Genomic DNA, 72,089 nt, shown 5'->3' on the forward strand with positions numbered 1-72,089 from the left:
TTACGTCTGACTCTAATGAATTACTTAATTAGATGGGAAAGTTTAATAACAGTTGTCATCCTTTGATAATATTCCCCCAAAATGTATTGAAATTCGTTGGCGTTTTGGGGGTGGGAGGGTAAGATCAAAGACACGTGCCCCGGGCACTGGTTTTAGGGGCGCAAAAATCAATTGAAGAGACTAGAAAAGCAAAGGAATAGAAAAATAAAGTACATGCAACAAATCTCTTGATATTGACCACGTCAAATGCGAGTAAAGGTGTATGGTTTTCTACATGATGTCATTCTTATCTTACGAGAAATGCAAATAATTTTCATCTTCCTAAAATAAGAACGTCACTGTCACAACAATCCATCATTTATCAAGGTCCTGTAGTTTGGAATTCTCTAACAGATGAAATACGTAATGCAAAAACACTTGATTTATTCAAAACAAAGTTCAAAAGATACCTTCTTGAGAAATACAGTGACTGAAGGATATTTGAGTTCTGTAAAACACTTGTATTATTATTGTTATTTTGTTAGGGCATGGCACTTTTTTATGTCTTGGTTCATTGTTTATGTGTATTCATAAGTTATTTTGTTTGTTTTTAGAAATGTTTTTGCTATATCCCTGTTATTGCATTTTCTATGTCACCTATTCGTTTTAATTCGTTTTAATGTAGTCCTTTAATCAGTTTTACCAACCTCATCAACATTTTTTTCATTTTCCCCCTTATTCCGGCTCAGTTACATTTCATATTCAATTCTTTAAAGAAATATCATTTGTTTATAATTTGTTTCTTATTTTATTCATGCAAGCTTATGAATGACTGACTTTATCCCCACAGAATCATATTGTGGTTACATCTATCCAATATTACTGTTATCCCATGTATAAAATTATTCAAATCTTCTCCTTTCTTAATTTACAACATATAACATTTATTTATTTCATTACTTTTATATGTCATTTTGTTATAGCAATTGTTATTGTATATATTTTGTATTTTACCTTGTACAGAATTTCGCAATTCAGCCTTTGGCTGCGATGAAGATTTCTGAATAAACCATTTCAATTTCAATTTCAATTAATAATGGGTCGGCCTAATTATAAGGATTTTTTCCCTTTTTGGCTGCTACCCCTCAGTATGATTCTTAACGATAGTGCGATATTTAGTCTTTTACACCGATTTTGTAATACATGTATTTTAACTTTGTATTATATTTCTTTTTTATGTAGAGGTTTTACTGAGAGAATAAAACAATTTGAATATTTTAACTTCCTCATTATCAATAGGGGTCGAATTGGCAGTGCGAGAACTCCGGGAATTCGAGAATGACCCAGCCGGAAGCACTCTTATTGTGATCACGGACGGGGAACAAAATGCTCATCCCTACATTAAAGATGTCTTACACGAGGTAAAATTATCATTCATTTACCTGTTGACTACCAAATTATGTGATTCCCATTTGCTATATGCAATGATTTTCAGGTTCCAGTGGGCAATCGGTTAATTATTCTTTTTATATCATGTCTTTTTAATACCACATGGATTTGAAAGGAGAATTCATTGGAAAATTGTATGATCCTGATGCATATCCTTAATCAATAATGGTCCAACATCTTCAGCTATTTACACTTCAATGATGTCATAAATCACAGTCATTTTAAAGCAGTATGACAAGTAAATATTTAAACAATATCGGCTTCTTGAATCTATTTGGGGAAAAGATGTTGCAGTCTGGTTGGTTTTTAACTTCTTGGGCCAAAGAATGGCGTGAACAGGTTGGTATTTCATAAAGCTGTTCGTAAGATAAGCGTCATTTTAAGAACGATTGGTGAAATTTTCTTACGCGCCAAATAATCACCAATGACCATTTAATGATGAGTATCATTTACCACAAGACAATGATCACCAGTCGTTCTTAAAGTCACTCTTAAATGCGAACAGCTTTATGAAACGGCCCCCTAAATTTCATGATTAGATAATCACTTGATGATAATGATAATTCATAATTAAACAAAGAAGTTTGACATTATGCTCTCGACTTAACCGTCGAATTCATCATGTTTTTGTTTGTGTAAACTTTAAAACTATGTGTGACTATTTTCAAATTTCGATAAATTATAGCCTTAAATCTTTAATAAATTGAGTTTTAACGAATTGCATGTAAGTCAATCAATCAGTCAATCAGTCGATGAATCGATCAATTTTCTTCTGCATGAAATTCATCAACATTTAGCTGCACTACCCGGGTGAAGTAAACGGATACCCCAAAAAAATACTCATTGAAAATAAAAATCGCGACACCCTTGAAAGGTATTGGAAGTTAAGGAGGGCAATGATTCCCAAAGCATCATGGAAGAATAAAAGTTCGGGTCCTTCAAGTGGCACAAAATAAACAGAATATCATTGCATCTTTAAATCAATGTTTGATAACAATTTAGATGATTAGGTCCTTTTTAACATTATTTTTTTCTGAAAATCGCATAGATCGAAAACATGACCGTTAACACTGTAGCTGTGGGCGGAGAAGCAGATGGCCAGCTAGAACTTTTAGCTGTCCACACTGGCGGGGATTCCTTCTCACACACCGACAAGTCCAGCGAAATATATTTGTCTTTCTTCAAGGCTGCGGCAGCTCAAATGAGTAAGCCAACTTTATTTTCTCAATCTCTTTTATTTCCTTTTTTTCAAAGAAAGATTTTTTTGATCAAACACATAAACAATTCATATATTTTGCACAAATATGATGAAACAAACACGTTCAAAACAGCTGTAGGCCTAAGTTTTATTTTTCAGCCTCCTTTATTTTTTTTCGCATAGCTTTCTCTAGATCTTAATCGCAATCACTCCTTAAAAGACTTTAAAGTTTTTCGGTGTATTTCAAGTTTATCCATATTTTCCACCCCTCTCATCTAATTTGATATTTTTGCTTATCTTTTCAATATAATTACATTCTTAATTTTAAGTTATCATTTTTTTGTGTGTTGCACAATATCCTTTTAATTTCACAATCTACTTTTTCTCAGCTTATTATGTTTCTATTTGCCCCTACAAACTATCAGTTAGCATACAGTGGTAGGATAATTATAAATGCGTTCAAATGCTACTGAATTTCTCTTTGTTTGGCAATCAATAATTGAGTATTGTGTTTCACTCTCTATTAAGTGCGTATGAATACTGTTTATTCTGAATTATCTCTTCATTTCTTCAAAACGCGAATTTCAATCACATATGTATCACTATTACTGATTTCTTAAATTAGTAAAATATACTCTAAAATCTAAGTAAATAAAAACTCACATAGAAGTAAAAAAGTTTTAATTTTCATTTTCGTTGCATCTATTCGTTCTTTAGCCGGAGGAACAAGTAAGTTTGACTGGACCTCTTTGAATTTAATTTCGCTAAAAGCAATAATGAAGCCATAGGCCTATTATGTAGTCATTATAGTGTTTGCCTCTTTCAGTTTTAATATATGCTTGCTAACATATTTTGGAGCAAATGCCAGTTTATTTTGTTGCAAGTTTTGCAGTGACATCTATTGTGATGTTAGTCGCATGGATAATGCATTTGTAAGGTTCGCCAGCAAAAGTATTATGTTTGTATGTATAAACAATATATTTGGAATTATTATAGAAACGTTGTAACACAGAATTATGACTTATGCATAAACATTATTGCTAAGCACTGCATGCATTGATTTGCTTTTTCAAATGACTTTTTTTGCACTTTTGGACACTTCAGCCACCGTATACAGGAATTTAAAGCAATCTTACTCACGAAATTACCCAAAGAATATACTGTATAAAGATACACTAACAATATCGTTTGATGACCTAACAGTCGAGACGAAATAAACATATTTGAGAAACATGTGCATCTTAATGTGCATTTTCTTCTATCTCCAGTCAATACGTATTGACATTGTCCACGGGATACTTATAGGTATGTTGTTTAATTACCAAAAGTTAAATGATAAAGTCGTTCTAAACAAAGAGACACAACATCTTTTTAAAGGCCAACCTCTTTTCAAATAGCTTTTCTCTTTCTCTAAAAAAGCGTCTGGGCTCTGTCTTTGCTTCAATCTTTTTTTTGTTGTTGCTTTTTTCCCCTTTCCAATCTTCTGAGCAATGTATCACGTTGTGTAGAAGTCAGAATTGCTGTTTTTGCGATTTTTTTAGACCAGTATTCGTTCTTTAAAATAAAAGCATACTGGTAGTATGGTTTGTAATGAATATAAACATGGGAATACTTAGGAGTAGAGAAATATTTTTTTATTACTGTTATTGAAAATTTTCATAGCGAAAAATTATTTCGAATGTACATGGCTCTCACACTAACACAATTATCTAGTTTTCATTTCGTGCAATATCATTTGATTGCAATCTGTATGAATGCTAATCGCACACTCTATGAACTTACTGACATACGACCAATGTGCTCCTGGGGGATATTGAAAATCGAGGAAGTGTGTATTTGCACAATCAGTCTGCATCTTGCGTTCTTGATGCGAATTGTCTGCGACCCGCATATCAAGATACTGCGACAATGATATGATGGAATGTACGGCCGTTGTAAGTTTTGCAAAAAAATGCAAACGTTGCCTAGTCACAACTTGAAGGTTTATCCTTATGTCGTTGTAATTATATATGGCAAGCTTTTTTTCTCTCTAATCTTGCACTCTATTTATAATGAGAATTGCCTTTATTTGGTTAACAACATAAAATGATTTTTTGATACAGATAATTCGATTTCTTGAAATGTTGTTTTGTTAACAAAAGACAAGCATTGCTACTAAGAATCGAATGCTTGACATGAAGAAGACAAGAAATGTGATTAAATGTGAGAATCGCTTGTCAGAAAGTTGTCACGCGAACGTCGTCATACGCAGGCTAAATCTTCCATGTCTGTAATTTGTCATAAATAATGTCCAAATCACCTCTTGTCCATATTCGCAACAAAACCATGTCCAACCCCTGTATATTTTAATTGTTTAGGCCAATCTCAGGTTAGTGCCGCCATCATTGACGCCGACTTCACCTCCATCAACCATCGAGAAACCTTCACCAACAAATTCCACTTGGACGACGCCCTCACCGGTGGACTTAAGATTACCATTGCCTACATCTGGTCGCTTAGCCCTGATGATGTGTTCTTTCTCCTCATCAGTCCGGATGGTCGGGTGTACCACACCAATATGGTCCCTGCCCGTTTTACCTCGGATCGTGTTTATAAGCAGATCAAGATCGATCTTAATGAAGATGATGTTGTGGTAAGAAGGATTTTCATTACCTTATATCCCCATTCCAGAGGGATAGAAAGACAGAGAGAGAGACAGGGAGAAAGAGAGCGAGCAAGACCACTATATACGTGAGACATTTGAAAGACCATGAAACTTTCCGATATTTCAGTGGTCTTTTAATGGTGGTCTTTCAACTGAAAAAGAACTAAGCATGCTTTCATAGGCTAGAACAGCATGGAGAATGTTTGTCCGTGGTTTTACCAGTAGCCGAAATAGACTCGATGGCACTTAACATCATTAAATGTTATTTCAACTTGATGGTCTGCGTGGTCTTTCCGAAACAATCTTTCAATGTGTTTCATGGCGTTCATGGGCTCCACAACTTTTAAAAATGGTTTGAAACAGTATTTCAGAACTCTTTCATGAAATGGCCTTTGAGCGATCTTTCGAGGTCTCTCAATGATCCTTCAAAGGACGTCTTGATTAATCTTTCCATGATCCATTGAGAGTCGCTCGAAAATTTATCTTGAGATCACTGAGCAGCTGAAAGACTCATAAGGGATCCATGAAAAGTCATTGAAAGACCAGTAAAAGTCCAAAATGGCAATAGAGCGATTGCTGAAAGATTTTGTTGGATCTCTGAAAGACCAACGAAACATTTGAAAGATCTTTGAAGGACTGAATTGTGAGGTGTTGTCGCTATAAAAAAACTGTACTTCTTATAATACTTCATTAAATTAAAGTAAATCTGTCACCAAAGGGTTATATAAAGTTAACAAGCAGGTTATTACGCCAGCAGTGAGGAATGTATTGTACGTGAAAGAATAGTAAAATAGGCAATGAAACGTGACACATGTTGAACATAAATCAATTTGACTAACCCTGTTTCTGAGAGTCAATTTCACACTTAATAAAAATATATGTTGTTATTCTCGCGACAGGCTGGTGAATGGACACTCAATATAACAAACCAAGGTTCGTTTTCAGATGATTTCAACATCGTCATCCAACCACGTGTTAAAGAGGGGACCACGCCCATACTAGCCACAGCCCAGTGGGCGGTACCTTCAGTAACCCCGCCCAACAGACAGATACTCTACGTATTTGTTCAACAAGGTTTGTTTAATTATAAAGAGAAACTAACAATGTTTTATAACAATTACTCTCAAACAAAGATAAGGTTTGTTATAGCAATATACTAGTAATAGTTGACGAACGCTTGTGATCATGTTAATGTTGGAATATTGCCGAAATACATTGGGTTGCGTTTCTTATTTATTTGTAGATTAGGATTATAAGGAAAATTTTGATTTATACATTTTGGATTTATTCCCATATATATTTTGTTTGATTGACCTTTATGTTAATCTGTCATCTAAATGCAAACCAGCTAATCTGGTCCATAGTCGCACTGTTTTCGAAGTGAGGGGATCTGACTGAGATTTGATTTTTTTATGGGGCATTGCAAGAAACTTGCGATCAATTGCAAGTATATTTTTGGTTCCAAAATAATCACATGACTTGCAATTGGTTATTAAAAAGCAGATAATATCTGCTTTTTAAAACAAGGAGAATAATCTTATTTGCTATAGTTAAAACTGATCCATCAATTGTAATATTACAACAAAATATTTGCAATTGATTGCAAATATTTTCTTGCAACACCCCCTTAGAGTGGATTTTAGTTCACCCCAGGTAATTATGAACAATTCAATACAAAGAGATGGATCCCTCAAGTGTGATTAGGGAATGGAGTAGCTCTTTAGATTTAAAGAATAAAGGAATATAAATCGTATTGCCTGCATAAATGTAAACAAAATCATCTAACTGGCAACTGTCTTTTTGACATTAATAATGCTAAAACCAAAATTTCAAATTGTTGCAAAACTATACAGGTGACACTCCTGTTATGGAGGCAGATGTAAGGGCTGTGGTGCGTCTGAACTCAAACGCCAGAGAAGAGAATACCGTTACTATCATCCCTCATGATGACGGCATTGGAGCGGATATCACAAAGGATGATGGGATATATTCAGCTTATTTCACAAGTTTCTTAGGGAAAGGGCGCCATGGAGTCGAGGTTAGGCATCCCCTTTCTGAGCGTTCTTGTTTTGTTTGTCATATTTATTGGATTTCTTTTTTAAGCAGCGGTTATACTTTGGACTAAATAATAATAAAGTCAACATTTTGATGGAATAACATGCTTAATCATGCTCATTAAAAATCACGTTTTGCTCTATTGGCCATTTTTAAGGAAGGAATAATGAAATGAAAAACTCAAATTGGCAAAGATTTTTTTAATCATTATAATTGAATTTCCTTTCCTATCCAGTTGTTTGATATTTTTAACATGCCACTTTTATTTGGCCCATTCAACGCAACAAAATGCAATCAGATAAAGAGCATTTATTTAAAAAAAAAAAAGAAAGCTCGCAACCTTACATGTTTTTTGGGACTCTTGGTGTAGTTTAGTTATTGAAATGTAAAGTGCTAAATTTACAAACTTCAAGAGCTCATGACTACAATCAGGTGCTGATTTTAAGCATGTTGGTGTTCAGTGTACACCTGAAGTGCAGTCACTACATGAGTTCCCCCCTCCCTCCCCTCCTTGTGCTTGATTTAGCACTTTACTTTTAGCGTGTAGTGATCAGACACTTTTTCTTTATTTTACTTCTGCAGGTTCATGTAAGTGCAAACCATGAAACGAGACTTTCTAAAGGCGGCCTCGTCGGCTACGGAGCGGCGTCCAATCCAGAATTCGCCGCCGAAGAACGCACCATCGTCGTAGAATATACGGGCGACTTTCAACGCGAAATCACCGGTGGTAGTTTCGATTGCACCTCCACGGATTGCGGAAACAGTAAGAATATATTTCACAAAGTACATATAGAACAAAGTTCAACAAACCATGCAAACCGTCTTTCTTTCCCGAACAAAAAATGACCATTTTGAAGCACTGTTGCTATCGTTTTTCTGCTCAGATAACTAATTAAGTTTTCAACGAAGACAGATATTTCTCGACATATTCATCTGCGGTAAAAGACAAGTAAATAAATAAATGAAAACCAGAATTAGAATTATTCTCATTTTCAAAAAATAAACTTGACTTCTGCGAACATGACGTTGATCCATTTCCCTTTTTTTTCTTAACTCTAAAAATATTGTTTTTTTGTCAATATTTACGATAATCTTATTTCCTCTCGTAGCTTGTTCTATGATAAATTCATTAAAGTGGAAATAATAATTACAATTAATAAGCAGATTGTTTTCATAATAACTTAATGTTAATTTTGTTACAGGTTCCGTTGATCTTTACCCTCCTGGTCGCATCACCGACCTGAGTGTTTCAAGGGTCCACCAAGACTTTGTGGTCTTACGATTCAGTGCTCCTGGTGATGATTTAGCCGCTGGTTCTGGTGAGTGCTTTTTAAATGCAAAAGAGTTTATCTGGTCCCTAATCAAACTTCTCTCCGAGTGAGACGAGGGACCAATCGTCTTGGAGTGGGATTCACACAGTAAAAACGCTGTTTAAAATTTTTATACAATGCTGTTTACTATATGAACCTTACAGTATTTGTTTAAAAGTTTAAACAAGTGTTTAAAGCTTAAACAACAAAGTTTAATTTTCAATATCTAATCTTCAATAAATTAAGCATGATTGTTTAAACTGTTGAACAACTACTGTAAGGTTAATAAAGAAAACAACATTGTACAACGTCTTAAACAACGTTTTTATTGTGTTCATCTTTTGACAGTGCATTATCACTTCTTCTGGAGTGGAAATTTCTAAAATATACACTTTTCACTCGAAAAGGAGTAAATGCACTCTCAAAACATGTAAACCCAACTCTAAGGTGACTAGGGACCAGATAAGCTCTTCTGCATTTTAGAGTATAACCTTCTATTCCTAATTGGGAATCAAATGACAGGGGAGAAAAATGAATAGAGCAGGATATTTTGGTGGAATTTTGAAATAAATCGGACAAGCAATGAAAGATATGGCTGTTTTTTTAAATTGGAGATACGTTAGACTGTAAATGTCAGATTGGCAACTGGGTAAGTAAATTATGAAACTTTTCCATAGGCTATGTACTCAATTGTAATGTATTTGTGGTTTTAGTCATAAGTACCTCTACCTCTAAAGCAATAATCAAAGTAGAATACAGGTACATGCAGCATATTGTTTTATGTCCTCATAAAAGAAAATTGATTAAAATTGGAAGAACCTTTGGAAAAAGACATTATAGGAATTGGAATGAAATGAAAGAGTAGTCCTTGCCTGACATCACTATGACATTTCATTCGTTTTACCACCCAAACAGCTACAAAATACGTGATCCATTATTCGACAAACTTCACACAAATGACCAAGGATTTCCAATTAAGCAACATCGTGCCTCCTCATTGGATACCCGATTTCACTCAGCCAAGGCGACCGGGAGCGGTGGAAAAACTGACAGTGTTGTTAAATCATACAGGTAAGAATTGATGAAGAATTATTGAAGGATGATGTAATCAATAATAAAAATAATTAGAATCTGAGTATTGATGATAATAAATAATAACAATAGGCATTTATATAGCGCCATCTATCTAGAAATATTCTATTCCGAGGCGCGTTGTTATTGTTATTATTATTTCCCCGGCTTTAGCTCGAGCTTCCTTTCAGCGCTCATGCATTCAAGGAATTAATCCTGTCGGGTACTCATTCACCTCACCTGGGTCGAGTGCAGCACAACGTGGATAAATTTCTTGCTGAAGGAAATTACGCCATGGCTGGGATTCGAACCCACGACCCTCTGTTTCAAAGTCAGAAGACTTATCCACTGGGTCACAACGCTCCACATTCATCTCTATTTAATATTGACGGCGTCGTTTTACGTTTTTATATTTTGTCATTTTAAATGAGAATTTCCTACATTTGTATCATGAGTTAAAATAATCAAATAAACCAAAAAACAAGCGGATTAAGGTACTTATAAAGATTCTTCACTTTGATTCTTTTATTGACGCATATGAAAATATAGAGAATTTAAAGAGAATTTGCATGTAGGTAATCCTGGGACATTATGGTTATTTTACCTTTTTGAGTCATGTAATTAACACTGTCTTAAGTTACTAATAATAGTCATCTACGTTCAATTTTCATCCCTTTTTTTGCAGCTGAAACAACGCTCATATTCGGCATTGTCGCCATCGACGACGCCGACAACCAAGGCGAACGATCGAACCTCGTCACGGTACGGTTGACGCCCAAAGCTTCACCGCAAACGGGTTTGCCCCCGGCTGCCATCGTTGGTGTCGCGTTGTCGATGTTCCTTGTCCTCTTATTTCTACTCATCGTCGGTTTGATTTATATATGGAGACGAAGACGACCGCCATCGAAAAGTGAATGCAACGGCAAACATCCAGTATCTGTATGACAAGGAGAGTCTGATGTTTGTTGAACTTTAATGAACCACCCTGTACATGGATATGGATGCGTTCATGTTTTATGAGACACCCTGCACAAGCAACTGGATGCCTACCGTTGCATCGTAAATTGTATGATTTTTTTATGAGCCACCCTGTACAAGGCGTCGGATGTGTTAAGTTTTTATGAACCACTCTGTGCAAGTATTTTGATGCCAACCACTGCTTTGTAAAGCGGGAAAAGTATTTGACACTGACATTACGTATCGTATGATAAATGACTCTGTCTTTTTTGTGTGTTGGCAATATGAAATCGGCTTGTTGGTGTCATTTTGTCTGTGGTCGCCGCGTTGATCTGTATGAAAAGAAACGGACCCTACTAAGATAGGTCTGTGCAATAACGTGAAAGGAACTGCTGGACGTTTAACCGACAAAATCAGTTTTATAAGACAGTTGCCATAGTAACAGTCAGATATCTGGGCTTCTCGGCCATGTTATTGATGATGATACGCTCTCTGGTCGGCACATTGTTTGGACAACATTGCGATGCAACGTTGGTGGCAGCAAACAGGGATCGAGGTTTGAGACTGTCGTCGTGATTTATTTTTTAATGAATTCGGCATGCTGCTAAACTAAAAAAAATATGAAAATGTCATGCTGGAATCAAAGCGAAATGGCCACGGAGTATACATGGAGCCTCCTTCGAACTTACCAATAGAATAATGAATCGACATTGAGGCAGCGAAAATGGATCATAATTTCCCTAATACACTCTGACGTAGGTCAGTGCTGACTGTGATTGAGTACTTATGAACTAATTTTGTGGCACCAATTATTATGGATGCAAAGCACAGACTTGCCGTTACCATGATTGCTGACTATCTGTTGTGGTCATCAAATTTTGATAAATATTTCGAAAAAAATAAGCCAGTGATATAAGACCCTTCAATCCTACAGACTTGCTATATAATTTGACCAAGTGAGGTTCAGATGAATATTTTATTCTACTAATAAATGGATGAGACAATCAATTCGATGTTGCCCTATTTCGTTGAAAGGTTGTTGCAATTGTTAAACCGTTTCATAGTTTAATGTAAACTCTGAAACTATTCTCAAATTACTGTACACTCGTCTAATGAGATAAGCGACAATAGTAAACTGGGCATCCCCCCCCCATCCTTACTATGCGTGTCAGTATGCCTACTGTAATAAAAATACTGTTTGAAATTTTAAGCACTATGCTCTTTTAAAACAATTTTGATTTCTTTTTATCTTTTTAAGTTGTATAAACTTCATCTGTTATACACACAAAAGTTTACCCATCTTGTTTTTAAGTTTAAACAACTTCAAAAGTCTAAACAATAGTTGTCAAAGTGACGGGCTTTGATAGAACGTGTTTGGAAATTTCAACAACGTTTTTTATATGCACAGTCACACCAAAGCAATCGATTCCAAATCGACCATTGGGATTTCATTAGAGATAATAATGGATTTGTTCGGTACGGATATCGTTTTTCAGGTGCGCCTGCAACACCATAGCATAGCAAGGGGAATCTTTTTTTAATCAAATATACAGTATATAAGTGTTTTCGTTTATCCAACATAAATTATTGCCAAATATTTGAACCGTTATTGTGTATAAATGTTGTCTATTCATAATAGACTCTTCATTGTTTTATTGTAAGAAAAGATCCTCTTAATTGCCTGGTACTATATATACACACATTGGAATCGAATTCCAATAAAATGTAAATTTGATTCTCTTTTAAATGAAACCAGAAAAGGGTGTTGTGACATGCATTTTTCAAACCTTATAACTATGTTTCTTTGCTCGGTGTTCATGGTAAAGTTATTATGAATATTACTTTGTTAGAGCAAAATAATGTATTGATATGAATTAATCTCAAATGCTACTTTTCCTTTCTATTGTGGGCTAATTTCTAGGTCGTTGTGATCTGTTGCTGCTTTATCAATATCTTCTCGTCGAATTATTTATTTTATTTAGGACCTGATAACATAATCGATTTAGCATGTAATGGTAAGAATAAGTAAGAATGACATATTCATGTAGTGCCTATATTAACCATGCTTAACATTGTTCGAACCTCAAAATTAATGAAACACGATAACGTGAAATGATACAAATCATTTAAATTGTATAATTATTTCTCTCTAATAAAAGGAGACACGCCTCTTTCCTTTTTAAAAGAAACTTACATAAAATTGGAATATGTAAAAGGAAAAAAAAATCGATAAATGTTAAAAACTACCGAAATCGGTTTGATTGATTGGTTGATCTTCAACCACAACTATGGAAAGCCAGCAACGTCAACATCTTAAATGCATGTTCAAAATAGTTCCTGTATCTATGCTGTATTGTCATACATTTATTGTTTTCTCAAAAATCGAGTGTGCCTGTCTTTGTTTGCAAAGGACATCGTGGAAATATTCTGAACCAAAAATTATGACATTGATGGATTTCCATACAGTTGATATCGATTGGATCAAACGTAACCATAAGACATGACCCTGTTGTACTTTCCTTTTTTTCAATTGTAAGTGACATCAATATTCATGGAATGGGGCTCGGTCCTACATCAATAGATTCAAATCGATCTCAAATGATGATTGTGCTCAGTTTGTATAGTCAAGATATAGGAAAATCAGGACCTCGTCTAAAAAAGTAACGATTGATCCAACCAGTCTCAATTGTATGAAAATCAATCCATACCATAATTTTTTTTCTACAAGAAATTTGCACAATCTGATAAAGAAACTTAAGAGAGTCATCCTGTATCTTCAAGAGAATGATGAATGTATGAATATATACGTCATATCTCGAAAATATTTTGAACAAATTTGCAGTTTATATGTTGACATTGTTGGCCGTCCATAGTTGTGGTTGATCGGATCAATAGTAACTCTTAGTAAGACGGGGCCCAGATCAGTTATGATTTTTAGGTTGATTTAAATCTCTCGTACCTCTTTGTGAAACGGGGCTCTGATCTATCTAATAACATCTAATCCCCAAATCGTTGTAGCCTGGCTTTTTACGCTTCACGATCACATTTTAGATTTAGCTTTATGTGCGTAACATTTAAGATATCTATTTTCAGTTCTCAACATCGTATTTTCTTTATAATGATTCATGATAATGCTTTCTATTCACGATACGTTTTATTTGGTCATTATCACTATTAAGCTACATTTCAATTACTAATTACAGTGTATGTCTATCGTTTATGTTATAAGCGATCTATGTATGTGATATGTGACTTACTGATAATTGCCATCTCACCCCAAAAAGGAATCGCTATAATGGATGTAAATGCCATGCCATATGAGAAAAATGTGAACTGTTTTACGCGTAGCTTAAAACGTCAACAGTCAAACTAAATGTGTATTTATATTTTGTATTATGTAAATGTTCTATTTATCTGCATTTTTTTGTATGTGATTTTCCATGTTGGTGCTTTCACTACTTGTATTTCAAAAGATTTTAATTCTTTGAGTAACTTATATCGCTGAAATAAAACATTTCAGACTAGTACAAACTCTTTTATTTTGGACTGATCATTTTTAAGCATTGCGAGAGCACGATATACTACACGAATCTACAGTGTGTCCTGTCTTATGCTTGTGTATTTTTTTGCCAGCACTTCCTGCCTTTTAAAGTCCATCATTTTAATGTTGTCTGCTTGATAAACAACCAAATTGAAATGATGAACGTTAAAAGGCAAGAAAAAAATATTTTTTTTCTCCCTGTTTTTCTCAGATAGGATTATATAAAAAAAAAATGTTTACGTTGATATAGGGTCTGTTGGCACTTAAAGGGTTAAGAACATATGATACATGAATGGGAAGGAAAAGGTGATCTTTAAAAAAAGGTTCGAATCAGCGCATCCTCACGTGACAAAATTTTGTTTAGAAATATTAATAATAATAATAAAATATTAATAAGAATGATGATAAGAATAATAATAAATGCATTTCATCATAAATGGAATATCAACAACGTACTTTGCACAGTTGCAGATAAATTATACACGCGACCGACAAATATATCCGCTCGTTTTCGAAATAGCTGCATTAAATCCGAAGGATTTCCTGGTAATTCCTGGAAAGGCTTAATCCATTATATACATCTGCATCAGCTTTGAGTCTCATCCACAGATTTCCATGGCAACAGGGAGATAGATGAATGCTAAATGCCTGGGAGACGGGACAATGGCATGAAGTGTACAATCCATTCTCATATTAGGAAATGCGACATTGAACATACATGTATAGCACAACATTTAGATGTCGGATAGGACGTTAAATGGAGGTTCCGTGTAGAGGAGAGTAACCACCTTTGCACGTTAAGAACCCACTGCACTATTCGAATAAGAGTAGGGGGAAACCCCGATGTAGTGGTCCACCTGCAACACCCCCCCCCCCCTCCTCCAATCAGATATCGAGAGGTGAGCATCTCTGTGCCATCAACACCTGCGCATTTCCTGCCCGGTTGGCTCCTACTGTGGGGCGTTGCCCAGGCAGTATACCCAAAGAAGAAAAAGATATATCGTACTTTCTGAAGAGTTGATGAAAGACCACAGACTGTGGAAATATATTTTTTAATCTCAATAATCTATGGTGTTAACACATTTTAATGAGGAAAATAGAAAATCCACCTACAGATTATCAACAAAAGCAATACCAATCACGCTATAATTAAAATGAGTAAAAATAAATATCTAAAAACTTCTGTAAAAATAATTTCAAACCCGTCTTTTCTTCAGCAAATGGGGATTTATATTATCGATTTCGGCTCTCATGTGCATGTAGTTTAGTGTGAGTTAGCTGGGGGACACTGGCCTTTGTAGTTTTACGTAAGTCTGCGCGCTCGTGCGTGCTCGTTTAGATGGATGATGTTATCCCCAAGCTAGCTGTATTAATCATTAAGCAGTGGTAAACGGCGCGTCCTAGGCAATGCTTCCATGGCAACCCAAGGGAAAAAACTTATTAGCTGGGGTTGACGATCTGGGGACTTGTCAAGAAAATCAAAAGGGGAATGAAGAAAGAAAATCCACGGTTTATGGGAGGAATAAGTATAATCTATTTATATCCAACACGTAATATTTTCCGGGAGCTCTTGGTCCTGATTATTATCACCAAGCTTATGTCAAATCATGATATACATTTTCCCCTTATGATGCCTGAAGCTCGTCCAAGATTTTCTAAAAGGAATGATCATTGTACTGTCACAAATATGTTTAAATGGCTCCTCTCTCGAACAAAACAAAGAATACTAAATAAAAATAATAAATTAGTAAATTTAAAAAGAGAACAAAAAAGCAACAAAAATTGACAAATATTGCTCGAAAAACGGAGAAGTATAGTAAAAACCGACAGCGGCGCTGTAATGCAATATGAAACCAAATTGTATGGGACATAAGGTCAAACAAATTGTACTTCCTTGGCGTTCAGACAATATGAAATTTTCGCTCTACAACGCCTGATGGATTCAAGAACATAGAAATGTATTGTCGAATGACCTTCATGACAATAAATAACCAAAAAGTCTTTGTCAAAATTTGGTGAATCAGAACAGTAGTTTTGTCCTTGACTCTGGGCAGGCGGCATAATTATTTGCATTTTATATTCGTCAGCCCCGCAAAATAGGGCGAAACTGCACTTCCGATTCACCGATTAACCACAAAGACCTCCCAGCTGTTCATTGTTATTGGACGGGAATTTTCAATAGATTAACTGTGATTTACTGAGCGAAAGCTCCGTTATACAACTTATTGTTACCCAACAAAGTATGTATTATATATTCGGACATGTATTGTGAACATGTATTTTTACTCTTGCTCTGGTTATATTATTTTGTTGAACGGAAATAAATGAATCTAAATCTAAAAGTTGGAAATGGTACAGTGGGCATAGTTTTGCGCAAAACCCTTTCAGGACCATTGTCGCTCCGAGATTCTTTTCCAGGACCTCCTTTAAGCAATGCACAAATCTTTACCAAGGATCTCTGGTTGTAGGCTATACTCTTTCAACACAACTTGAGCGCGGGTGCCATGGAGGGCAGTATTACAAAAATCAACCAAACGAAATAATGCTTTCTATATGCATGAGCTAAGGGAATGAGGTTCCATATGACCCCATTAAAACAAAATCAGAAATATGAGTTTCAAATTGTTGGCGTAGTCAGTCGAGGGCTGCAAGACTTTTGGGGTCAATTTACCATTACCAGTGTAAGTTCACCTTGATCAAATTTCTTCATGTGAACATCAACGATACAAGAGTTCATGAGACGAATTCCCTGATCTTCGGTAGATATGAACTATAACTATTTATCTCGATCAAAAGACTGGAACACCAACTCTTTGTCCTCATAACACTGGAATTGAAAAGGGTATTCCATATATCAATACACCAGAGGGCTAGTCTTTTCCAGACGGAAGTTGAGGCGACTTGAATTGAACCAATGAGAAGTATTCTACGTACTGACAGCGTAACCACTGTCCTAGCATGCCGAGAGAGTGGTGTGCTGTGTAAGAATCTGATGATTCTGGTGGTCCAGGAGATATGCTGTGGCAGGTGCTGCTGGTGCTTCAGGATAGGTGTTGTACCAGGTTCTGCTGGTGCTTCAGGATATGTGTTGTACCAGGTTCTGCTGGTGCTTCAGGATAGGTGTTGTACCAGGTTCTGCTGGTGCTTCAGGATATGTGTTGTACCAGGTTCTGCTAGTGCTTCAGGATATGTGTTGTAGCAGGTTCTGCTAGTGCTTCAGGATATGTAATGTACCAGGTTCTGCTGGTGCTTCAGGATATGTGTTGTAGCAGGTTCTGCTAGTGCTTCAGGATATGTAATGTACCAGGTTCTGCTGGTGCTACAGGATATGTGTTGTACCAGGTTCTGCTGGTGCTTCAGGATAGGTGTTGTACCAGGCTCTGCTGGTGCTTCAGGATAGGTGTTGTACCAGGTTCTGCTAGTGCTTCAGGATATGTGTTGTAGCAGGTTCTGCTAGTGCTTCAGGATATGTAATGTACCAGGTTCTGCTGGTGCTTCAGGATATGTGTTGTACCAGGTTCTGCTGGTGCTTCAGGATAGGTGTTGTACCAGGCTCTGCTGGTGCTTCAGGATAGGTGTTGTACCAGGTTCTGCTGGTGCTTCAGGATATGTGTTGTAGCAGGCTCTGCTGGTGCTTCAGGATATATGTTGTACCAGCTAGGTTCTGCTGGTGCTTCAGGATATGTGTTGTACCAGGCTCTGCTGGTGCTTCAGGATATGTGGTGTACCAGGCTCTGCTGGTGCTTCAAGATGTGTGATGTGTCAGGTGGTGCTGGTGCTTTAGGTGATGTCCTGTGTCAGGTGCTTATGGTACTTCAGTTGAGTTGCTATATCAGGTGCTGCTGGTGCTTCAGTTGATGACCGGAAGACGGAGTTCGTTAATGCTCACTCATATACGTAGACACACTGTTGTGATCTAACGCCCTTCAAAACCACTCTCTTCTTTTTCATTTTACTATCTGTCTTGATTTCTTTCTTCTCACATCCCCCCCTCTTTATCTGTCAATATTGTTTTTATCCCTATTCTTTTTTTCTCTCTCTATGCCACTCTTCCTCCCGCTCCTTTAGTGCCCCCTCCCCCCCCCCTCTCTCTCTCTCCAACCATCCTCCCAATTCATTTCCCTCCTCCTCTATGCACAAATTTATCCGCCTCCTTATGTTATCCTTCAAAGCCTACTGTGATATCCACCAAATCTTCCATTCTCTTGCTTTTACTGCAGATCAATCGTAATTTCACGGTACCAGCTTTAAACACCTGTTAATTTCCATATATAATCACGAACGTGTCAAATCGATGCATAACTATTATCAACACTGCCATTTCATAGTCACTTTTCTCGGCATTCACGGTTGCTTGTTCAATGTACAACTTTGCTTCCGAAGATGGTCAGTGCGATCCTTACACCCACCTCTTAATCGAGCTCATTACGTATCCTCTCTCCCTTATTCTAATGTACAAGAGGATGTTCGCCGAGCGATCGTGTAACATTACCCCCGACATGTAGTCAACGCAACCTTCTTCAAACCCACAAACTTCTGAACGATTCCACGGCATCTTCAAACATCCACAGTCATTGATTTCGAATCTGAGACCATATCATCAAACTTAGTCCCATCTGGACTAGCCTCTTGTGATTTTAATCAGGACTGTCTTCAGCGCAAAGGGAGTTTTAAACTTTAATCAGGTAGGTTCGAAAGATAATTTTTCCTATCTTGTTTGACTTTGGACGTGTATGTATTGTGTGGGCGACGAGGCTATCCGTGTCTGATAATGCTGAGCCGATGGGAGAGTTAAGGTTAACGCCGCATCGCAATCATGTACGCCTACACACATTTTACGGATCGGGTAATATGAAGCGAAAGTTTTGTTGACAGATCTCGCTTTTAGAAGAGTTTCTCTTTTACAATCCCGGCAGTTGAATATGATTATCAAAATGTTACTATTTGTATGTTTATGAGGTATGCGAAATATTTACGGCCCTATAGACATGTACATTTCATAACAGTGTGTGTATCTTTATCATCGCAAACGTAAAAGGAAGAGTCGATATTTTATATCGACCAGAAATTCATTAAATATCTCGATAAATGTGCAATCAGTATCAATACTATTTCTACCAAACTTCAAGAATATAAAAACTAGTTCACATACAAATAGCAATTTTGAAATATTTGGTAGGGCCTATATTCCACAAATTAACGCCTGCTGTAAACAAGGTAAATGTATCGCCTTATTATGTTAATAATATCCGTGGTAATGGCTTATGTCGTATGCTTTAAAATGGAGTATAATCAAGGTGCGCTTTTCTCTGATTGGTAAGTCTTACTACCAATACTGATGACGTTCCTACTGATGATATCGTGTCAAAGGCCGTCATAATATTCCAGGGAATAAACAGCGTCGCCATGATAAATTTTCGGATCTCTTGGCGATAACATATGGCTTGTTTTTGCAGAACTAGGCAAACCGCAATTTGAGAGAAAACAGAAAAATTACCATTCCTGTTATGGTGTATGTTGCTTAACGTAACTTAAAACAAGTAAGGGTTTATTGAACGTGCCAGTTTTTCATGAAAAGATACCATACAAAATGTCTTCCTGTAACTATCGATTCGTATGGTATGGGTGGGTTAATTTTTCCAATCGACTATGGCTGATCATTTCAACCAACATAGAAAGGCTGTTTTTTTTTTATATAGATATTACAATAGTTGTTTAACAGTTCAAAACTTTGAAATTATAACCACAAAATTATTTTTTGTCCTTAATCTTCAATAAATTCAGCATTGTTATTTAAACGGTTATAAAGTTCATGCAGTAAACAGCATTGTCTAACAGCACTTTTACGGTGCCTATTGGGTAGTAATAGATAGATTTATAATGTATTCAATTCTAAAATACTCCGTTGTCTACAAATTTTTGAATGAGTAGAGCGAGCCTAATATTTTTTTACCACGTGATATCTAAAAGGTTGTGTGTGAGTTAAGAAATCAAGACCTGCACTTAATCAACCTATTAACCTATTATTATTATTAACCTATCAACCTATTATTATATGCAATGTATTGAATTTTCGTTACTAACAACTTAATTTTTCCGAAATGATTATTTTAGATGTTGACGAACATGCTAACTTTGACAAAATAAACATAAAAGTTTTTTTTAAAGCATCATAATGAGTGATGGGGACAATGTCCAGTTAACGTGTTTCGTATTTTAAAATTAAAAAAATGTTGAAAAAAGTAATTAACGACAAAATAGCCATTGGTATTCATTTCATAATTTACATGCAGGGGCGGATCTAACTTTTTTAGGGAGGGGGTTAGACCGAGAAATTTGACAAGCTAAAAAAAAGGGTTTTAATTCCAAATGAAATTCATTTTGATAAAGTAATATTTTTGACAAGCCAAAACTTGGAGGTTGACGCCATAATATTGGCCATTAATGTGTGTTTTTTGTTGCTTGCACTGCAAAAACTCCGGTGTTGATTTAACACCAGCACGGAATATATTTTTGTCCACACCAGTGAAGTGTTAAATACCAATTTCGTTTTGGTCTAACACCAGAAAGGTGTTTATACAACATCAATTAATATCAAACAGCATCGGTTTGATTCCAAACTGGTGTTGTTTCAATACTTCTCTGGTGTGGACATAATATACATGTACATTCCGGGCTGGTGTTAAAAATCAACACTGGATTTTTGCAGTGTGGCAGCCAAGGGGGGGGGGGGGTGGAACCCTTAACCCTCCTCCGCATATCGGCTACTGACTAGTCTGCTGTGCAAACCCTTCACTCGAGTTAAGGGTCTGAATGTGCAGCCTAGTCATGCCTCGTGTGCCGAAGGCCCTTTCGAAAAACAGCAAGTTTTGTGTGTGCTAGTCTTTGCGTGGAGACACACTTGCTGATCAAAGTTCCAATCAGGGTCTGTGCTTGCAGACAAGCCATTGGCATGTTTTATGTGAAAATAAGGGCAGTTAATTTATAAGGGTCTCTGACTCTGCCGATAGTGATAACGCACTATTCCGTCAAAAGACAAAATAAAAACCACATACCATGACCTCTCAATAATTATAAAAAGTCTAAAGGAAAACAAATATCTACCTCTTGATGCGTCTATAACTATAATCCCGCTTACGAAATTTAAACATTAAAAAAAATAATAATGTAATCCCTCGTTCTAAAGCTATTATATTACAGTCTCCTCATGTTCCTCTAATGTCTCTTCCGCGCAGCTGCTCCGCGATGTATATTCTATCACCATAAACAAAAACAATGCGGCTTTTCGCAGGCTTCTTGACAGTTTAATGACTATGTGGATTTCAGTGGATCTAGCAGCCAAACAGGTGATGTTTTGTTAATACATGATCATCTTGTCGACACATTCAATAATTCAAAGGAGCGGAGACTGTATTGTGTCGTTAGCGACATCTTCTAAATCGGGAAAGCTGAGTCGATTAATATTTTGCCATCACCATGATGACTATTATCTGTTTCATCTCATCCTTTTCGCTGCTTCCGTTTGGTTGGCATCGTGGCCGTAAATCGATGTACATTATTCGATTAGTGGTGTTGATCAGTTCGGTTGAATAATGATTATCAATTAGTGTAAGAAAAAAGGCGTAACCACGCCAAGCAAACTGAATCAACAGATACAATCGAAACAACCCCATTTCCCCGGATACCGAAATAAAAACACAATAACACACGATTCTTGCTTTGGCCAAGTAAAGGTAGAGATAATGATGTTGACAAAAAGTATTGACAACTGCATGACCAAAAGCAACATCATCCAAGTTTTGTTACAACGAAATTACATATGCCATTTAACACTCAATTGTATTTTCACAGAAATATAATTCTCTCGTTATAATTTGAAGGTTAAACAAATCAAATCCCATACGATTCATCTCGTTCACATACATCACTGCAAATATACTGTTAGGGGTCCGTCCATATTGTCTATTCCTTCAAAAAACATTAAATCTTAAAGGAAGTTTTTTGGGGTGTTTTTTCCCGCTTAATTGTTAATGAATTATTACTACCATATTGTGAACAATCTACGGAAGAGAGATTGAGAGAGAAGGGGAAAAAAAAATCATGAAATGCAAATATCGCGTATATATAGGATGACCTACAATGACTGTACAGTCATGCTCAATAATGTAGTTTTGATTCTTCAATCAACTAACGCAGTGTGTGTTGGTGTGCGTGTGGGTGGGTGTGTTTGTGTGTGTGTATGAGGGTGTGTGCGTGTGTGTATGAGGGAGAGATAGGGCGGGGGGGACAGATAGATATAAACATAAGAGAGACAGAGAGAGAGAGAGGGGGCTGTATGATTACAATTACGGTTACCATGGTTACTAATTAACCCACATTTCGGCCTTCCACATGTTCCAGCAGGTTTAAATTCGACAAGATATGGATGGATAGTGCATACGAATGTCTGTCTTTTTCTAATTGGACGCACGAACGTTTAACGATTGATATCTGTAAACAGGGTATTCTGGGTTTGCCAGTACAGAAACATGCTGGATGGGAGTGGCGTACAGATTGGGGGCGCTTTGCCCCCCTCCCCCCAAAAAAAATGAAATAAAAAATAATATATATATATATATATTATTAAATGTCGACATATTGCCCCACTACGCCATATCAGGCCCCATATTTGGCTCAACACCCACTGCTGGGAGGAGTAGGAGTTATCACGTGGGCAAAACTGACTAGAAAAAATGGGGAAGAAACATTTATTAAGTTATTTTGATTTCATTCTCAATTTTTATCAACAATCATTGAATTCTCTAAACTGAAAGCTTAATAAGGAACACCAGAAGACTGAGTGAGACAATCAGGAAATTAAGAATGATGAACTGCAAGAACAAATAAACTAGATTGAGGTAGAAGTTGTAGATAAGTGTCATATTAGTCTTTAGCAAGTAGAGCTTGTACGGTATATGGTATTCACCCCCCCCCCCCCTCACCCATAAGTCCGTTTATTGAAATTTTATTTTATAAGGGTCATTATTTGATTATATAGTCCGTGCAATATGGCAACAAAGTACTATTCATGACACTGCACAACATTTTTCGAAAGTTTGGGGATGGGATATAGAAGCATGTTTATCCGTGAAAATGAAATATCGGCGGCATTGTTCAAAGGGCACGCTCTTAATGAGATAACATCTATGCAATATCGGAACGTTATGATAATGACGTGTGATGGTCATAATTATACCCTTTATCCTTCAAATGCTCGTTTGTAATGACGCTGAATTCGTGATAGGAATTTAATGATTTATAATGATGAGGGAGAAAGGAAAAAAAGTGTGAGAGAGAAATTGAGAGGGAGAGAGAAAGAGAGATGGGGAGACGACGATGCATAGTAATTTAATGTCATTCCGTAAGGGCAGAAATTAGGGGCAAATTTGAACAGGAATTGTGAACGAGTGGGGTATTATTAACGAAATCACGCTAAATGGTCGAATATAACGATGGCCATGGGCATGGTGTATGGCATGCGGAAAGCGGGGGCGGGTACCGATGATAATCTTTCTATTCTACCTCGCCAAGTATTTTTATTGCTCTGTCTCTTTTTCAACTTCATTGTCTTTTTTTTCCTATCGACTGACTTGTTTTCTTCAATTTGTCTCCTTTTCTTTCAAATAATTTATATACATTTTACATTTTAATGTTGTAACCCGATATCACAAGTACACGGAGAGAATGACTATAAGGTGAAACTTTGACCCTTTCTGGTTTTGGGCTCCTTTATCATTTATAGAAGTAAAAACTTACACCCTATAATCTGTCTAGTAGATGATCTACAGTGCTCCGGGTATGGCATTGATAAGGCTCCTGCATTGTTTTTATTTATATAACTATATCTTTACATATATATTCTTTTTTTTCATTTTAGTGATTTTAAGTAAACAATCAATCACATGTATATAGCATACTTCCGGACAAATCAAATCATTAATTCTAATTTAGAAAAAAAAAAATTGAATTTAGGGAATTTGTTACTCGCATCTGCTGCGGGTGTGCTGTTCACAATGACCTCACATAATATCAATAAGGTCTTAAATTTCACAAATCTGTTAAATCTTCTGAATATTTCATCGGAACTTTATTAATATACATGTATTCGACAGTAAGTTCACCGAGGCGTTCGGATAGAATTTATACCATCTGTCTTTATCATATTCAAGAGCATAATATCGATACAATATCGAAACGAGTTACCAAAGGAAACTCGGTGGTTATCCATGGGATAACGTGATAACGCTGGCGTATGGATGAGAAAATAGTAAGGGGACACGATTGTTCTTGGTAAAGGGTTTTGGGGAGACTCGAATTCGATGCGCCATACAAGAGCTTTCTGAATTGAAATCTTATAGCCCGACGAATTAAGTGTATACTATATTTAGAAGGTTATTCGGCGAGTAGGCATGTGATAACTAGGTGTGGGATGCCTGTGGCACATCTTCCCTAAATAGAAGTTATTCTTAAATGTAGGTCTTTTTCTACAACGAAAATTATTTGAAGGAGGAAAAAAAAGAAGAAAACATTCGACGGAAGGTTGAGCAGAGTGATAGGACAAATCTCAAATTTGACCGCTTGGGGGCGTGTTGCTAATTCGCCCTGTCGTTTGAAAGTGTAGCCCAGGGTGGTTTTTCATCATTTTGATTGATTTTGTGATTGAAGCCCAGTGAGGTGAGTAGAATTACCCGGTTAACTTAAAATTAATTATTTATACTACGATTTAGGTCGAGTGTCACGATAGAATATGAAGTTCAAATAACTAAAATGATGAGTCAAAGTTATGGCGTGAACGAGTAGTTAATGTGAGAGACTGCATAGGTACGCCGTGTGAATGTTACGTAATGGAACGTGCAGCACAGTCGTACGTTGTCGTGCAAGAAACATGAATTAGGCCTTCGGGCACATGATTAATACATTATAATTTGCATAAGAAAGGCAGATAGAAGTAAACAAAGAACGTTGTTGTTCAAAATGAACCGTGTTTCGAATACATTGTGTTATTTTTGGCAATTGTGTAAATTTCGTTTCATAGCAAAAACCACTCATTCAATGAACAAGGTTATAATATAACCATGTTCTCAGTTATATCTCCATGTGTGACAAAATAAGGGTGGCAATGTTTGGCTTATTTTTCTTTTTCTTTGGGGCAAATGCTTGATTTTTTACACTGACAGTTTCCATTAGACCTTTAATTCATACCGCTTGGCTCTTATTTAAATTTGATTCTTTATATCATTTTTTCTTAATTAAAAATAGAGATCAAAAAATGAAAATTTTCTTGCCATATTACTTTCCACCAATAGAGGGCGTACAAAAAAAATGCCCAAAATTCAAGTTTTTGAGCGCTCTGGTGAATACAAAAATTATTCCCACATTACTAATGATAAATAAATTGAAACTGTATGGAAATTAGTAATTTTGGTCACAAAAGTGACATTTTAATGATTTTTTAAAGTGTGTGCTCTATACAGCATTGGCATACCATAGTCCTACCTGTAGATTCTCCACAGGCCAGATGGTAGCAGTGAACAAGTGGCAAAAACATGAATTGAGTGGAGGGCCTACATACTAACAGGGGCCGAGAACGGGGGGGGGGGGCTTCAGCCCCCACCTTATTTTTCAAAATCGTGTATAAAAACGTAAAAATGACCATCTGATTGTAATCTTTCGCGTGATCAGCCCCCCCCCCCACCCCACCCACACTCTCAAAACCGCTCCGCGGCCACTGAATGATAATGCATGGCAATTTAATATTACCTTGAAGAATATCAAGGACATTTACAGTCCATGTTGAACCTTTTTTAGGCAGAGAAATTGTAATGAAAAAATAATTTTGTTTGAGATATGAAGTCAGATGCAACATAAATTGGGAAACAGTATTAAATTTTGATTTTGCTCGCCCTGGCCCGTGGAAAACTTATTGCTCTCTTCTCTTTAATTTTACTTATTTATACATTTAATTATTAAATTAGTACTTGTGTATTTTCATTTTAAGATTTCCATGCCTTTATGGCCGAATAAATGATAATAACTACAAATAGACAGACATAATTATGTTCAAGTCTGATCATGCAATTTTTTTATCCTCATTCTATTAAATTGCAAATTCCTATGTATATGATTTATCTTAAATTCAAAAGTTGACCACCCCCCCTCCAAAAAAAATGGAACGTTGATAAATCTATTCCTTGCAGAAAAGATTCCAACCCCAGCTCCTTCTTTGGAATAAAATGATATCTTGTTTTGATTTGGTTAACCGCGGTTTCAACTTTTAATTCAAAATAGGTATATGCATCCTCGAACCCTAGGGTCGCCGAAACTCGCAGCATATTCATGATATGCTACCGTGAACGACATGTGGGGCAGTCTTCCCGGGCAATAATCTAAATATACCTCTCTTCTAAGCTTTTTTGTAAAGTATCCGATGCTTAATGTGCATGTGTAGCGCTCAGATAAGATTTTTTGTTATCAAAGTCGAACAGACATCCTCCCAAAGTATCTTCTTTCTTTTAATCTTACTTATTCATATCATTGCTCCCTGTTGTGTTACATTATATCAAGCATACACACAAATACCTTGTTTTGTGCTTATATAATCATGTCACTTAGCTGCTGCTTCCCCTTAATTGCTTTTGAGATAATCATATTTATTTGACTATATCAATATCACCGTCACGTACACTGTAAAACGCTACAAACTTTTGAACATCTTGATTAATCTGAAAGTTTGAAAATATAGTTGTCAAGGTAACTGGGTTAAAGAACGTGCTTCACGTTTTAAACGTCGTTTATCACGTTGATATGCGCTACCCGTTCTTCTCCTGTAAAGGATGAATTACAGTTGCTGTAATAAATGCATTTTTTAACGAATCCAGCAAAATTACCATCGAATCGTTGGTTTGTATTAAGCTTCAAATGATTACGGCAAAAATTATTTTGTGTGTGTGTGTGTTTTGTGTTTCTTTTTAAATTAAGCTCCACGTAATGCATTTTGCCAGCTTGCCCGTCTTTTTACAACTCTACTTATAGCTATAATGACTATATCATTTTTAAAATATTTATTAATGTAAGATTCCGAGGGTTTTTAAGTGTCTATTGTTTAAAAAGATGGCGATTATTTTGTCTTGACAAGGAGGAGACCTAATAGTAATGCCACATCGACTTATTAGCATTTTATGTTAATCACGAATGGTATGTCCAAAAAGTCACGTGATGTCACGATGTAACATGATATCTTGCATGTCGTCTTCTAAAAGGTTCTATCGTTATGTCGACGACATATATTACCTATTCAACCCGAGGAAAAATATGGCGATGTTACATCGATCTATCCATTCATCGATCTTTTCATCTACTGAAAAAGAGATTAAAGGAGTATGAAAATAATTGAAGTAAAAAAAAGGACATCCCCAAACCCTCCTTAAGATTAATTCTTGCAGTTCGTGCGGAGTTCATTATGAATGTGGAATCATTCATTTAAAATTACTGAGGTGGTGCATTATTGTTTTATCATTATAATGTCCCAAACATGGAGTGGTATGTGTGTGTGTGTGATGGTGTGTGTGCGTGTGTGAGGGAGAGGGTGTGTGCAGCACATGTAACCGAAAGGGGAAAAAGCGCCGTCACCAATTCATATTAGATCGGATTTGATTTGGGAATAAGATTCACTTTTGTTAAAAAAGATTTCCCGGTTTTTGCATATTTTCAATTCGCTTTTTCTGCACGAAACATAGATTTGAAGGTATCAGTGAATGTAAATCAGTGATTTAAGTGGTGTTATCTATGTTTACTTCCCTATCTCCTTAGCCTTCACCTTTCATATCCACAATCAATTCATCATCTCTACACCTTGTAGGTATAGGTCGAAAGGCGGGGGCGGGAAAAACGAGACCGGGAATGCACGTGATCCCTCAGGCGCGGGAGATCTCATTGATGCCAGCCAATCAAATCTCTTCCGTACCTCGCAGCATTTCTGCTAAAAGAGGAAAGACATTCGAAGGAATTATGGAAGGTTTAATCACATATGAAAAGATGATAGAGGAAGGGAAAAGTAGACGGATAGAGTGCGAGAGAGATAGATAGATAAAAAGAAAGCGAGAAGAAGGAAGAAAAAAGTAAAAGAACAAGAATGAAATAAAGAAGGAACTTTTATTTACGAGGGGGAGAAGGAAAAATGGGAGGGGATCAAGAAAACAGAACGAAAAGAGAGAAATAAAGGAGGAGGAGGAAGAAGAAAAGAAGAAGGGGAAGAAGAGGGAGAGGTAGAAAAAGAAGGAGAAGAAGAAAAAGGGAGAAGAAGAAGATAAAAAGAAGAAAGGACGAATAAGAGGAGGAGAAGAAAGAAGATTAAAGGTTTAAAGAAGAGCAATAAAAAGAAGAAGGGCACGAGCAACAACGCATAGTATAAGGAGAAGAAAAGGAAAAGAAAAGACTAAATAGAGAAATGGATAGAGGAAGGAGTGAATGGGAAGGAGAGAGAGTCAAAGGAAGAAGTGTCCGTTTCGCCAGCTGAAAGATGAGCATAATGATACGAGTAATTTATTGCGTAGGTGGATTTTCAATCGGGAAATTATCCTCTGAACCAATTTGACTTTACTTCTGTCTTGCCGTTCTTAAATTTCAATAATCGACCATTTCAACGGGAGCGAATCAAAGCATTGGTCATGCTGTAATTTAAGAAAGACGCAAAATTAGTTCCTCCTGGCATTATAGTTTAAACCTGGACAGTTTTGGAATTTTACTTTTATGCGTAGAGTTATACGCTCTAATTGGAGATTATGAGCGTTCAAAGAGTTAAAAGAGATTCCAAAGTGAACAGAAATACGACGCCATCTAGCGGCACAATAATGTGAAATCGAATGATGCATTATGGGTCATCAATACGATATAGTGCCTTTTGGTCTTTTGATCTACTTTTGTTTTCGTCTCTTGGCACAGGATGTAATCCTAGATTTTCCACAACTTGTTTGTCTACTATAAGTACTAATCATTAGTTTAATTATACCATGTAGCACATCTAATTATCAAATTTATTGTTAGGCTATTCCCATTTCGTCTGATTGTAAATGTAGGCTACTTTTCGTCTATAACACTGCTTATTCTATATGGTTAGACGAACTCTTACACACACACACACACACACATACTCACAAACCCGCTGCCAATAATTAAGTCCGGGAATTAAGTGTAAAAATGTTAAAATGGAGAAACATGCTACAATGTGTTCAACGAAATCAACCGAATGTGGCAAGTCTATTGAGTATTAGTCCGCGCGGATTTACATCCATCGAAAATAAAGTAGCGTGGTCTGGTCAGTCGCACTATCCAACGCATTGATTACTTTACATAGTGAGAATTGAAATTGAAATTGAAGCAAACATCACCGTTGTCATGTAGTCAGATAGCTGCATGCATTTATGAAGATTCTGTGCTCGCGTTCACCATATAGGGATTTCTACTCTATACTTGCGTATGGTTTCGTGGCGTGTGCAGCTAGAAACCGAAGTGAAATATAAAATAATACCGATTACCATTATCAAGGTAATTATTCTTGGTCGTAAAAAATGGTTCCCTCTTGGCCAGGGCCCTGGGAACGATTTTTAATAGGGGCTGAGAGTTGTGTTCAGGGGGTTGTCAGAAAAAAAAGAAAAATTACAAGCAAAATAAATGAATGAATAAACAAACAAAGGCCATTTCTCCGAAATGTCCTTAATTTGGGAGCAATCACCATGTTTGTCAATCTGATTTCTAATGGGGTGCTACCTAGGGTAAATCATATGCGCAGCAACTCCTGAAAAATCTTAGGGGGTGCTAAGTGCTTCTTCACCCCGGCGTCCCCCCACTACCCAGGGCCGGCATGCTCTTGGCTACAGATGAGCGATTGCTCTTGGGAGGGTTCCTGATAGTCGTATTTCATCACCAACTGTTCATGATATTCCCAGCATATAGTTTTATTACGACCAGGTAGGTGTTTCATAAAGCTGTTCGTAAGTTAAGAGCGACTTTAAGAACGACTGGTGATCCAATCTTGTGGTAAATGGCAAATACATTTGCGATGGTTTAGCGAGTAAGAAAGGATCACCAGTCGTTCTTAAAGTCGCTCTTAACTTATGAACAACTTTATGAAACGGGCCCCATGTACCCTCGGTTCGATATTGCTTCGAAAATAATCACATAGAAGAAAACAATTTCAAGGAAAAGGAAGAATCGATTCATAATTATTGTTTGTCTTGTTATGAAAAACTAGGCATTTGACAATCATTTCTGATCACGCTGAAAGAGCCTGCAGTTTTAGGAAGTGTTTTTTTTATATTAACTTGTTGCCATGATACATATTATTGTAAAATAAGAGTGAGCTTTTATTTTTTTTATTTATTCATTGTGATCCTTTATTCATTTTTATTTTGGGGGGCGGGGGTTGGTAATGGTCGGGGAATGCAATTCGAGTGAAAGAGAAATTAGGGAATGAAGATCATGAAAGCAGAGATGTGGTGGGGGGGGGGTGTGAGGAGAGGACAAATGCTTGTTGGCCACACTTCCTTGTGGGAACTAATATATAAACAAAGATGATTAAGCAATACTTCAAAATTAATGAAAAATAAAACGGAGAAAGGGTTTTAAAAAATGAAAAGAACGGGGGCGGGATCAAAGACTACAAATTTACATCGAATTGGAAGAAAGGTTTAAACCGAGTGTGCTTTTATAACTTTGCAACAAACATTAGTTTCATTGTCAGTATAAACATGCCAAATATCAAGAAAATACCCAATAATGGAGTCAAGATTATTGCTAAAAACGCTAGAACCTCACTTCCCCTCCATTCTATATTCCCTTACATTACGAAAGCTCGTCATAGCATGAGAGCGATGCTTGTTTTGGGCTAATTCCCGCCTTTGACTTTGTTCAAAAAATGGAAAATGCCAAGGTCATGATGATCGCGAACATATTTTGCAGAGGGGAAAAGTAACGGAGCGTAAGGAGATGACGTCTGTACAAACCGGTAATGTGGTTAGTTTTCCATGTCCATGATGTTTATCTAAGAGAAGGGCAGTGGAAGCGAAAAAGAAATAAATTTATTATAAGACAATATACGATTTGAAGCATTTCTATGTCTCTGCTAAAACCACAACTTCTATGCAGTGCTGAATGTATTGGCGAGGTGGGTAAGGTGAGATGCGCGAAGCCCAGCCGCCTCTTTTTTAAATGGGACGAAATGAGGCAAAATTATTACAACCCTTTTTTCAAAGAATGATGAATTTAAATCTAATAAACAAGTATTCAAGAGGCACAATTAAAGTGACTGCCAAAGTTATAAATCTGGGGTTTCAGCGTTTTTACAAGACCACCGGTGTTGGGGAGGGTTCAAAAGTAAGCCTTTGAAATCAGTGAATTTTATTAACTATTAAAAATGCAAATTTATGATTTCTAACCGCAGCCGATGAACAGTTTATTCCGAAGGGAACTAATACTATCTTATGCAGATATGAACATATCATATAAAAATAAAGATTAAATAAAAATAGCATAAAAACCAAGTTCAAGCACCGTAGTCAATGCACATAGCCAACGACAGAAACCGAGGACTCACAAACACACTGACATCATATTCAAATTAGTACACAAAGTGAACTGAGGACATCGTCGTTTATCACATTGTGGATTACGGCGTAAATCCCCCCCCCCCCCAAAAAAAAAAGGAAAGGAAGAAAAAAGAAAAGAATAGCTCGAATCAAAATTGTATTATAGTTCCTCTTTTGAATAGTAAGAATTCATATTATTCTGGGTTTACTAAATTCCAATTGACAGTAACTATGTAAGTCATCGGTTTTGCAATACGATATTTTTCTGTATTATATACATTATGTATGTGTGTGTGGCAGATAAACCTAATAGGCCTACAGATTCTAAGGAAAATAAAATGAGAGAAAGAAAAGACGTACAAGGAGGAGAATAATTAGATGAAGAATGACAACGAGCAGAAGAAATGAATGTAAGAATTTGGTGACAAAGAAGATGAACAATAGATAACTATTTATAAGAATGAATATGGTAATATTTCCATGGTGCACAGGTCATTATTGCAAAACATAACAACAAAAAGCGATGGGGGAAATGAGGCAAACGAAAAGAAAGAAAGAAAGGAAAAGACTATCTAAACAAACAAAGAAGAAAACGGTAATGTAATAATCAAAGTTCTATTTTTTCTCAATTTCAGATTCGAATTGAATGTCATTTGATATTTCATTTAGTCCACTCTTAATGTCGACCTTTCTTCAATCGAATCAAGAACGTGTAATATATAGGTTCTCTTGCGACCCTCCGACCGTTTGTTTACAATCTCCTCTCATGACCTACTTGCTGCCAGCCCGTACCTTGAAGTTTGAATCAATTAGGCGCACAGCCACACCAACGATACTGAATGCTGATCGAGCATCACGATCGCGTTATTTCAAACTGAGCAGCATCGGTCGATTGTGCTACCGGTAGTATCGGTCTGAATGCGCATTATGCAATATATCTCGTTAAGTGACAGATGAAGTCGATTTAAAAGCTTGCAATGCAAGATGCTACCATGAATGATGAATGAGCTACGGGTGAGCACTATCTGCAATCGCTACTATCTGCAATCGCAACTATTGCTAGTTTTTGAATCATTAACCGATTTCTATGTCGCTGATTGCTGCTAACATGATAACCATTTTTTGGTGAATCGTACGTCAACGATATGTTATTGATGTATAATGTGATAATGTAAACAGGGCTGATTCCATATTGACTCTTGCAAGGATTGATGTTTTCAAACTCCAATCCTCAACCCGGTGATTAACATTTAATCTAACGCAGAATGCAGGTCCTGTAAGAGCTTTCTTTAAAATACAGTGCGTCCCAGAATAAACGAAACCGAGATTTAGCGATCATTTATCATAACTTAATCATAAATAGAATAGACAAATGACCTACCAATTTAAAGCTTAGAATCTCCTCTTTCATATGATATTACTTAGGCTATTTCTTATTCACGCATGAGTGAGCAAAAACAATTTGAAGAAAGGGTACCAAAAACTCATTTGGCGGGGGGTATCTGGGTTTCAAAAAGAAAACCACATTTCTGAAAAATTCAATATCTGCTCTTTAATTTGGTACCTCAATTACAGAAAATTGTCAAGAAATAAAAAAGTTCTGGTCATTTGAAATAAGGCTTGTATTTCCATAATTTCATGAGATAAACGTGTTTTCACCGGTTTCCAACAGAAGCTTTCGCATGGTGAACAAAAGATTTAATGCATGGCTGATCGTCAACAAAACGGAGTGTCGAGTGAGTTTGAAAGCCAGCCTGGAGAACCTCTTCAATTTATGAAATTATTGAAATTCAAGCCTTATTTCAAATGACCAGAACTTTGTTATTTCTTGACCATTTTTTTTTTCAGGCCTTAAATTAAACACTTCCACATAATAGATCCACCTTCCTCTATTTTCATGATTTTTTCCCACAAAAAAAAATCCTCTCCATTTGTCATTTTCTTTTAAAGTCTGTCTATAGTCATGATAGTATAACCTTCCTTTTTTTTTACCTGCCCTGGGATAAACTGAAAAATATGCTGTCTCGGAGGAATTTCTCAGCATTTTATTTTTTTGTCGGTAGGCAGGACAAAAAAAAAGCATTTCTATTAGAAAGCATTACCTTAATATATTCTTTATTACTATTGGCATTATTATCATCAGACATTGCTCTAAATATTCGTTCTCTTGTAAGAGCCCTGTGGGCATGCCTGAGCACAACATACACCATACTTAACAATGAAAAACCCGTTACAGTGTCAACTTGACGCTCCCCCATGACCAGCGTCAAATATTTAACCCTATATTTGACGCTCCAGTAACCATACTTGACTCTCCAGTAAAAAGTTGACGCTCTTACTGGAGCGTCAACTTCTTTATGAAATGCGCTGCAGCGTCAAATATTAAACTTGACGCTGCAAGTGAAAATTTGACGCTGTTTTGGGACTTGACGCTGACGCTCTACCTTTATGAAATGGGCACCTGGTCTGCTTGAGCGTGCAATGTCAATTTTTGTTGCGCACCTTTTGCACTGCCGTGCATGCATACAAAAAGTTGGATGTCATGTGACGTGTATTGGCCAATCGCGATGCTTGAAAGAATACATCTATTCGTTGGTGTGACAGTACCGACACATAATAGGTAATAAATTCTCCTGATACTAAGGACAGCTACTAACAGCTCGTACTGGGAGACAAGCAAGGGCATTAGACTTCGGCGTGCCTGGGGAAGAGACGAAGATCGGTGGGCTCCTTCAACGTGCGTGTCAACGGATGAGTAGTAGATTGGTAGGGGAATAGCCTTCCTCGGAATATATAACATAATCGAGGGATGAACATAATTAACGTCGATGTGAGGCGGTACTCTGTTGAAAATGAGAATTGCTCATAAAATAATTATGGTAGATACAAAAAAAGTTTCAAGATGGCCGGCGGTCATTCAAATTTATGGTGTTGTATTTTTAATCAATACTTAGATATATAATCTTTATCATAATCTTTATAAACATATATATATCAAATATGCATATATAAAGGTAATAGCACCAAGGAGAAAATTGAGAAGAGGTGATTATAACATAGCAAGGTCTACTTGTATAAACGTATATATTTCATATTTTGTTCATATTTCATATAGTTTTTTTACAAAAACAACCGAGGCGAAAACTTTTTCTAAAAATGCTAGAGAAGGAGTGTGAAAAAGAAAATGAGAGAGAGAGAGATAAAGAAATAAAAGGTGGGGATGGAGTGGGGGCGAGAAAAGAAGATAAGACCTTTTTCAAAACAGTGTAGATTAACTTGAATATGGATTAATGAATGAATGAATATATAAATACGATAAACAGAGAAAGAGGGAAAATAAATCTTTAAAAAGTGTTTTAAAAAATGGTGGGATATTAGTGACGAGAACTGAAAACTAAGAGGGTATTATAGCTACAGACCTACAAAGTAATCATTCTTTTTCCAAAATTGCCTTTTCGCGCTCATTTTGTCCTGATCACGAATCGATGTTTGGTTTCTCCTGAGTCGATCACGTCAATCTTAATACCCTGGATGCTAGTATCATAGGAAGAGATATGGGCAGAGAAGAATGATGAAAGAGAGAGAGAGAGAGAGGAAGAGAGAGAGAGGAAAAGAGAGAGGGGAGAATGTGGTGTATGCCCATGTGAGAGAAAATAAGTTAGCCTTTGCTAAGGTTACGTGAGCAGTTCAACTATCTCGCGCCATGTTCTTATATGATTACTGTAAACACGAGATTTGGTTATGAAATTTATTATCACATTATGCGTCAATAGACGGGATGAATTACCCGGTGATACGCACTGATTCAACGTCAGATTGAATTAAAAAGCCAAGAAAAAGAAAGACCCGATAGCGTGTCTAATCATGGGTTTTGGCTTCCTTACACTCAAATTTTGGGCAACATACTGTCAACACAACAATTGGTTAAAAGTTTATCAAATTTTGTGTAGTTTTAACCAATATCGTGTGCTTTGGGTGAAAACTACACAGTATTAGAGAGTTGGATACCTTTTTTAACTAATTGTTTTTTTTTACAGTATGCTGACCAACATTTTAGGAGTTGATTGAAGGTTAATTGCTGTGATTCTAAAAATATCTAGTATAAATAGGTAAAGAACCAGGGATGTTCAATAATTTCAATAATAATACAATTGATTACTACACTGTTAAAAACAAAACTAAAAAAACAACAGTAATTGTTACTGGCAGCTGGGATTAAAAAGAGTATGAACTGTTCAATCGCGATGGGCTGTAAAAATGCAAAAATACTGGATAACTGTTTAAAAAAATTAACATTCATTTAACTTGAAAATCGCCATTAATTTACAAAAACGAACACTTATTTCTACGATAGATGCACTGCAATCAACGTAAAAACACGATTGTTCGTTGGCTTTTTAAATACAAGGGTTATTGTATTTTACTTGTTTTTTACATTTAACTTGTAATTATTACTTACAGCTCAAAATACGTTTGGTTTGTTAAATCATTGTGTCTCTTTTTAAAAGGTATACATACTGTAAATCTACGCTTTTTCTTTGTAAAATTGCCTGTATTTTTAACAGTGTATCGGGTCTTTTTTATACTCACAGACACTTGTTATTATCATAATTATTTTTTGTGCATCTGTAGACCAGAAATTTTAATTTTTCCAATCATGGAAGAAGGTCATGCCTGGGAAATTTGTCAAGCGAAAAAGTCTGAACTCCCCTGCCCATTACCCCCCTCCCCCTCCTCATTATACCTCTCTTTCCCGTTACGCTTGTGTGCCGGTGACACGATTTCACTTTTGTCTCACCTGCACAGCAGAGTGAGACTATAGGCGCCGCTTTTCCGACGGCGGCGGCGGCGGCGTCAACATCAAATCTTAACCTATGGTTAAGTTTTTGAAATGACATCATAACTTAGAAAGTATATAGACCTAGTTCATGAAACTTGGCCATAAGGTTAATCAAGTAGTACTGAACATCCTATTAGAGTTTCATGTCACATGACCAAGGTCAAAGGTCATTTAGGGTCAATGAACTTAGACCATGTTGGAGGAATCAACATCAAAATCTTAACCTGAGGTTAAGTTTTTGAAATGTCATCACATCACATGACCAAGGTTAAAGGTCATTTAGGGTCAATGGACTTTGGCCGATTTGGGGGTATCTGTTGAATTACAATCAAAACTTTAAAAGTTTTTGGATCTGATTCATGAAACTTGGACATAATAGTAATCAAGTATCACTGAACATCCTGTGCAAGTTTCAGGTCACATGATCAAGGTCAAAGGTCATTTAGGGTCAATGAACTTTGGCCGAATTGGGGGTATTTGTTGAATTACCATCATAACTTTGAAAGTATGTTGGTCTAGTTCATAAAACTTGGACATAAGAGTAATCAAGTATCACTGAACATCCTGCGCGCATTTTAGGTCACATGACCAAGGTCAAAGGTCAATGAACTTTGGCCATAATGGGGTTATCTGTTGAATTACCATCATAACTTTGCAAGTTTATTGATCTGACTTTTGAAACTTGGACATAAGAGTAATCAAGTATCACTGAATATCCTGTGCAAGTTTCAGGTCACATGATCAAGGTCAAAGGTCATGTGAGGTCAATGAATTTTGGCCACAGGGGGGTATTTGTTGAATTACCATCCTATCTCTGTAAGTGTATTGGTCTAGTTCATAAAACGTGGAAATAAGAGTAACCAAGTATCACTGTACAGCTTGTGCGAGTTATAGTAGTTTTGAAAGTCAGCACTGCTGCTATGTTGAATCGCGTGATGCAGGTGAGACGGCCAGAGGCATTCAACTTGTCATGATTTGGTTGCACTTCTTTACGACTTTGCCATGACGGATTTTCTGTGGGTATACGCGGCAACGTGATAAAAAAGCAATTACAGCATAAAAATCGTCCAATGTGTTTTCGAGAAAGAAAGTTATCGGAATTTCACCCATCCTATCCTAAACATGCTAAATGTGAATCCGTCGAAAATGAAAATCACAATTACTAATGCATCGAGGAAGATCGTCCCTTATTCGGCGCGAAATCTGTTCCCAATAAATCATTACCTGAATTTATATTAGCGAAGAAATGTGCCTTCTGCTGCCATATTATGTCACGTTAATGGATGATAAATATATTTTTCTTTCCGCAGCCACAAAATTAATTCTGCGACTGCGACGTAATTGATACCTGGGTTGCCAAGAAAAACACCCCTCGTGATAACCCCAACCAGTTTCTCTCCATTTTGCTGATCTCAGGTTCGTTGAGGGGGGTTGACAATTGCTCGTACGATCGTTTGCGATCATTTGGTCACAATATATGTTGCACAGAATCGCAACGGTCATAAGCAGTCTCATCATCAATTGTGAAAGGGGCTTAACACAAATCAATCGTAGAAAAAAATTATGATTGATATTATTGAGTTCAATGTACAATCAATCGCGAAAATCATGCGTACGATTAATCGCTCGTCTTTGTGTTACGGGACCTAGATCTAGTCGATTGGTCGAAATAATCAAGTTAATCATGGAATAGTTTTAGTCAACCTTATATCTGCTTTAAGACTTTGAAAGAAGCTTCGTGTCTACCGACCTATATCCTTGCGTCACTCGTCATTTATTGCGTGTCTTTAAGATTGATGGAAGAGTATCAAGGTAATAGAAGTTAGAATGCTTGTAAAAGATCACCAGAAACGTTTAAAAATGTATTCTTGTCACTTATTTGTACTAGTAGTTCTCCCATTTAGCTGAATTGTGTATTTGCAGATTTAATTTCGAGATTTGTGTAAGGGGGGGGTTATGCTCACACAAATTCTTCGTCTCATTCGAGTTGATATTTGAGGGCCGCATTTTCCAATTTTCCTACACTCCGTTCTTGTTTTACTACTACTACTACTACTATTACTACTACTAATGCTACTACTGATACCTACTATACACTGCTACTACTGATGGTAAAACCAATGGGGTTTTCAAAAATCCTTTCGCTAAATACTTCTGCTACAAAAAAAAATAATTACTACTATACATTTACTATACTATTGCTACTACTACTACTACTACTACACTACTACTACTACTACTACTACTACTACTACTACACTATACTGCTACACCATCGCCACCAGCACAATTATCATCATACTGTAGAAAGGCATAAATAATTTGAATCCCAATCATTATTTACAAATTACCTAGCCAAATTGTCGTAAATTTCTCAGTCAAATCGGAAATCACATTTCTTCTGGGCAATCTACAATTATCTCGGATGATTGCACTGCTTTCCTGTCACTTCAAGACACGCCATTCCTATCGACATTAACATAATCAATGATCTCAATATAGGTCTTATACGATTACAAATAGAGAGAGACAGAAAGAAAGAAAGAAAGAAAAAAAAAAGAAAGGAAAGAAAGAAAGGAGAAAGCAAGAAAGAAAGAAAGAAAGAAAGAAAGAAAGAATAAGGGAACGAAAGAAAGGAAGAAAGAAAGTGAAAGCGAAAGAGAAAGAAAGAAAAAAAGAAAGAAAGAAAGAGACAAAAAAGAGAGGAGGAAGAAGAGTAGAAGAAAGTAAGAGAGATAACGATATACAGAAAGAAATATAAATTCTGAATTTTGTTATTAAACCTAAAGTTGATATAATTATAGTAAGACATGAAATAGTAAAATACTCGTTTTATATTTAAAAAATGGAATGGAGAATGTGACACGAAAAATTAGGCAGGCTTTTAAACAAAAAGACAACAACTTCAAAATATTGGTTAACTTATTTTACGGTAAGAGCTTTAATAGATCTCAACTCACCCCTTTATTAATTAGAAAGCATAATTTCTAGTATTCGTGTATAATATGTTTACATCAAAATATGAAATGTGCATAATTTGGGGGTTGTAAATAATATTTCATCCAAAACTATGTTTATAGCCCCATCTGTTGCTCAAATCTAACACATTCAAATGGAGAATATGCTTTTTAAGCTCACCGACAGGTTTTTTTAATGTGGGTGTGTGTGTGTGTGTGTGTTTGTGGCCGTTAAATATTTTGATAATCACTACAAATAACTGCAGCTCTATTACTATTACTTCTTCTTCTTGTACTACCACCACCACTGCTGCTGCTGCTACTACTACTACTATTACTACTACTATGACTACTACTACTACTGCTGCTGCTGCTGCTGCTGCTACTTCTACTATCAGTAGTACTGTTATTCATAATGACAATTACACCGATAACATTTATAATCACGATTCAGTTATTGCTGATGATAAAAGCACTAAAACATAATATTCATTGTATTGAACGACGTCTTTATAGGCATATTTATAATAAGAAACTAAGAAATTAGATTAAAGCCTTCTTCCCATTTAAATTTCAACAATTTGTTTACACTGTTTACACTTATCTGGTTATGAACCTGATAGGACGTGAGACGTTCTTTTATCCGGCCACTCACCACTCTCATCCCTTTTCCATCCCCTTCACATTCACATAAACAAGACAGAATTATGCGCTTGCGGCTATTATATTTAAGCTCAAAGTAGAAGTACTTGATTTTATTGATTATCATCAATGCCTTGCAAAGAGGGAAAGAGCAATTAAAGTCGACTGAGCGTTGTGGCGTTGTGGCTAATATCTTTTGGACGTTTTCATCTGATTTAGAGGTCAGTAGTTCGAGACATCTTCTTCCTAGTAATATTAAAAAGGCGGTTGAACTATGTTTTTTCATATATTGATATGACATTGATATTTCCTTTTTTTCTGGGGAACGTTACATGAAAGGACTTGTCGGACGTTTTATTCCGACAAATCCCATTTTATCCGACAGTTACTATAGTAACAGTGACTCTCAGCCAATCAGAATCAAGGAAAGATGTCAGATCTGACAACTTGTCAGACAAAGATATTGGTGAAACGGTCCCCTGAGGTGATGAAATACATAATTACTTGATACACATATTTGGGTAATTATTATACTAAACAAAGTTTTCTCTTTTAGCGCGTGTAAATGATATTGCACAGTTTAGATTTCAATATTATATTTTTGTTCTCAACAATTGCATTTTTTTAGTTTTTACAAAATCTTTTAATAAAATTTTCTCTGTCAGAAGTTGATTTGACCCTTGATTTTTTCTTTTATTTTGAAAATCATTGTCACACTCCAACGCGGAAAGGTGCTGCTATCGACCGAGCGATCGATACTAATAATGCATGGCTAAAGTGCGAAAGTATCGATTGCACATTGACCGTGGGTTAGTGCTCTGTGGAACTTCACACTTTGAAATAGTTTTTTTTTATTGTCAATAATCAGTGTATATTTGTTGCTAGCAGTGTGTGTTTGCTGGGCGAAATCATAATAAATGGTTATTTTTTTTTAAAGTAAGGAATTTCTTCAAAGAAACACTCGATGCATGTAACGGAAACGTAAACATACCTGTATTGATAACAGTTGTAGGTTTACTGACGTCACAAACGACAGTAATTGCAATGTATGATATCTAAATATCAATGACAAACTACCAGTATCACTGTCTATATAAGATGGAGTTTATATATTATTATCACAAATTTGTATCATATCAATCCCTAACCCTAACCCCTAATCCTAACACTTTGGATTAAACTTACAAGTTTTACTCAGTGGCGGAGATTTGACCAGGGCATGGATAGATCGTTCATGCCTTCTGAATAAATGAGAAAACTTGAATTTGAATAAACACATACATTACTCGGCGTCTACCTTTAGAGTGATAAATGTCAAACAAACATAAGTTCACTAGGAAAGATAATGGTCGATATAGATGGATCATATAATCATCCACGCGCAATATTTTGTGAAAGATTCGATTTGGGGCGCGTATCATGCCCGCTTCTTGATCTTTACGGACATTGTCATTTTTTTTATTCAAAATGAAAGATTGTCAAGTTCATCGGCAGAGTTTCTCTCGTGTCAAATCTGCTGTCTCCATATTCATCAAATGTTTGACGTTGAATTTCACCCCGTTCTACTTTTTTTCATCTTAAGTATAACTGTTTTCATGGAGTGTTCCAAAGTTTGATATACGGACGGGCTGATAAATTGATATAGTTTTTTTATTACGTCAGACAAGAATGATGGAGAATCGTTCGCACCGGGCTTAATTGAAAACCTAATTGATATGTCAATTTACATCACAGGTGACAGATTTAATTAGGCGAAATTCCAAGGCAGTTTGGATTGTTGGGCTGCCCAGTGAGTATATTGGTGATTAATAATATCAAAACTTCTTATAAAGTCGCCTTACTCGTATTAATGAAATTATATTTTTAGTTTAATTGCTTGAATTCAACACTTCGAAATATATGTAAATTTTTGACTTATGATTATAGTAAGTTCTTCTGATAAATTAATAGGCATAGAGTAAGGTGGGGGCGCGGATTGCACTCAACAATGATTTTTTTTAATCTAAAATAATTTAAAATTTGCTGATAATGGGCGTGATTTGATATCTAATACATCACTCATTAGTCTCGGTCACCAGGCGCGCGTTGGGTCGTGCATGATTGTAAACTCGCGTAAGGATTTTTGAACACCACACTGGATTGTCGTAGCAATTTATACTCTCGAAATTAATAATTGATGATATCTACATTAAAGGTTGTATCATACTGCTCATGTTTCGCTATTTTGTAGAGGCAGCGTAACACTTTAGAGGTCCATAGACGTGTTGGACATGCACACACTGTAAAAACTGCGGTGTTAAAACTGACACCAATTGGTGTTAATAGAGGACCACACCCTGAGGTGTTAAAATTACACCCTAGAGATTAAACGTAACACCAAAGAGTGTAAATATAACAACAAAAGGTGTTGTAATAACACCTATAGGTGTAAAACTAACACCACCAATTTAACACCGGTGTAAAACAACTGGTGTGGTCCTCTATGTACACCGGTTAACACCACAGTTTTTGCTGTGCAAAATCGTGATTTCATGGTCATCATTTGCAGGATTTTCTACATGATCAACAAGAAAATGTGTGGGCGGGCCGGGGGTGAAGATGAGACTCTTCCTTGACTCGCATCCCTCCCTTTTCCAGTCATTTCTGACTCGGATATCGGTAAAATCTACATGCTCCTATAAGAATACTATCAGATGCACCCAGCTGACTACTGATCTAGTCAATTTGACCAATGTGCTTTTAAAGTGTATCGTTCAGTTCCTGATGCCTAGTATTTTAAATAATTAATGATTTTGCATGTTTGATAACAACGCCAAATAATTTATTGATCTCAAGAACACGATTGCCGGATATAACAACTGAATATTTGCTGATATCATTAAAAAAGTACACTAAATTTCAAGGATTTGAAATAAATCCAGATCGGCTAAGAAAAGTAATCAGCCGAATTTTGTGTTTATTTTAAATCTTAAGGATTAACTTTTAAAGTTCAAAAGAATTAAGTTCAAATATTATAGATTTATATTTACATCAACAAGGATTTAATCTAAATCTAATATTTGGCTGGTCACTATTTACAGCCGATCTGGATTTATTTTGAATCCTTGGAATTTAAAGTGTACATGCATGAGCAAACGGCTTGCCATACTACGTCCACAAACGCATGCGAAACCGTCGAGGTGTGACGCCCTAATTACTTGCCACTGATAACACATTTTATGGAACGTTGCCCACATTACCCTAAAGCCCCTTTAACACCTTAGAGAAAAATAAAAATGCTGGAAAAAAAATAAAGACGTATGATTAAATAAATGATTTAAAAGATGTAATACTTAAAAAAGAGCATAAATACTGTATGTGTTCTTGTATGTCATTTGGTCATTTTTTTAAATCTTGTTCTGTGGCATTCTGTTCATTTTAAAAAAGTGGGCTTCTGTGTACCGACGCCATTGAGGCAATATTTTATTTGTCTTTATTTCATATGATTCATTGCATGCGAAGTTCTTGTTTTTGTCACGTTTTTTAAATTTCATGGGAGTAAGGAAACTCGAACAAATATTGACTGGAGTGTATATGGGCATGTGTGGGCTGTAATATAGAAGAGAGAGAAAGGAAACGAGAAGGAGAGTGAGTGTGAGAGAGAGGGGGAAGATAGGACAAACAGAGATAAAAAGAGTGGGAAACTGGAGGGGGCAGGCGCCGTAAACGGGGAAGTTGTCGGGACTTCAACTCCCTTTTCGGTAACTATGTATAACTAAAAAGCTACCGTCAAATTGTGATTTTGTGCGCGTTCAGCACCCCTCTCCCATAATTTCGACCCTAGCTCCAACTGCTAAACTCATCCCGCGGCCATCGGTGAAAGGGTGGGGTGGGGTTGGTCAGTGATTCCTTGTAGTGGGGAAACATGGGTGTAAGTGACGTATCTGCAAGCTTTAAGTTCAAAAGTGCAGAAAATGGTCCCAGACGAGTGTGTGGGTGTTTGTTTGTGCGCGCGGGTGTGAGCGCGCATACATGAATAGGTAAATTCTGTTACCAGGACGGTAGTACATGTATTTGTGAGTTTTGGCTCAACTGGACACGATTCCCCCTGGCAAATGACCGTTTCCATTTACTCGTCAGCCCCAACTGACACGAATCCTTTCATTTCAGACACCCTCCTAGTACTCATACCTTGAAGGACTTAGAAAAGGAAAGAAAGATGAAGGGGAAAGGGCAGCGAGGGGGTCGTATTGAGAGATGAAGATAGAGAGAGAGAGCTTTGGAGAGAGAGCGGGAGAGAGATGGGATAGAAGGGGGGGGGGTGAGCGATGTGGAATATGATAAGAAATGACCATTCTCGCATCAACTCGAGATACCAGAATCAAATTACCTATCCCTTTTTCCTCAAAAGTCAAACATGTCTTATTCGTCTTTTGTACATTTTCACAACTTATCCGTACTCTTTTATCTCCACTTTTTTTTCTTCCATGTTCTTGTCCCCAGCTTGAAACATCCAACGTCAGCCGTTGCTAGGCAACCGGAAGACATCTGACCAAGTCAACGAGAGGAGTGACTCTGCGATGCAGCTCGATAAAGGTAATTTGCAAGGCAATGTTTAACGACATGCCAAATAAATCAATGATCAAACATACCTTGAAATCATGTACCTCATCTTTTTCCTTTCTTTTCCTTCTCGCTTCTTTCTCGCCCGTCCTCCTGTTTCTGCTGCTAGATTGGATTTTCGACGACTGGCATTATCGACTTTACTTGAGGTGATGGTTAAAGATCACCAACTTAGAATCTAAAATCATCAATAATGCAATGAAGGCGAAGCAATTTGTTTGCAATACCATGAGTTACCCCAGAGCCCAAGGTTATTAACAGCGTGGCTAAATTACGGGTGTTTTTCTTACAGCAATATGAATTACCTTGTCGTCAGGTGTGAGGCCGATTGGAGAGTCTTATCACGTCACCAGAATTTGTTAGATCAACTAATATGTTTGTTAAATATGAGCGTACTAACTATCGGTGATAATGCAATTGCACGTAACTAATACGAATTGAGATTCTTTACCTACACTCGCAGATAATGATTTACCAACCTATGGTTAAAATACGAACTTACCAATTCGTTGGTTAAAACAAACACGCATGCAAAATGAATTCGGATTGTTAAACTACACTCGGAGAATGCTTTACCAACCTATAACATGATTCGAACAAAAGAAAACAAAAACATGCAAAGTATGCAAAGTGATACGTTTCTTTTAATATCCTACATTTCTTAGATTAGATTTTTAAAGATTATGTTTTAAGCAGAGCCGACGTTTGATGCAGCAAATTTTTCTTCTATAAAAGTAGTGCATAACAACTCAATCACCAGATAATATTATCCAACAACAAAAGCCAATTAACAGTAACCGGTCCATATTCAATAAACATGAAATGAAAAGCTTTGCCAGTTTGTTCCGCGAAATGAAAGATTGACGTCAGCCACATGAAATATGCACGCGTATATAATTCAATAATTAATCGGGAAAACACAAAGGGTAATTTTGAAGTCTGGGCGCACAATCAAGTAATGAATTCCATATCGAAATTGCTTTCTGTTTTCCGCCCTGCATCAAATATTCATGAAATCATGTCGCATGTAACGTGTGATGTACCACTTTGTCTTTTGGTGTATGAATATTTGATAAGAGTGTATTATTCACTATTCCCCGGGTGGGCATGAAGGACCATCGCTTTGTCTCAATCGTGCAAAAACAGCTTTCAAATTCACGCTATCATCATTACCTCTATCGCGAAGAAAAAAGTGCTATTAAAGATCAAGTCCATCTCAGAAAAATGTTGATTTGAATCAATAGAGAAAAATCAGACAAGCACAATGCTGAAAATGTCATCAAAATCGGATGTGAAATAAAAAAGTTATGACATTTCAAAGCTTCGCTTATTTTTAACAAAATAGTTTTATGAACGAGCCAGTTACATCCAAATGAGAGAGTCGATGATGTCACTCACTCACTACTAAGTATTTCTTTTGTTTTTTATTGTTTGAATTATACAATATTTCAATTTTCACGAATTTGACGATTAGGACATCTTTGCCTGAAGCACAAAATGCTAAAATAATGGATTTCCACGAGTTCAGGGAGGACTGAAACTTCATTTCACATGACAATGACGAGAAAATAAAAAAAATAATATAATAAAATACAAAAGAAAAAGTGAGTGAGTGATGTCATCAGTTCCTCATTTGCATACCGACCGAGATGTGCATATAACTGTTTTGTGAAATGAAGCGAAACTTTAAAATGCCATAACTTTCTTATTTTACATCTGATTTTGATGAAATGTTTAGTGTTATGCTTGTTGAATTTTTTTCTCTTTTTATTCAAACCAAGTTTTTGTTGGAGTGGACTTGTCCTTTATAGAGGAATGAAAGAAGAAATAATGTTTGTTGTTAATTTATGTACTTAGTGTTTTAAAAAGTGCCGAGTTAACATTTCAACTTTTTCTTACGAATCTCAGAATTAAAAAAGATACTTAGGCTTTGCGTCGGCACTTTTTAAAACACTAAGTATCTTTTTTAATTCTGAGATTCGTAAGAAAAAGTTGAAATGTTAAATCTTAATTCCTAGCATTCGTTTTTAAATCGGGCGAGACACGGAATTGCCAAATGGCAGTACCTTGCTTCCAAAGTCTTTTATGCGGTTTTGAATTGAGGTTGTGGGAGCTGTACTGAGTGTATAAATGTGTAGGTAGTATGAAGAGGCTTATTTTCGGGGGGGGGGGGTGGCTACAAGCCTACATTTCCCCCTACGCTCACAACCACAATATATCATGCATTTGCCCCGCCATTCCTGATGCATATTTCATGGTGTTTGATTAGATCAAAATGTCAACATTGTTCCTCATTCCCCCTTGATGAAAGTAAGGATAAATCTTCCTAATAGAGGTGCTCATTTGGGATGTCTCTATAACCACGTTGACATGGTTCAATTTCTCCGACTTTTCGTTGCTTCCTAAGATGCTAACAACAATCATGGCAAGGATAGTATTGCAGACGTTAACACTCATAATGGTTATATATATTATTATGAAAATATTGGTGGCGACGACAATTTTAATGTAGGATGAATTAAATGAAATATTGATATCAATAATAATTAACAATATAAGTATCATACAGTAATGCATAGGATGATGATGATGATGATGAAGATGATGATAATGTCGATAATAATGATAATAATGATAAGAAGAAGAATAAATAATACTAATAATAATCATCATCATCATCGCCCTCATCATTATTATCATCATTAATGACGATCAGTAAACCTCTAACTATAATTCTCAAGTTTATTTGTGTGTGTGTGGCATTTTTTCTCAAACACTTCGGGTCTACTCAAACTCGCTCAGATTGCCTTTTACAGACAAGCATCTGAATCTCAGCGTGGGCTTTAAAAAACATTTTCCCCACGAAACCTGAATAAAATAATACAAAAGAAAGAAAGTCCGTATCTTCTGTCATTATTCCGGTCTTTGCATCCCATGTATTAACTCGAGTATATACTAAGCCGTTCTAAGATCACTTTATATGTATGAGGAATGTTCTTAATGGTAAGAGAAATCATCAAGAAAATGGTGATTTTTCGGTAAAAATATCCACAAAGCTTCATCAAAATTCCTTTAGTGACTGATCTTAGGCGAACGTTGATTAGAAATATTCGAAGTAGGCTACTCGTGTTAATGGATGTCATAGAGGATTAAAGAGTGGTTAAAGCCGCCTTCACCCACGTTTTAATCTTTGTAATCTGTACCCCCCCCCCCTTCCGGTTATAAGAAGCAAAGTTTTCAAGACGCCATGGAATGGAATAACAAACCAAACCAAAATAAACTTGGCATTTTTTTATATTATTTTGAAAGAGTTTGTGCCTTACAGCCCATGAAGTGTCGCAAGTCGGGGTACATTTAAGTGCTAATTCAATTGAATTCACTCTTCACACCATTTTTTTGTTATGACATTTAAGATGATTTATTCATGAAAAACTGATCCTTTGGTATAAAGTCTAAATTATAAGTCAGTGTATCTCACTGTAATGAAAAAAAAAATGCGAAACATTGAAGCGCTTGCAATATCCTGGGTTTTTTACTGCTTCTTAATCATAATCGGCTATTCAAAAAATTAATTATCCAATGTGTTTTAAAATAATAAAATACCATATGATTATTGAACCCCCCCCCCCCGCGCCGTCGCCCCATGGTCATGATGGTAGATGCAATCAATTTCGACATTCATTTTGATCGCACAAAAGCCTTATTCACCATAAAGTTATTTTGAAAGAAAATCTTCATTAAGTTAAATATTATATCTATATAAATTAAGAACAAAATGGTACATACAGCGCCCCCCCCCCCCACCAAAAAAAATATCTTCTCAATTAAGTGTATGGTAATAGGAAGCTCCTCTCAAGTCCTAACTTCTATAAAAATAATAATAATAATTGGTCTTGCTTCAGTGGTTTAAATACGCAGCATATTATGTTTTAATGGTGCCTTTTTATAGCCCATTCCAAGTTTTCATACATGCAGCTCTGCTACAACTGCTGTTTTTGCACTGCCAAGCATATCAACCCCCTTTGATCATTCAGAATCTGAGCAGGGAATTCCCTGAGCTTACCAGGAAATCTCCATGGTCTAACCAGGGCTCCGTAACACAAAGGTTTGCGATGGATTGCAAATATGAAAGAACCGCACTGATTGGTCCCTGGTCAGGACTTAAAATTAAATGCGCATGTAACATCGATCTTGATTGGTCAGTTCATTTAGCGATTGATCGCTAATCTTTGTGTTACAGAGCCCAGGCTCCTCAAATTACAACCTTGCGCATGCTAAGAAGGGCAACAAGAGTCCTTAACAATTCATTTCAAGTTTGATGATGGGAGATGACAATGATAGAGACAAATATCATGTGTGTTTCATGCCTAATTCCAACAATAATGTATTCTTGATTTCATTTCTTTTTTTATCATTTGGTTAATGGGCTCAAATAAATTGAATTGATCAGGGAAATGTCTCTGCTCATATCCTGGATGGTAAAGTTGCGGTTGACATGTTAAAGACAACGCACAAATACAGCAGTGTTGCAAACTTGGAATGGCTTGAAATGCATCACTGAACATTGCGTAACAGGGTGTGTATTCAAAACCACTGAAGCGAGATCGATGACATCAGAGAAGCTATATCATGAAGTAAGATTTCTACTCATGTACATTTAATTGAAAATACTACCACCTTTTGGAATTACGTCAGCCCTATGTCAGATGGACATTTTTTTTGACAAGTTGTATTGTATCAACGTAAACGGTCTCGTGCGCATCCCATGATATACACTGGCGTTTTCAACTTGCACGTGATCTCCCGGCCTCAAAGCATTGCCGGTATACGTGCACACCTCGTGCAACGCAACGTGTTTCTAGTGTGTCATAAAATGACCATATCCCTTTCCAACTGCCGTTTGGGGACGATTAATATTAATCTTACTTTATCCCCACTTGGATATGGCTTTGACGTTGATGGTTGTTTATGTTTATACATGTATATATCATGTCTTCTTTTTTTTCCTTGTTGCAGTAAGCCTACCCTGACGGATGTCGGTCGTTACAAGATATTTTGGGATATTTGTAATCAAGAAAATAGGCGGCCATGTGATATGTGAGAAACGGCCCTATTCCTAAAAACTTGGAACATATCGTAAGGAACAAAACACATTTGATGGGTCTGACGTGGCAAATGGGAACTTTTTGACGCAAAAATCTAGTTTGTCATAGAATTTGACAGAAAAGTCATTAAAATAATTAAATAATTCACCCCCTTTTTCTTCCCTTTCTTGTTTTCCCCCTTTTTCTTTGGCGTGGAAATTTTGGCGGATCTGCGGCCACCGTTCCGTACCCCATGTGTACACCGATGAAATGGAGCGACTAGTGGGGAGGGGAAGGTAACGTTTTGAAAGCTGACTTTTGACAATGAAAAGAGTGGCGGGAAGTCGGGTGAGTGTCCGTGTGTGTGTAAGGGTGTGTGCGTGTGTGTGTGTGAGAGAGAGAGAGGGTGTTGATGTGGGGGGAGGAACACAGAGATAGAGGGTGTTTGAAATGCATTATGCAATGTATGCCGAATTTCAGCAAGGGTTGGTGCGTATTTCATGAAACTCAAATTTGCCATAGCAGATTTCAGATGCTCCAATAATTCGATCTGATTGGCTGTGAACTTGTAAATAGAAGGTGAACTTTTCTTATTGTAACATTTTTTCTTATGAAACACGACCCTTGCCTCTACGAAGTCGAGAATCGGTCTAAAGCTTTCGTGCGATCTAAGGAAGATCTGAACACACCTCTCTTCCCAACGCATCGTTCGATTTATAAACATTTGTTTCTATTATTGGCAATGATGGAAAGTGCTGGGGATTGAAAAAGGCGACTAAAGCTTAGGGGACCACCTGTCCAACTAATCATCCATCATGTCACATTCTGTTCTCACGATATCGCCCACTTTCCTATATTTTGTATGTTTTTCATTACGTCTGCATGAAAAAGGCCTCTCGTTATCTTATTCCAGATAAAGATAAAGAGAAAATGGTATAAATAAATCTATATATTTACATATATATGTAAATAAATATAAATATATATATATATATATATATATATATATGCATGTATATATATATATATATATATATATATATGCATGTATATATATACAGACATTTAAATTCGAATAGAGAATAAAAAGGGGGAGTAACATTCCACTCGCTTTTATTTCCTTTTGAATGTATACATTCCATTTTCAGTATATGTAATGCGAAAAGCTTTTCCTTTTCTTATGCCCGCTCGTATTTTCTTTTTGAAAATATATTTTTTGTATCTGTACTATTAAACTGCATCTTCATACCTATCTGTCTTTCATTTCATTGAAAACGTCACCAGATATGAACACATATAGAATAAACCGTTTTTATGATATTTCTGCTCATGTTCTGCCGTTCTTGATGTCATTTTATTCGAATGCACAATGACAAATAGGGCCGATTATGATGTTCATGTTTTCACTAATGTCGATGACACTACACTCATAAATAATTGTGGATGAAAAAAATAATATTTTGAGGAAATATTAGTGAGCTGATAAAAAATATAAATGATGAATGAATGACTATAATGAATTCATATCAATCACATTTTTTAAATGAAAATAGAATTTTGCTTTCGAAAGACTCCGATTATCTGATTACTTTTTCTTTGAATTAAGATTGCTTTTTCGGTGACTGCTTTCGCAAACCTATACATTAAAGACTTAAACATTCCTCCCTGAACATTCTTCAAGTCAGTCGTGAGAATAGCTCCTGGCGAATCCATTCTCCCGAGTATCTGATTTTTTCGACCCCTGCTGGTTTCAAATCAAACGGTTGAACTAAATTGGTGGCATTTAACGCCAGCTTTGAAAACATTCGGAGTGGTTTGCCAACCGCCGGGAATCGAAATTTCTAATTTCGTGCCTCGTGGCATTCCCAGCCCTGGCGCGTGTGTTGTATTGAAAATGCACCCTTTTCCACCAATAGGATGATGAGCAAAACAAAATGAGCAGGCACAACAAAGAGTATGTGTGATCAAAAACCTCTTAATTCGTGAGCAATCGAAAAGAATCAGCAGAAATTTAGACCATCGGAAATAAGAATCTTGGTTTGTAATAGATTTTTACATAACTTTTTAAGTCCAGAAAACAGGACCATATCTTACTTTTTTCTAAGCTTTTATTTATTTTGGTCTTTTTATTTTTGGGTTGTGGAACTTTTTTAAGGGGGGGGGGGTCTGTACGCCAGTGTGATCAACTGTTCTGGACCCAGGGTCCCGTTGCAGAAAGAGTTGCGTTTAAACGCAAGTCAAAAAATCAATCGCAAGTCCCAAATGCGCGCTGTTGATTAGTTGAAAATCAAGTTACGCATGATTTTTAGAGTTCATTCGTACAATTTTACGATCAAGTCTGACATGAAGTTAAAACTTTTTGGTAGTTACTGCATTGTTTTCCAAGTGACTTCATGTAAAAATATTACATTTCATTCAAAGTAATGTCACAAAACTGACAAACATGAAGAGAAAGAGAGAAAACTGTTCAACATATTCACAGAAATAAAGTAAATGTATGTGTCCATTTGATCGGATGCCTTATGGGTAATACACGGCATTTAAGACGCGTGATCCCGACTTTGAAAATGTCGAGTTTTTAAATTATTGTGGGTTTTTCTTCAATCCATGCATAAAGAAAAGGGCAGGAGATAACGGAACAAGCGTTTAAATAATAATTGACGGCGTTAGTTTTCACGCTTATATGTCTTGCCAGGTATTCATATATTCAAACGGAGACAATTAATGTGGCGAGCCCTCTCGCACCTTTGCAGGGAGTCGGGAACAGCGAAAAGGGCTCATGTGACGTCATTGGGCCCCTGTGAAAATATGAAGTAATAATTCATACTTTCACGAGGCAAGCTGGTAAAGAAAACAAGGTGGTAAAACCCGCGGTAGAGCCCTCTTCCTTGATCGGTTTTGCTGGTGAATATTAAAGAAGTTCATGTTTTGGTCATGTTAACTTTTTAAAAGGTAGGGGATAGGAAGACAGAGAAAGGGGGAGAGGGAGGGAGAGGGGGGGGGGGGCGGAAGAGGGAAGGAAGCAAACTACATACATCCCAAAGACAGTCACCGTCCATGAGTACCGTAATAAACCAAACATTGTGAGGGACTCAGATAAGGCGAATGGGGGAAAATCTACTGAAACGCTGTGAGCGAGTGAAGCGAGCGAGGTAATATTTTGAGGGTTTTCAATACCAACATTTATTTTTTGATAGATTCGACATAACATTTAGAAAAAAAATATATATTTAACCTTTTTTCTCTCTTTACTTTCCTTTCATGTTTTTTTAATAATTGGGTGGTCCATGGCCCCGTAGCCCCCCATCTGTAAGCTAGCGCCCTCTCTCTCACCCTCATTGTCACATACACCACCAAATCCTCGCCCATTCCTCCCAGGCATTCGCACACACACACACGCAATAACACACGCACATGTCCACACACATCCACACAAGCACACGCACACCCCCCCTAACACACATTTTTCTCACATATCACTCCCAAGTCTGACATCTCAAAATCCTCACACGTCATCACTGACAGACATCAATACACAGTACTTAGATAATTTCACTGTACTTAGATAATTTCACTTTGTTTCACTGTTCCAATCACAATAATGAACTCTTTGGAGTCTTATACTTAAAATTTATATAGTATGTCCTTAAATGCACTTTTTAAATGTACGGATGTTTTATGGATATTCACTTTATTGTTAATGTTGATCACATCGCATATATTTTTTGTATGATTTATTGAATTATTTTTATTTACTTTATGTTCCAATCAAAATACTGTACTCTTGGGAGTATCATAATTAAATTTATTATGCAGTATATCCTTAAATGCACTTTTTAAATGTAAGATGTTTCATGAACATTCCCTTTATTGATCGATCACATTGCTTCTATTTTTATTTTGATTTATTTATTGATTTAATTTATCAATTTTACTTATCATGATGACGATGAAAAGAATAATGATAATAAAATGATAATAATAATAATAATCAAAGTTATTGATATTATAATATTATTTATGTTAAGGGACCTTTTTAAAAGAGTCAATGTCCTTTGGCATGAGGTATACGTTGTCAACAGTTACAGGGTTATTTTAATGCGTTTATGTATCAAGCTTTAAACTTTTTAAAACAAATTAATCAATAAAAAACCGAGCCGGGAGAAGGCTGTTGTAGGAAAGTAGTGCAAGGTCAGTATTCATATTTTGATTTATTCCTAAGGAAGCCTAAAAGCTCATGAAATGACGTAAATAGCATCCATTGAATCTACCCTAAACGGTTTCATCAATCACTAAGAAAGAAAATTCATTAGAGAAACATGCATTGACGGTAAGGAGCAAAGCTATGCATAAACATTGATAAAGGTGTGATTGATGACTTTAAATGGAAAATTGATGTGAACCTCACTACCACGCTCGTATCTTGGAGATGAATAACTATTTCAACGAGCTATCTTTCGTAAAATAAGCTTTTAATTTCGACGACATTAGCTGGTGTGGGGTTTGTTTGGTAATATATGACGTCTTGTTTTGCAAAGTTTCGTATTTGCTCGATTTTCATGGCACATTTTAATTTTGTCAGATTTGAAAAGCTTCTGACTCGTTGTAATAAACATGTATTATCGAGAGCGCGCGTGACGTGCACACATTATTACGAGCATGATGAGGATTCTGTTCAACACTGATAACTGGTTCAGAAATGATGGAATTTCTGTTGAAAAGTCTGGAGGTTGTATAGGCTCTAAACATGAAAGTGTGATATGAATTATGGAGAAAGAAGGATCAGAAGAAATAAAAAACAAGAAGGCAAATAAGAAAGAAAAATATATTAGAGGAAAGGAATCGGTAAACTGAATAAACGCACAACAGTGATGGAGAGGAGGGGAAGAAAAAAATCAGAAATAGGAGTAGAAGAAGTTAAACGAAAATAAATTTAGAAAAAAGAGGATAAGAAGAAGAACACGGAGAAGAAGAAGAAGATGATGAAGAACTCGAAGAAGAAGGTGATGAAGAAGCAACAAAAGAACAATAGCAAGAAGAAAAGAACAGGAAAATTAAAGAAGACCTTTTCGAATTTTCAAAGTAATAAATAAATAGTATTTACAATCAAAATTTTGTAAATAAAATAAGTGCAATCGATGAAGCACTTGGCACTGACCTCGTATTTCAACAACAATATAGAGAGGAGAAAAGGAAGAAGGAGGAGGCGAAGAAGAAATAACAAAGAATAACATCAACGAGAAGAAGGAGAAGAACAAGGGGGAGAGGTCGTGGAGCGGTAGGGAGAGGGGGTCGAATTTCGCTCACAAAATTGGGGAAAAAATTAAAAACAAAAATCGAAAACAAAATAAAAACAATCGAAATAAAAAATGGTGAACGGGAGCGAGCGGTGATGATTTTTTTTCTCTCCGCTCCACGACCGCTCCAACAACGCTCGGGCGGTGTGACCATGCCTTTACTGCGATTTCAAAAAAAAAATCGCATTTCTGTGAAAGCAAAAAACAAAAAGGAATTTACGGATTAAAAGAACTGATTAACAAGTCAATCAGAACACCTTCCTCGTGCGAGATACATCAATGGGACCATGGTAGGGTCCATGATGGGACCTTGACATTTTTCATTTTTGTTTTGCTTCTCACAACCTTCATTCATATTACACGTATACATTTGTCTCCCGTGCATTTAAATCAACTGAGAGAAATGTTGGCGAAGTGGTGTGGGCGGTTTTGCGTGGGCAGCGTAAAGCAGAGGATTTGCTCCAACTGAAGATATCTGGACATGCTGGAAGCAAAATTGTCCGTAATAGGCTTCGGAGAGCCATCTAGGACGAAAGAAAGACAGTAATAAATTCTAAGGACGAGACGAAAAAAAATAACGAAATTGATCGCTTGATTTAAGAAAGTGATAGCTGGTCGCTCGTGGTGATTGTGTTATGACGGGCTGTGACGTGATAACTCTGTTATGAAGGCCTATCGAATTCAGAGGGCGGTAACCTTAAGTCACTGCAATAAAAAAGTACGTTGTGATGCTAACTTTATGCCGGCCATAAAAAAAACAAAACCCTAGGCAGCTTTTCGTCCGATCCCCTTGATATTAATTGCAAAAGCTAATATTGCATGTCCTAATAAAGGGAACGTTAGTTTTATGGCGTAACGATGTATCTCGTACAGGGGATTTTGATGCTGTTCGCGCAGACACAAACTGCAAATAGAAAATGGAAATGGAGGGCCCATCTTCTGCTCATTGTCCTGTCCTCGTACATGGTGTAGTCTTGATGGGGGAGGAGACAGCCTGGTCTACCGGGTATTTTTACACGAAACCAGGAGGCTAGTGACCTTTGCTTGATAGGTAATAATCCTCATTACCAGGTTCGTCAACAAGTAACCATTTAAGCTTGTCCCTGTGATGCTTTTGTACACACAGTCATGCACGTTGTCATCAAGTTAAGTTCATCCGTTGAATACTGTATTATCTTATTCCCACACGGGTTTTTCGGGACATGCGAAAAAGCTTTATGATTTAAAGGAACTAACGGATTATTCCTTAAACCCGAGCGATGACTTCTCTTGAGTCTTGAGGAACAATGAGTCATTACTTACCTAAACGTCTTGTTTGAAATGCGTTATTCTTGTATTGTAAACTAAATATACAATTGTTTAATTGGTTTATATTTCTTGAAAATAAAGATCGATTATCTGCAAATGATTTAATAAAAGGTCGAATATCAATTTAAATTAAGTAATTGAACAGGAAAAGTATTGGTCCCGACTTTAATCCCTGTGGAACGCCACATCAGAATTGTATTTTGCGGAAGACTATTTCTTCACAATGAACATTCTGATTCTTGTGAAGCAGATCTTCATTTAAATGATCACACAACATCGTTGGAACATGGACCCTACCGGTATTGTCCATGGTTGGAAGAACCCTAATTCCCACTCTACTGCCGCCCCTGCTACTAAACTTTCTTTTTCTATTCAATCGAAAACAATAAACTGGGTCAACTCATGCTTCATGGTCAGATCTTGATTCTTTTAAAAATAGAATCCACTTGATTGTCACTATTAAAGGCGAAGTCTACCCAGAAATGAAGTCTAATCTTCACCAAAATTGGTGAAAGATATTACATATTTGACGAAAGCCTACCAATGACTTAGTCATATACATAGAATGTAATCATTGCAAACTTGCCATGGTAATTTGGTAATTTTCGAAATAAATTATGTTTACAATAATGAGTCATGTTCGCTAATTTCTGGCTGACCAAACGACCCAATTAATTAAAAATTTCGTAATACTACTATTGCTGGAAATGGCTGTTAGATGGCATGTAGGCCTTAACTATACTGCGGGGATATTGGTTTCGTCTATATAAATATTTTTTCATCTGAATTCAAGATTGTCATTTTATTGTAGGAAGCTTATCATGGATGGCAGTGTCTGCCAATAATCAATTACTCGTGCCAAAGCAAGAACTCATTGCTTTTTGCCGTCAGGTTACCATGACGACTATGTGTCATCGGTGGTTTGAGCTTTCGAACACACCGCCTTGATATGGAAGGATGATATTGGAAACATTCATAATAATGGATAATAAAGCGGGCACACGTGACGAGTTTGTCGCTATCTTCATTAAAATTGGTCAGTGGTGGTTTTCTTTCTCCGGAGAGAGGGTGTCTGGGGTTTGAGATCGTGTTTTGCCATCTTATCCGAGGGCCATTGGGAGGGGTAAGAAAGACAGAGAGAGGTAGGAGGGTGGGGGTTAGGATGGATGGAGTTGAAATTGAAATATATCTGAAATCAATTCAGGTTTGATATAGCAGGGAAAAGTGTCAGCATATTGAATTTGACTAGTCAAGTTACTATCGCATTCAGAGTTGAGTGTGTCATGACATATCGGCTTATTTACGGTATTTGTCGGATTATCTGTAGGGAGCGGGTTCCATTTGGGTAATCTCACGTGTCTACTATGCAGATAAAGTGGTCAAGCCAAATTATCTGGTAATCCCAAACACTGATAATCGAATAGGAAATGGTTTGAAATAAACACCAATCTGAAGCATTCTGATGTAAACGATGTCATCCTGATCTAAATTATCCTTAAATCATGTCTGTATACTATTTGAATCCCTTATTCATCAACAAAGAAAACACGTGGAGGCAGTGTCGTTATTAGCCCCTCATAATGCGTGGGCCATATATGGCACATTGGCCAGAATTTCGAAAAGACTGCGAGATAGCGAAGCAAGCAAGAACAATTTTGACCAGTCAATATAAAACTTTATTTTTTTATACAATAATATTTGACATATTATTCAGCAAATCTATTAATCCTTTACTCTTCTTTTTCGTTTTCCATTTCGTGAATTACTTAGTGATATATCTATTTGATTTATTTTTCATTATTTCGTGATTATTGAAAGTGTTTTTTTTTACAACAAGGTAGGCGCGAAATTGACTGCTCTCAACTTTCATATTTCATTTATCTTTAATAAACACCGTGACAATTCATTAAATCAGGTAATCGTTAAAAATTCACAGATTAATTAACATGATTAAATGCTAGAACGCTACGGGCGGAGCAAACAAGTACTTGTCTACACTGTAAAAAAAAAATTGGGTAAAATTATAACCAGCACGAGGGTAACTGTGTGTCCAATCAATTTGAGACAGTATTTTACCAAATGCAGGAAGCATATTGTCCAGTAAGGTTAAAAAAAATAAGCAGCAATAACTTCGGAATGGGCAAATTTTATCACACTGGATAAATGAATATGCCCAATGTTGGCAGGACACATAATTACTCTCATGGAACATTTTCATCCAATGTTTTTTTTAGAGTGTATGGAACTTCTAATGCGATATCGAAATTTTATGAATAATTGTTGCTATAAATAATGTGAAAAAAATCCAAATATTCCAGGGATTTAGGAGAGACTACCTGAATATACCATTATTGGGGTGATTGTTGCGACACCACTAAAAAGCACTCAGGTCTCCCCATCACATCTACTTCTTGCGATGCTCGACTGTGTTTCGCTGTCTCATGTTGTTCAATCATGTGACATCATTAACATGGGCATTGAAAATAACGGGGAGAAAAAATCCATATACACTCTAGAAACAGTTTATTTCCAATACATATCATTTAGCATTCATATACAAAAAAAATTGCTTATTAATTTCATGTTAAGAAAAAAAAAGTTGAATCCCCCCAAAATAATAAGTAAGAAAAAGGCACCCCTAAACACCGTCATATTAATATTAAGCACGTGTTTTAACTCATTCCACACCTCTGAAAGAAATTTGTGATTTAATATTTTCATGATTTTTTATGGCCATGGTAACGCAAACACGGCTTTTCGAAGAACATCAACGCAATGGAAATAAATGTTTTGATCACCAATGGTTGTGGCAGATGAATGATCGAGAAAAAAGGCCATCCTTAAGAAACAGACCAAAGAAGAAATTCTAGTGACTTTGAAGGAAAACATAAGAAGATACAAAGGGAAGTGGATCGAACACGGCCTTGCTGTCACATCAGAGAAGCAACTGGAGTCAAATCAATTTCATGTATCGAGAGCGAGAGACACAAAAGGGGGAAAAACTTGGAGGCTTGATGTTGCCATGGCAACTCAAACGTCAAACCAGTCGGCTGCTAGGCGACACTGTTACTAGCTCGCCACAATGTTTTAAACGATTCCCTGCGCCTTTTCACCGAGCAAGTAACCGAAGCGAAGCCTGCAATCCCCAAACCGCCACGCGCCCAGGGGCCGAACCTCCCCCAGCCAATATTGGTTAAAAGCATTAATCCTGTACTTGCGAGCACTCGTTGTGGGACTCAAGAAAAAACGTGATAGTAACATCAACAACTGCCTATGAGCTTAAAAGGTATCAATACAAAACTCGGGATAACCCATACGAATTAAGGTGGAAAACATGATTTAGATTTCAAAGAAACCATTCTCAATGCATTATCCATCTCATCTGTTCTGAATTTGCTTACCATAAATCACATCACTGAGATGACAACAAGCCATCGAATGAATACAGCCCCCCCCCCATTGAAAAAGGAAGAAGATAAAGAAGAATTCTTATAAAACTTTCAATGACAGATTCGGTTCAGAATCTAAGTTAAAGTTATGAAATTATTCATGTGGACTTTATTTTGGATAACATGAAAAGCATGGAGTGTATCGATGGTGATTCAGATATATTTTATTCAACGTTTGCCTGTTATTCTTTATATGTCTCACACAAAATCCAAAAAACATCATGTCAGCACAAAGGATAGGCTCTGGAGCCCCGTCCTTATGGCTGCAGTACTGGACTACCTGACTGCCGAAATCAAGGTATCACGAATCCTGCTATCCGTCGTCTAGCAATAAGAGGTGGAGTCAAAAGGAGAGAGTGGAAAGGCCCGAACAAACGCAAAGGCACACTCATCCAGTGCTGGTCTTCTGTTCCCAGTGGGACGTGTTCACCGATATATTCTTAATGAAAACTATGCACAGAGGGTAGGCACTGGAGCATCCGTCTACATGGCTGCAGTACTGGAGTACCTGACTGACGAAATCTTTAGTAAAAGGTCAAAGCTTTGTGCGTAATGCATTGAATCCTGGAACTGTCGCTCTGAGAGACATCCGCCGCTACCAGAAGAGCACCGAGCTTCTGATCCGAAAGCTCCCATTCTAGCGGCTAGTGAGGGAGATTGTCCTCATCTCATCAGTAAAAGATGTCTGGAAGACGAAAGAGAGGAAAAGCCCGAACCAAGGCAAAGACTCGCTCATACCGTGCTGGTCTTCAGTTCCCAGTGGGACATGTTCACCGATTTCTTCGCAAAGTCAGCTAGGCACAGAGGGTTGGCACTGGAACACCCGTCTATATGGCTACACATTGCTCCGGTCTGACCTTCAACTTTTATTCCAGATTGAATAAAAGTTTGCACAATATCTTAATTTTTGCCCTTTACATTGATATTATTATATGCAGACAGACAGTATGCTTCTGCAGTAGCACGAGTAGATATGGGTGGAATTCCTTATTTTCTACGACATAATATTGTTTGTTTCTACTAATTTTACTTATGCCAATTAGAAGTTCCGACTGCTTCCAATTGAAAAAAATTGACTGTAATTGGGTCTTTTCAATTGGTGTCCACATTGGTCCACATTGGGGACTAATTGATACCAATTGACTTTATCTACAGTTGAAACTAATTGATTCCACTCGGGACCAGTAGTCAATTGATTTCAATTTCGGCATTCAGTTACACCAGTACTGCAGCCATGTAGACCTCTGCTCCAGCACATACCCTCTGTTTAACTAAGCTGGTTTGTGAAGAATGTACCAAAGCGTGTGCACCGATCAGAATGATATTCGGTTGCTGATCAAAATGAAGAAAGCTTCTTGAAGGGCCATCACGGCGAGATTCTGGAAGCGGAGCTCTGTTTTGAAGTCCTGGGCAATCTCCCACATACACCCCCACCTCAACACACACACCCACAGAGGAGGAATACGCGAACACCTTTTACTACTACTCTCACACACGACCAAATCGGTGGCACGGCATTGGCTCCAGCGAAAATTTCTTCGGGGGTCCGTTGCAGAAAGAGTTGCGTTTAAACGCAAGTCAAAAAATCAATCGCAAGTCCCAAATGCGCGCTGTTGATTGGTTGAAAATCAAGTTGCGCATGATTTTTATAGTTGCGATTGATTGCAACTCTTTCTGCAACGGGCCACGGGGTTTACTTCGTCTAAGACGTAGGGTTGGGGTTGCAATTGGGTTTTGTGTTAAATCCAGGGTTAAAGTTGGTCATTCCGTTTGTGTGTGGATTACATACACAGCGGATCAATTGTCGCCGGGGCAAATATCATGGAACCAACAAAACCATCCATTGAATCAATACGTCCCAGAGATCCGAATCGTCCAGATTTAATTTTTGTTTTTTCACCGTAAAAAGTGAAAAGTTAGGAATAGATAAAAAAAAAGAAATAAAACTTTGATATCGCTTAATTCACCCTGTATGATTTATTAGTGACGATATTGTCAATTAGTTTAATCATATGTATATGTACATTTTGTTAGATTATCATGTGGGTAGCTTTCGTTGTAACGTGCGTCAGAAGAATCGATCAAAATCCATAAAGCCCAAAAACCGTTCGCGGGGAAAATCCCTTATACTGCCCCGAAAACATTACAGATCACCTGAAAAAACTTACATCCAAAAAGAGACGTCCTCCTAACATAACTAAGCCACTATTGAGCTTTCTACGGAGCCAAAGACAGGGTTTTATGAATTTTAAGTAACATTATACCATCATCATATATATACCGTGTTTACGCGCTGCATCGGCTAGCGATGCAGACCCGAAAGCCGGTGTACGCTCGCCTTTTTTTATGAGTGTAAACGCGATTAACTTGCACCGGCTCGCGATGCAGACATGGCAATTTTGCTCCGCCAGAATAGTAGGATCAGAACAGCGAGCCGGTGCAGACACGGCAATTTTTCTCCGTGTAAACACGAAGCCAATTTGCACCGCGATTTGGGGCAGCGTATAAACGCGACCCAGGATAATCCGCTAGCCGATTCTGCACCGCGATTTGGGGCAGTGTGTAAACGCAACGCAGAATAATCCGCGAGCCGAGTCTGCACCGCTCTCGGGTCTGCACCGCGAGCCTATGCAGCGTGTAAACACGGTAACTAGCAGACTAGTGTACGCAACGGTCACACTCACAAGTCACAACACCGTTCCATACCGACCGATTTATAGGGCCTTTTCATAAGTGGATGTTGAATTATCATTGTAATGATGATTGCTATCGTATTTGTGACTGTGATTAGCGTTCGCGATTCTAATCATGTTCTAGTTTGATTTCACACGTGCTAAAGGGCGGTTAGACATTTAAAAGTAATAACTTTGATCGGTCTGAAATCGGATGTGCCAGTGTGACTAACGTTGCATCAGAAAAGAAGAATGATGATAAAAAGGAGAGTACCCTGGAGTATTCCGTTCAAAATTTATTTCTAATATATTCTATATTTCTGAAATTACTTAAGGGGTATCCCCTCGTTTTCCCGGGTAGTTTCATATTACAGTACAACTTATCCCATCTATTAATATTATTAAACAATGCCGAAAACAAGGTCTCAAATTCAAGAAGTGATATCCGAGTTGATGAATGATGAAAAAAAAACTCCTGTAGATTCCTTTTGAGTCCTTTCGTATTCTTAGACCTCAAAACTGTTTCTGTGTTCTTTTCGGGGAATTTACAAGGGTTTATAATAATTCGGAACTGAATCGCACAAAAAGGCAACAAAAGGAGCATTAGGTGAATCCAGTGGCCTTTTCACACGTGAATCTTGAATCGCCATTGTAATGATGATTATAATTCGTCTTTAGCATCATCGGACCTTTTACACGCTCACTCGAAAACTGATTTGAATTCGAGTTCTGAGCGAAGGCGGTATGTGTCCAAGGTGATTGTCAATCAAAGCACTGCATCAATACGATGAGTGTATGACAATTGTATTATCTACGGAAGTGCGTGAAAGGACACGGAAGCTCTGCCCCCAAAAGATGTTTTGGAAGTCGAGCTTTTCACACGTAAAATTCGTACCGTAATTTAAGTGAAACTTAACTGCAATTCACCTCCGGACTACACACAGAGAAATGTTTACTTAATATTTCATTATGTAAACTTTCTTTTGTAAAATTTTGCTTAATATATGTAAAAATCGTTGCAAATTAATTTCATTAGGTAAAATTTAACAAGTATTTGTAAAAATTACATTTCACATGTCTTGTAAAATGTAAAATTTTAATGTTTACTTAATATTTCATTATGTAAACTTCCTTTTGCGAATGTTTTGCTTAATAAATATGTAACAAGTGTTACAATGCAATTTCATTAAGTAATATTTAAGAAATATTTGTAAAAATTACATTTCACATGTCTTGTAAAATGTAAATCATAATGTTTACTTAATATTTCATTATGTAAACTTCCTTTTGTAAATGTTTTGCTTAAAATATATGTAACAATTGTCACAATGTAATTTCATTAGGTAATATTTAAGAAATATTTGTAAAAATTACATTTCACATGTCTTGTAAAATGTAAAATTTTAAAGTTTACTTAATATTTCATGATGTAAACTTCCTTTTGTAAATGTTTTGCTTAAAAAATATGTAACAAATGTCACAATGTAATTTCATTAGGTAATATTTAAGACATATTTGTAAAAATTACATTTCACATGTCTTGTAAAATGTAAAATTTTAAAGTTTACTTAATATTTCATTATGTAAACTTCCTTTTGTAAATGTTTTGCTTAAAAAATATGTAACAAGTGTCACAATGTAATTTCATTAGGTAATATTTAGAAAAAATTGTAAAAATTACATTTCACATGTCTTGTAAAATGTAAATCATAATGTTTACTTAATATTCTATTATGTAAACTTCTTTTTGTGAATGTTTTGCTTAATATGTAACAAATGTTACAATGCAATTTCATTAAGTAATATTTAAGAAATATTTGTAAAAATTACATTTCACATGTCTTGTAAAATATAGAATTTTAAAGTATATTTCAGTATGCTTCCTTTTGTAAATGTTTTAGTTGTTTCAATGTAATTTCATTATGTTATAACGGTAAGAATTACATTCTTCATGCCTTGCCAAAATGTAAAATTCTGATGTTTACTGAATATTTCATTATTTAAACTTCCTTTTGCAAGGTTTTTGGTTAAGCGTTGCACATAATTATATAAAATTTAATTATGTAGGCCTAATATCAATGAATAATAACATTTATTTTGGGGGCAGCCAGTGTAGCCACTTCAATAAACTATTAGTGAGCCATAACATAGACTGGCAGAAGGTCCCATTTATTTTTTGTAATATTTCTTTATGCACTTCTCAGTTTTTGTATTTTTTGGCTATTATGTAAAAAAATATGAAAGGCCTAATTCTTCTGTAAGGATTACATATTTGCATTCTGTAATCTAAATTTCGTTAAGCACAACGAACTTCAGTTGTCAAATCATCAAATTGCAAAATGTTGTAAGTCCATGTGTAAATCACTTGACATTTTAGGCTATATTATGCTTCACGGTGCATCAAGGTGGATAGGCCCTAAATTTATGCGTGCTTATTAATCAAATCATAAAAACAACAGGGGAAAAAGGTTTCAGCTTTCCCACCCCCCCCCCTAAACAAAAGTAACGCAATGTTTTACCCCGGTGTTTCACATTTTCTTTTTACATTTCTTTCTACCGTTTGAAAATGGCGACGGTCATCATGCGATTGAGCACATGTACTGACGGTACATGTAGTCCAGGATAGGCCCCCATAGGAAATTGACCAAACCTTGTTTTTTTATATATACAATATTTTTTGATGGTTTCTTGTCAATTCGAGGGTGCTGATTACGAATCTGAATGATGCCACTCGTGTAACCTTGAGCATTTTCCGCAAATTGGCAAAATCCAATATGGCCGCCAAAATATGCAAATTACTCATGAAATTCATAAAATTGTCCGCACATTGGCTGTGAAATGCATGAAATTGTGTGGCAGGAGTGAAATACAATCTTAAAAAATAATTTTTGACAAGATATTTATCTTCCTGATATTCAAAATGGCCGCCATAGGCCATTGTATACACTATCATGTACAATATGAATAGGGAAAACTAATTTTCACAAAAATGAGCACTAAATTGCAAAAATCGCGATGTATGAACGAAGTAATATATGCAAATCATCATTACTAATGAGATATATTACTTATTATGTCAAATATGGGAACATTGCTGTATTTCGATATCTAAAATAGCCGCCACTGGCCCAAAGAGTATTATGTACAATGGCAATGGCCGGGGCCAAAAAAATGAGAAGATTGAGCATTAAAATGCATATTATTAAGATAAACGAGTGGATTACTGACTAAAAACAGATGTAAATATGCCATTTATGTGGTAAATGCTGTATTTTGAAATTCAAAATGGCCGCCATAGCCCCTATCTTCATCATGTACAATGCGAGTAGAGAAACTAATTTTCACACGAGTAAGAAACATAAAGTGCATGTAATTGTGATCTATGAGTAAAATATTGTCTGACAACATGTTTTATAGCAAGACATATCATTTCTTTTGTTATGCATGAGATAAATACTGTATTATGAAATTCAAAATGGGCCCCTATAGGCCCTAACAGTATTATCTACAATCTGAATTGGGACATATAATTTTGTACGAATTTGGATTTGCTTGACTATGACATCCATGTAATCCTGTTGTATGAGTAAAACGTTGTTTGAAAACATTTTTTAATCATCGCATTTCTTCTTTCATATAAGTGATAAATACTGTATTTTGACATTCAAAATAACCTCTACAAGCCCTAACTAAATTAATTAATATGCGAACAGGGAAACTAATTTTCACAAGAGTGAGAATCATAAAATGCATATAACTGTGATGTATGGGTAAAGATATTGTCTTAAACATTATTTCTAACTAAATACATCACATATGGGTCGTGGACATGGTGGAGGTAATAAATGGTGTACTTTGAAATCCAAAATGGCTGCCATAGGTCCTAAAAGTATTGTGTACATTGTAACATGGGACATATAATTTTGACAGAATTTGGCTTTGCTTTACTCTAAATATTGCATATAATTGTGAATTGTGATGTAAAGGTGAATAATTGTCTAAAACCATGGTTTCTAACTAGATATATCATAATGTTGTGTAATTAAGGTCATAAATGCTGCATTTTTAAATTGAAAATGGCCACCATAGGCACTTATCGTATAATATACATTTTGGGTGGAGACAAATCATGTTCACAAAAAGGGCATATGGCAGCCATTTTGAATGTTGAAATACAGTATTTATCACCTAAATTACATAAGATATGATATATTTTGTTATAAATAATGTTTTCAGACAACGTTCCACTCATACATCACCATTTGACCAAGCAAAGCCAAATTCTGTTCAAATGATTTGTTCCCATTCATATTGTGTATAATACCGTAAGGGACTGTAGCGGCCATTTTAACTTAAAAATAACCGTATTTATCACCTAACTGGTAGATTAAATGATATATCTTAATAAAAATTATGCTTTCAGACAATATTTTACTCATAGATCACTATTACGTGCATTTATGGTGCTCACTCCTGTGAATATTGGTTTCCCACTTTGCATTGTACATAATACGGTTAATGTCGATGGCGGCCATTTTGAAAGTCGAAATACAATATTCAACACAAACTTAAAACCTGAATGATATATTTCGTAAGAAAATAAGTTTTTAGACAGTATCCAATTAATTTATCACATATATATGCATTTTAGCGCTCACTCTTGTGATTTCTTTTCTCCCATTTCTCATTTCTGTATAATACTTTTAGGGCCTTTGGCAGCCATTTTGAATATCAGAATACAACATTCATCACATACATGGCATATTAGTGATATATTCCGTTAATAATTATGTTTATAGTCAGCATTCCAACTGTTTAATCTTCATAATAAGCATTTTAGTGATCACTCTTGAGAATTTTTGGGCCCCCATTGCCATTGTACGCAATACTGTTTGGGCCAGTGGCGGCTATTTTAGATATCAAAATACTGCAATTTTCCCATATATGACATTACAAATGTTATATCTCGTTAGTAATGGTGATTTGCATATATTACTTCGTTCATACATCGCGATTTTTTGCAGTTTAGTGCTCATTTTTGTGAAAATTAGTTTTCCCTATTCATATTGTACATGATAGTGTATACAATGGCCTATGGCGGCCATTTTGAATATCAGGAAAATATTTTTTTGTCAAAAATTATTTTTTAAGATTGTATTTCACTCCTGCCACACAATTTCACGCATTTCACAGCCAATGTGCGGACAATTTTATGATTTTCATGGGTAATTTGCATATTTTGGCGGCCATATTGGATTTTGCCAATTTGCGGAAAATGCTCAAGGTTACACGAGTGGCATCATTCAGATTCGTAATCAGCACCCTCGAATTGACAAGAAACCATCAAAAAAATATTGTATATATAAAAAAACATGGTTATGCCTCTTCTATCCTGGACTAATGTGCAGACCACACAGCGCAGCGCGCGTGGCCACGTACGTGCAATACGTACGAGAGCTAGCTACCGTTTACCGGCGGCCGGCGGGGGGCCGGGGCCAGCGCCACGTTCCAGTACCCAGACCCAGCGCTCGCAAGATCTTGAAGTTAAGAGTGACTGACCAGAATCAGAATGGCGACCTGGCAAATCTTATTAAAAGAATGGGACCATGAAGTCCTCATTGAAACTTTCGAAGGTGAGTTTCGTTTTTTTTCTTTGTAGCGTTTTACCTTGGTCTTTATAAATGTTAAACTTGAATGGCTGAAAATCAATTGGCCGACTCACAATCTACCGTTGTTCGTAGATTGTAGCCTAGGCCTACGACGTCATTGAAGTTAACGGTACCGTTAAGCGTTCGCCCGTGACAACCTGCCCTGCGCTGCCGGCACCGAGGGCCAACCTTTCCTGAGCCAGGCAGCTTTCGGGCCTAGGGCTATAGGCGCATGCCATTGATGCCCAGCGGGGGGGGGGGGGGTGGGGGAGAATTGGGCGGATAACCAATAATGTCAATACAAATTGGTATGTCTAAAACTAAATTAGCCATCACCATTTATGCACTTCATACAGTTTGATTCTAGGATTCTACTAGATCTAGATTATAGATCTAGGCCTAGGTCATTTGGGGTCAATAAACATAAAATATGTTGATTTTTTTTAAATGTTATAACTTAAACAATATATGGACCTAATTCATGAACTTGGACATAGTGGTAACCAAGTATTACTGATCATCCTGCATGAGTTTCCAGGTCACACGTTTAAGGTCAAAGGTAATTCAGGGTCAATATACTTAGAAAATGCTCATTTTTTAATGTTCATTACTTTAAAAGTATAAGGGCATATTTCATGAGGCTTAAAAGGTTATTAAGTATTGCTGATAATCTTGTATGAGTGTTAGGTCACATGATCTAGGTCAAAGATCATTAAGGGTCAAACTTTGTCCATGTTGGGGTGACATCACTGAAATCTTATTCTTAATCAAATATAACATTTTTAATTTTTGAAGAATATTTTGCAAGTAGGCCCTATATCCTTTTCACATAAATCAAGTATCAGCAAATGGACAAATGTGATCTCAGGTCAAAGTCAACATGCTATAATCATTATCACATGCATGTGTACTTTTTTCCGCTCTGTTTTACATGTAGTTGTTTTCAAAGTCAGCACTGCTGCAATAATGAATTATGTGATCAAGGCGAAACTGCCAGAGGGGATCCACTTGTTTATCATAAATGTGAAGTACTTTACATTTAAGCTTATTATTAATTTCTTTTCAAATATTTGTTTCTCCACAAACAGTAAATGGAATTGATGATGATAGTTTCTGGCTGTTGGAGAGCGAGGAAATTAAAGAGCTTATTCCAAAGATGGGACCTAGGCTAAGATTCATCAAAAAATTATCTGTACAGGTATAACTATTTTGTATTCTAGTTGTAAGGCCTGTGTATAGTTTAGGTAAATCCACCAAAATGCACCTAACACTATTCCAATTCATTGCTAGCTAATATGAATGGATATGCCCCATAACAGTTATGAGGTGGAGGATATGAAATGAAAATGTATTTTACAGGATAAATTTTGCGATTTACATGAAAATTTAATTTGATCGGGTACCCAAATAAAAATAAAATATCTGCATGTTTTTGTTTTTCAATTAAAACCTATTTCAGAGCATGGAATGGGTTGAAACTTTCAGGATATATTCTTTGTCTGTTATTAAGGATATCTAAGCTTTAAATTAGATAAATGCTGAAAGACAATTTTTTTCAAATTTAAAAGCAAGCATCGCCGAGAGAAGGCGCTGATATCCAAAATTTGAAGATTTGAAATGTTCTCAGAAGAGGTGGTTGGAAAAATATCTAGCGGTCTCTATGCTTCAGTAAGACTTTTATATCGAATTATATTTGATTATCAATCACATTGTTGACCCTTTACCAAAGCTATACACAGGCTTTAATCATCATTGATATTCAAAATATTAAATAAAAATATGTAATATGATGGGTAATTTTGAAACATTGCCTACCAGGTACATGTTTGTATTTTTTTTTCATTTGATTACAACTTTGCTGATATTCCTGAACTATTGAATTTGAATTTTAGAGTAAAATCTGTTTCAACCTAGAAAGATATGATGAGACCTTGTTGATATTAAGAAAATAAATAAAACCAAAAGAAAAACACATTAAAATATGAATAAGAATTAAATAAAGACAACAAAAGAAAACTTGATTCATGACTGAAAAAAATACAAATGATACATATAGTAAGATTTTAATAAATAACAGGAAACGGGAAAAATAAATTTCTGAAAAAGAAATAACAATAGTTCATTATCACTTTTAACAGTTAAGTTTATCCATATGTAGAATTTATATTTTTTCAACTGACAAAATTGCTTTCAAATAATTCTTGCCTCATCCCAAAGTGTATGTATCTCCAGGGATGTGTTTTGATTATTTAATAATTCATTTTGTTTTTCTCCAGTAACTGCTGCCAAAAATAATCAACATGTCATCTTTCATCTGCTGCAAATGTCTTTCTAAAATTCCTGGAGGAATTTCTGGGCTATTTTGCCACCTGAAAGTAGTCCATGGTATACTAATATCTACTTGCACAAAACTTGTTTGTGTAGAATGTAAGGAAATTTTGCGCCGTGGATCATCATACAAAAGGCACCTCATGTCATAAGGCATTTGCAACCCCCTACAGTTCACGCTGATGACCAGTGCCAAGCTAATAGAGTTCCTCATATTGACATATCTGACTTATCTAATGTAAGCAGTCATGGGGAATCAAGTGATGATGACTGTAATCGTGTTGAAATGAATGTAGATGCTGATATCGTTAATGACACTGAATATGATTCTCAAGAAAGCCTATCAGACCTTGTAGCTGCTTTTTAGCTCATTTACAAAGCATTTTAATTACTGTTAACTTGGAGTGTTATTGCCAAGAAATCATGGCTCTTGTAAGACTTTTAAACAATCACTGTTTAGAAAGGGAAACACCTTTAGTTGTTATTTGTATATTTTTTGTTTTATTGTTTATATTCAAAAGGAACTAGTACACCTTTTTTCAACAGGCTTTTTAAAAGGTTCAGCCTTAAGAAATTCATTATTTCTTTTTTATAACTCAATTTTGATCATTGTCATTTATAGAGCATACATGTAGTTGTTCAAGAATGCATGTTTCTTTGAAGACATTACAGGGGGAAACTACATTGATATAATTTTTTTTATTCTTTTGATCTTAGTTGTAATTGAGAACTGTTATTACCATCACCATGTGTAAACTGAATAAGTGTTATATGGTGTAACATGCCAGTAAATGGTTCATGGCCTTCTAGTTTTATAGAGCTCTGTGTGAAGTAATTACAATGGAGGAACCTTTATAGATTTGATAGTCATATTCTATTGTAATGACTTGTTTATTTGATTAAGATGCCAGAAAGATACAATGTTAGATTTTTCCGCACCCATTTTGCCCCCCCCCCAAAAAAAAAAGGTTAAAAACTGTCCAGTATTAATTGTGAACTCAATTATTAATATTTCAAAGTGTTTCCTATAAACTGTAAGAATGCTTAATGTTGATATCCCTCTCAAGAGGTCATGTCAAGTCTTTTAGATTAAAATGGGAGAACACCCGATTGCATTTTATGTGTAGAATAAACATAATTCAATGACACATTGCTCCCTATATAGATTAAAATTGCCATCAGTTCAGGCTACAATGGTAAGATATGCCAAGAATCCATCTCTGTCTATTGAGACTATAGCCTTAAAATGTAATTGATACCAATGTTAAGAGTGAAAGCACTTTTGTCAATAATTTTATAAAGACATAGGGAAACCAGAGGTTCAAAAGATATCAACAGTGTGTATGGGTATTCAATAAAGGGGACATTTCTGAATATATTTTAATTTTCAAATATGCAATACCCCAATACAATGAAATCATTTTAGAATACAATACT

General features: G+C 36.2%; 1 protein-coding gene and 2 long non-coding RNA genes across 3 annotated transcripts in view; all 3 read left to right on the forward strand.

The window, feature by feature from the left end:
* Positions 1-12,397, forward strand: part of LOC121405712 (calcium-activated chloride channel regulator 4A-like) — an 18,792-nt gene extending 6,395 nt beyond the window's left edge. Inside the window, exons 7-15 of the mRNA XM_041596633.1 lie at positions 1,279-1,400; positions 2,477-2,633; positions 4,984-5,258; positions 6,170-6,344; positions 7,124-7,308; positions 7,908-8,088; positions 8,528-8,644; positions 9,551-9,706; positions 10,392-12,397. Of these exons, the coding sequence (XP_041452567.1) occupies positions 1,279-1,400; positions 2,477-2,633; positions 4,984-5,258; positions 6,170-6,344; positions 7,124-7,308; positions 7,908-8,088; positions 8,528-8,644; positions 9,551-9,706; positions 10,392-10,651 (1,628 nt within the window). The 3' untranslated portion in view covers positions 10,652-12,397. The remainder of the gene's footprint in view (positions 1-1,278; positions 1,401-2,476; positions 2,634-4,983; positions 5,259-6,169; positions 6,345-7,123; positions 7,309-7,907; positions 8,089-8,527; positions 8,645-9,550; positions 9,707-10,391) is intronic.
* Positions 12,398-18,439: 6,042 nt separating this feature from the next.
* LOC121406351 lies at positions 18,440-46,122 on the forward strand. The gene is made up of 3 exons (XR_005968780.1): positions 18,440-18,889; positions 37,976-38,081; positions 44,747-46,122. It is a non-coding gene; the product is annotated as an uncharacterized LOC121406351 (long non-coding RNA).
* A 22,022-nt stretch (positions 46,123-68,144) lies between these two features.
* Positions 68,145-71,568, forward strand: LOC121406127. Its single transcript, XR_005968755.1, has 3 exons — positions 68,145-68,309; positions 69,413-69,522; positions 70,601-71,568. It is a non-coding gene; the product is annotated as an uncharacterized LOC121406127 (long non-coding RNA).
* The last annotated feature ends 521 nt before the right edge of the window (positions 71,569-72,089 follow it).

The sequence above is a fragment of the Lytechinus variegatus genome, chromosome 19 (genome assembly GCF_018143015.1).
Source record: "Lytechinus variegatus isolate NC3 chromosome 19, Lvar_3.0, whole genome shotgun sequence".
NCBI classification, from domain to species: domain Eukaryota; kingdom Metazoa; phylum Echinodermata; class Echinoidea; order Temnopleuroida; family Toxopneustidae; genus Lytechinus; species Lytechinus variegatus.